This window comes from Microcebus murinus, chromosome 14, assembly GCF_040939455.1.
Source record: "Microcebus murinus isolate Inina chromosome 14, M.murinus_Inina_mat1.0, whole genome shotgun sequence".
Classification (NCBI taxonomy): Eukaryota; Metazoa; Chordata; class Mammalia; order Primates; family Cheirogaleidae; genus Microcebus; species Microcebus murinus.
In genome coordinates, this window is record NC_134117.1 from 73,175,571 (window position 1) to 73,247,659 (window position 72,089).

General features: G+C 42.5%; 2 protein-coding genes across 6 annotated transcripts in view; both read right to left on the reverse strand.

The window, feature by feature from the left end:
* Positions 1–303: 303 nt before the first annotated feature.
* On the reverse strand, positions 304–45,322 carry CSGALNACT2 (chondroitin sulfate N-acetylgalactosaminyltransferase 2). 5 transcript variants are annotated; one of them, XM_076010257.1, is made up of 9 exons: positions 45,155–45,240; positions 33,668–33,840; positions 30,596–31,519; positions 28,219–28,435; positions 26,287–26,388; positions 22,526–22,704; positions 19,596–19,690; positions 7,716–7,797; positions 304–1,869 (listed from the first exon to the last, which is right to left on the reverse strand). In XM_076010257.1, exons 3-9 carry the CDS (start codon positions 31,254–31,256, stop codon positions 1,577–1,579), a joined length of 1,629 nt encoding a protein of 542 aa, XP_075866372.1. In that variant the 5' UTR covers positions 31,257–31,519; positions 33,668–33,840; positions 45,155–45,240; the 3' UTR covers positions 304–1,576. The 5 variants fall into 5 exon arrangements, with proteins under 5 accessions (XP_075866372.1, XP_075866370.1, XP_075866371.1 ...); XM_076010255.1 differs by lacking the exon at positions 33,668–33,840 and having other exon boundaries at positions 45,155–45,283; XM_076010256.1 differs by lacking the exon at positions 45,155–45,240 and having other exon boundaries at positions 33,668–39,120.
* Positions 45,323–61,246: 15,924 nt separating this feature from the next.
* LOC142875581 (proto-oncogene tyrosine-protein kinase receptor Ret-like) overlaps positions 61,247–72,089 on the reverse strand; it is a 51,832-nt gene continuing 40,989 nt past the window's right edge. The window contains exons 14-20 of the mRNA XM_076010264.1: positions 71,315–71,529; positions 68,927–69,049; positions 67,848–67,918; positions 66,040–66,177; positions 64,987–65,086; positions 63,285–63,432; positions 61,247–61,946 (exon numbers count right to left, since the gene is read on the reverse strand). Of these exons, the coding sequence (XP_075866379.1) occupies positions 61,789–61,946; positions 63,285–63,432; positions 64,987–65,086; positions 66,040–66,177; positions 67,848–67,918; positions 68,927–69,049; positions 71,315–71,529 (953 nt within the window). The 3' untranslated portion in view covers positions 61,247–61,788. The remainder of the gene's footprint in view (positions 61,947–63,284; positions 63,433–64,986; positions 65,087–66,039; positions 66,178–67,847; positions 67,919–68,926; positions 69,050–71,314; positions 71,530–72,089) is intronic.

The window sequence follows — 72,089 nt, forward strand, 5'->3', positions numbered from 1 at the left end:
ACTATAATTCACTGGTCTTCAAAATAAATAATTGTATATAAAAAGAGACAATGGCATGAATTATTTTGCAGAGAACATTTTATATATCTTAAGAAAAACCCTAAATACTATCCTAACTTAAAACTTGTAAGAATAAAGAGTTATTATAAAATTGAATTCATGTAGCACCTAGAAATTTATAATATTTCAGATATTATTTACTATGAAAAATTATTCTTCTGTGAATTCCCAGGGGTTTATGTACACACTGAATTCAATATAGGTCCCTTTTAAAAGCCAAAGGTTGAAAAATTTATGCATGTCTTCCATCTTATATCCAATTTCTGGACCTAGCAATTGACCTGATAGTAAAAAAACCATGTGTGATAAATAATACAGTACAGTTCTGTCTGAATATAATTTCTTATTCACCTTGTCTCATCAATATAATTTACATTTCAATTAAAATATTCTATATGCAAGCAACACGTTTCTCTAAAATATTCTGTAATTCAGATTTCCATTCAGACTACCTTCCTCTCCTCCCCATTTTTCAAATCAGAATGATCCGATGGATAACTCATTAAATTGTGTTTTCTCCCCACAGTGAAACTCTTTCAACTCAAAGTATTATAATAATACATATACAGATACAGCATATATTAACATATTAAAAAATAAATGATAATAAATACATATGTATCTATGCTAAATGAGAAAATATAAAGCAAAAAACAAAAAAAAACATGCTATGTTCATCTTTTCTGAACCACCACAGGAAGGCCCTGATGTAGCTGGCTCACATAAATTGATGTTTCCAGACACAGCTAGTATCCTGTGCTCCACCATAATTAAATACTCTGTTACAAATGTTTTCCTGTTTTTTTGTTTGTTCAAAACAGTCTACAGCAACTTTGCTAATCCTAAACATGATAATAATGCAATAACATATTCTAATTTTAATCATTCTATTTTCTACTATTACCCACTTGCTTAAAAACATTCAGGGGGATAAGCAACATTAAGTTAAGGGGTTTTGATTTCTGCCTTCTCTGATGGAGGATTTCAGATGTGTCATTTAATTATTCCCTGCTTCAGTGAAATTTTTCAAGCTATCAACCAAAGCCCTTCATTTAAAAATCAAGCAGGGTGACAATGGTAGGCAGGTGAAGATACCTGTCCACACACTATGTCCACGATACTCTGTCCCCTCTGTAGGAGTGTGCTGCTCCTGGCTCACCATCAGCCCAGCACATCTCCTCTCTCCACCCAAATGCACTCAGGACACTGAATCCCACATGCAGTCAGAACATGGGCACCAGGCAGAAACTAACTCAAAACAACTTTTGGAACAAATATCCGATTTCAATTTGTCAATTATTCCATGGTGCAGTATTCTCACAAAACAGAGACTTTGTGCTGAAACACTTGTTTTTTCTTCTCAGATTAAGTTGAAATGCTAAAGTAAAGTAATGCCAAGAAGAACGTGAAAAATAAACATGTCTTCTCTAAAAGAGGCACTGCATCTGGAATTGGAATTAAGGCTAAATAAACAGTACTGGCTTGTTGTTCAGACTGTCATGTGTTAATGATTATGTCATCCAACAGCTTCACTGTTTGTCCTGTATGCCTGTTTATGAAGGTGCGTCTCTATTTCCTCCCTGAAGACCAGCATTCCCAGGTGGGAGTGAGAGGCCTCATTCATGGCTTTGGACTGAATGCACATGCGGTACTGCTCAGGGGTCAGCTCATCAGCACAGCGCTTTTCATGCCAGAGGTGGAAAAGACCAGGCACTGGAGTCCGAATCACCATAAGGTCACCATGTAAGTATTTTCGATAAAGATGAACGTCTTCTCCACCCCAACCTTTTACTTCCATGTCAAATCCACCTGCAAGATCAACATTGATATTATAAGTAATTGTCTAATAGAGCACAGGGAAACATCATAAAGATTTACATGTTCTGCTTCAAATGAGATGGCATGGTATAACACAAAGACACCCGATGTGAAAGAGTGACTTCCTAGTTTGAAGTCCAGTTACAGGCTGACATTTAGACTCTAGAAGCTCAAGGTCAGTCATCAAGCATATCAAAATGAGATTAAATATTTGAAAATACTTTGTAAACTTCAAAGTTATACAGAAAATCTATAGAAAGTCAAATAAAGGAGAGGAAAATATAACTCACCTATAATCTCACCACCATCAATATTTTATTGTATTTTCTTTCTATCCTTCTAGACACAAAGTTTTTGGGTTACAGAAAACTTACCAAAGGAGAAATCAGAAGAATGGGTCATGCTGGAGATACAAAATTGAGAATGGGCACACAGATGATTTACAGCCATGGGAATGAATGAAATTATTGAAGAAGTTTAGAAGGAAAACAGGGCTTAGGTCTAAACACTAAGAAATGCCAGTTTATTTAAACAGAGGCAAGGAAAGATAAGTCAGCAAAACAGACTGAAAAGTGACCCCAGATGAGGGAGAAAATTCTGGAGAAGGAGCCATCACAGTAGTCAAGTGAAAAAAGTGTCTTGAGGAAGAAGTTGTCAGGTGTGTACTACTCAAGAACTTAAAAAGAACTAAATGGACCTGGCAGCATAGATGTTACTTAAAACCTTACCTAGAACAATTCTGGTAGAGCTATGGGCAGAAGGCTAACTAGATGACATGACAGGCGAGGTAGAGGGAGACCACTTCAAACTGGGTGCAAGCTGAGCAACTAACTTTTAAAAGAAGCATGGAGAACACAAACCATTTGGAATTTTTTGAAGAGCCAGAACAAAGATTCTTAAAAACTGTAAAAAAATAATTATTTAAGAGCTAGGCTTCTAAATTATGTCTCCTGTCAAATAATTCTATCCCACTTAATTTCACATTCACAGGATGGACAATAATCCTGAGATCTTCAAAAAGTATTAAACAATCAGAGCTAAATGCTACGCCTATTCATCTCAGCTCTTATTCCCTACAAGATGTCAACAAGCTCTTCAAATAACAGAGATGGTGTAGATACTTTAAAAAAAATGGGAGACTCCCAGTTTTTGGCGAGGCATGTGAGGAGCTTGGAAGTCATCGCTCCATCCTAACAAGTAAAAAGATGAAAAATCAATAGCTCTTGAGCAGAAATCTCTGTGGGAACCAACCAGGGTAGGAAAACCTGAATTGTAATTGACAAATTGCTGGAAGCTCAGTGTAGGCAAGCCTAAGAGTTAAAAATTCCAGGGGGACCCAGTCATATTGAGATGTTCCACACTCTTGTGAGCTTACCTCTAGGAGCTCTGTCAGGCTCTCAATAGTGAAGATCAGGGGGAAAAAAATCCCCTAATGCTTCCAGCAGCAGGGAGGGGGAGAAAAGGTAATCATTGTGATATATGCCAGAGGATTCATTCCTTATTAATAAGGCCTGACCTCAGAAGAAACTGTTCAACTAGAGCCTAACTTGCTGGGTTTCCTCAGAGCCTAGCTGACCTAGAGGAAGGGAAATACCCAGCTCCAGCCCCTCCCAGCCATCCTGTCCAGGAGGGAAAGCCAAGGGATAGGAGAGTGAGAAGAATGTGAGAAGTTCACATCCAGGGGCACAGGATCACCAAAAGACTGAGACCTTATCACAGGACTACAGAACACTTAACCTCCCTTCACACCTTACCACCATATCACGAAAGGCCTATTTATTGCAGTTCCTTCTACCTAGCATATCAAGTCCAGCTTTCAACAAAAAAAATTACAAGGTAAACTAAAAGGCAAAAAACTCCCCCAAACTCCCAAACAAACAAACAAACAAACAAATGATAAAACACAGCTTAAAGAGACAGAGCACCAGACCCAGATTCAGATACAACAAGGATACTGAATTACCAGGTTGGGAATTTAAAACAACTACGGTTAATATTCTAAGGACTGTAATGGAAAGAACATATAAGATGAGTAATATAAGTAGAGAGATAAAAATTCTAAGAAGGAATTAAAAAGATACTAGAGATAAAAAAACACCATAAAAGAAATGAATGTAGCTGGGTACAGTGGGGCTCATGCCTGGAAGCCTAACACTTTGGGAGGCTGAGAAGGGAGGATGGCTTGAGGCCAGAAGTTCAAGGTTGTAGTGAGCTATGATCACACCAGTGTACTCTAGCCAGGGATGGAGGGGGAGGGGGAGGTGAAGGGGGAGGGGAGGGAGAGACCCTTTCTCAAAATTAAAAAGAAAAAAAGAAATGAATGCTTTTGATGGGTTCGTTAGTAGACTGGACTTGGCTGAAGAAAGAATCTCTGAGCTTGAGGATATGACAATAGAAATTTCAAAAACTGAAAAGCAAAGAGGAAAAAAAGACTGAGAAAAGAAAGAACACAATATTCAAGAACTGTGGGGCAACTACAAAAGGTGTAACATTTGTAATGGGCACACCAGCAGGAGAGGAAACAGAGAAAGGAACAGAAATTCCAAATGAAATTCCAAACGAGTGGAGCTCCTTTTCTTACCTAGCCCACACTCATAGGGTGGAGGCTCTACTCCAGGTGCAGCAAGCTGAAAACCTGGGGGGCCCTACTGCACCTACACCCTGCTCATAAAGCAGGAATGTTACTCTGCTTTATAAGAAGTGTACCACTGTCCCTGTGCTTAGCCCCAGAGCAGAAGCTCAGAGATTTTCCCCAAAGAGGCAGTCTATAAGACCAAACTGCTGCAAAGCTCTTCCCAAAGGAAGTGACTTTATTTAAAGTGTAGAAAAGTTCAAGCCTCTTGAAAATAATGGAAGCCAGGCACAGAAGCTCACTCTTGTACCCCCAGTTACTCGGGAGTTAAGGTAGGATGTCTGTTTGAGGTCAGAAGTTTGAGACTAACCTTGCAATACAGTGAGATCCCATCTCTAAAAAAATAAAAATTAAAAAAAATTTAAAAATTACAAAAAGGAAGATAATGGAGATTTTTATTGCAAGCAATTAAGATGAAGCTGGTAGCTCCATGAGGGCAAACAAGCTTAACAGCACACCAGCTAGTTTACTGTAGAGAATCAGGAAAGAGACAGCTAAGAAGATCCCTCCAAGGGTCTGAAGAAACCTCAAAGACTTGCCTCAAAAACTACCCCTGCAAAAGGGCCCAATTTAATTGAGTTAGATTGTGGAGCAATTTATACCTCAGAGCACTGACAAAAACAAGACAGCAATTAGTAAGCAATCAGTATAGAGCCTAACAGTTGGGAGTGATAGCAACAGAGGCATGGAGACAGTCAGAGAGAGCCCTGCTAAATCTAGCGCCATCCCAGCACCGTCATACATGTCCTGAAGAACATCAGAGGCTTCATATTATCAGAGGGCAGGGGGAGAAAGCACTGACTAAAATAATACAGTCAAGTCAATAAATAAATGAAGAAACACAACAAGTCCTAGAGGTAGGGGGGAATCAGAATCCAGAGCTGCCACAACATATTACCTAAAATGTCCAGTTTTCAAAAAAGAAATTATGAGGCATGCAAAGAAAGAATATGTGACCCACACATCACAATAAAAGCACTAAAAACTGCTTGTGTTAGGGCACAGATATTGGCTTTAATAGACAAAAATTCCAAAGCAGTCATTATAAATATGGCCAAAGAATTAAAAGAAATCATGCTTAAAGAAGTAATGAAAGGTAAGATAACAATGTCCTATCAAATAGATAATATTAATAAAGAGAAAAATTATATATCAAGAACCAAATGGAAATTATGAAGTTAAAAGGTATAATAATAACTGAAATAAAAAATTCATTGAGCAGCTCAACAGCAGATCTGAATTAACAAAAGAAAGAATCAGACAACTTAAAGACAGATCAGTAGAGATTATGCAAAATTAGAAGAACAGAGCGGTGCGTAAAGAATGAAGAAAAATGAACAGAGCTTCAGAGAAATGGAGGATACCATTAAGTGCATCAGCATACACATAATGATAGTATCAGGAGAAAACAATGAGAAAGGAACAGAAAAAATATTCAAAGAAAAAAAGCCAGCCTCTGTATCCAAGGGTTCCACATCTGCAGATTTAACCAACTGTGGTTGATAATATATGTGGGGAGGGGATGAAGCCCCCAAAATAAAAAAATAAAAAATAATAATACAAATTAAAAAAAATACAGTATAACAATCATTTACATAGCATTTACATTGTATTAGGTATTATAAGTAATCTAGAAATGGTTTAAAGTATTTGGGAGAATGTGCATAGGTTACATGCAAATACTAAACCATTTTATACAGAAGATTTGATCATCTATGGATTTTGATATCCACGGGATGTCTTGGATACAGTCTTCCATGGATACTGAAGGATGACTGTAATGTCTGAAACTTCCCAAATGTGATGAAAACATTAATGTGCATATATTCAAAAAGCCCCCAAACTTCAATAACCCAATTAAAATGAGCAGGGGATCTGAATAGACATTTCACCAAACAAGATATACGAATGACTAATAAACATAAGAAAAGATGCTCAATATCCTTAGTCATCAGAGAAATTACAATCAAAACCACGATCAGATACCACTTCACCCCACTATAATGGCTAGAAACAGAAAGACAGATAATAACATTTATTAATGAGGAAGAAACTGGAACTCTCATACACTGCTGACAGGAATATAAAATGATGCAGCCACTTTGGAAAACAATGTGGCAATTCCTCAGAAGGTCAGTTGTAGGGTTATAATGTAATTCAGCAATTCTACTCCTAGGTAAATAGCCAAAAAAATTGAAAATCTATGTCATCAGCATATTCATAATAGCCAAAAAGTTGAAACAACCCAAATGTCTATAAACTGACAAAACAAACAAAATGTGGTATAACCAAGCAATGAAACATTTTTCAGCTATAAAATGGAATGAAGTACTCGATACATGCTACAACATGGATGAACCCTGAAAACATGCTGAGTGCAAGGAGCCAGTCATAAAAGACCCCATATTATATAATTCAGTTTATATTAAATGCCCAGAAAAGACAAATCTATAGGAGGTAGATTAGTAGATGCCTAAGTTTGCGGGAAATAGGGTAACAGTAGCCAACACTCAATCAATCAGGAGACATGGAATTAAGTTTCAGTCTGCTTTATTAAACTATTCTCTGACACTTTTAGTTTTTGCTGGGTGAGACCAAAGCTGGGGTGGAGAAGTATGATAAGACCAGATTTTTCAAGGGCCATCTTTTGGCTGATGGGAATGGACAACTAAGCTGTGATTCCAAGTACCAACTCCAGCTTTAATCAGAGATAGAAAGAACATCTCGTTTTTCATTTGTCTTAAATACTAGGATTTTGCATAACAGTTTATTAGACAATTAAAGGAGTTTCCATTTCAAAATAAAAAGAATTAAAGCCCTTAGTCTAATACAAGATTACTCCCTGCTATAACCACCCATAAGCACAACAGTAAAGTTACAGAGAAATCTTTTCTAAGAATATGCCAAACAACTTCAAATATGGGTAACAAGTCAAACAGGTGTTTTTAAAAATAGGTGTTTTGATTTTGAAGGAATAAAGTAAATATTATATTATACTTTTATTTTATCTTTATGACCTCATTTTTGCTATTCAAAGACATTAATTATAAACTCACTTGGCCTTTTATATCTCCAGATTCCTCTTTTCAACTAACCTCAGACACATAATTTAATAGAACGCTCAAATCTGAGACCTTTTAGCAAAATCCCATAATCTCTACAGTAAATATGTAAAGCCCTATCCTTAAATGTAAGATATACTTACCAATGGTCAGGAAATCTGATCGATATTGACAAGTCATTCCAAAGCCAAAATCTCGCCAAAAGCCAGAATCCTTTTTGTGAACCTTAAAAAAACAAACAAACAAAAATAAAACAATTTAATCCCTTAAGAACTAGAAAACATATTAATCAACAATGAAACAAATTAAAATATTTTCTACAGGGTACTTTTTTCCTGTCATGTATGTGGCTGATAAAGGATCACATACACTTATTAAATCCTGACAAAACAAACAAAATTATAGTAATCCACATGACCAAAGGCTTCTTGCCTCTTTCAACATAATTGAACTCAAGCTGTACAAAGTGCAAACTGGGTCACTAATAATCACAGTGTGGGGCCTGACCTCAAGGGCTTACATTCTAGGAGGACAGCAGTTGCATGAGCACATACTGTAACTCACGGTGATCAACTCTACACAGCAAACTTCATATGGTGCCTACCTAGCATTCATTCCCCAGGCCCTCTTCCTGATTGGTACACTTTTGTGCTGGTAATCATCCAGCCCCAGGCAGGGTGGGAAGCTCCTGTCTCCAGTAACTTGAGAGTGAGTTATGAGTATACCAGTGAGATAGTGTCACCCCACTTACCATAGGAATTGGTTCACTACCAGGTATTAGAAAAAATTCAGGTCAACAATCTAAAATAGGAGGGCTATTGGGAACTTTGGAAAACAAAGTCTCCTCGTTCTTCTGAGAGAGCCACCAGAAAGGCCACTTGCTCATAGGGAAGCGGTCAACAAACCACAACCTCAGGCTAAATCTGGCCTGCTGCCTGCTTTTGTAAATAATTTTATTGGAATATAGCCAAGCTCATTTGTTTCCAAATTGTCTATGGGTGCTTTCACAGTACAGTGGCAGAGCTGAGTAGCTGCAATAGGAATGCATGGTCCACAAAGATTATAATATTTCCTATCTGGCTCTTTACAGAAAAAGTTTGCCAACCTCTCATGTAGGATGTAGTTACAAAGCTTGGGATTGTCAAAGTCCTTTTCTACCATGAGGAAAACCAGCTTTAAAATGGAGCTATAACCATTGAAATCCAAGTATAGAAAGAAATATTAAAACCAGGGCTATGACAACACTGAGCCCCCAGAATCTTAGATGATGAAGCCTGACAAACCTCCTTTATTTTATTCATACTTTCAGCAAGTGTTTAATCTGTTAGATATGATTCTAGAAACTGAGGCTTAGCAGTGAACAGAGGTGACAAAGTTCCTGCCATCACACAGCCTTTGTTTTGGTGGGAAAATATCAAATAAATAAATATACATATTAGGTAGTGATACATGCTAGGAAGAAAAAATGAAGCACTATAAGAGGAGAGCCTGCAAGAGGAAAGCCTGTCTTGGACATAACAGCCACAAAGGCTTCTCTGAGGAGGCAACTGTGATGAGGGGTTGCTGGGAGGGGTGAAGAGAGGTCCGTGTGGCCTGTAGGAAGGAGAGTAGGTGGGCCAGGTAAGGGCTGGACTCCAGGGTGGCCCAGGAGCTTTGGCCTGTGGTTGTACCTCTTAAGCAACGTCCAGTATGTAGTCGGGCTGTGGCATTCCACTGTCCTGAGGCCTGGGTGAGAGTAGTCCTTAATCAGGTTGGGGTTCTATAGAGAACACTGGAAGGAGTGAGAGGCAAAGGAGGTGAGTGCACAGCAAAGAAGGTGTGGAAAATGACTAGCCATAGAGTCTGGTTGGGCAGGAGGGAAGTCAGGATGTAGACATGAGGAGGGTGAGAGAAGGCGAGAGAGATGCCTCATCCAAACTGTAGCATTCTGAGACAGCTTCCTGGAAGAATAAAGCTAGAGTTGGGATTTGATAGATGAGGAGGACTGAGCCAAGTGGTAGAAGATGTGCTGGGGAAAGTTCAGGTGAAAGAACAGTTTGTGCAAAGACCTGCAGATGGAGGGGAGTGTTACACTATGGCAAAGGATGGTGAGACTCGAGTCAGAAGGAGAGGTGTCCACAAGATAGGCTGAGGCTTTGCAAACTTTCCCTGTGAAAGGCCAGGTAGCAAATATCTTAGGTTCTGCAGAACATACAGTCATTGCCACAACTACTGAACTCTGTCACTGTAATGTGAAAGTAGTCATTGATAATAAATAATTCAATGAACTTGCTGTGTTTCAATGAACTTTATTTATAGACACTGAAATTTGAATTTCATACAGTTTTCATATACCATGAAACACTATTCTTTAAAATATATATATGTGTGTGTGTGTGTGTGTGTGTGTGTGTGTATGTTTTGAGATGGGGTCTTGCTATGTTACCCAGGCTGGAGTGCAGTGGCTGTTCACAGGCATGATCACAGTCACTGCAGCCTTGACCTCCTGCTCAAGTGATTCTCTTGTTTCTACCTCCTAAGTTGCTGGGACTACAAGCATGTGCCACTGCACCTGGCTAAAAAATATTTTTATTCATTAAAATTTTCCCATTCTTAACTCATGGGCCATACAAAATGAAGTAGAAGGCCCGATTTGGCCCACAGGCCGCAGCTGCTGGCCTCAAGGGACATGCAGGGCCACATCATAGACAACTGCATGTACCTGGGGTACTTCTTCCTTTTCTAGAATTTAAAACTCCTTGAGGGCAGGACTTTTGTGGATTTTTTTTTTTTATTTTTTTTTTTTGAGACAGAGTCTCGCTTTGTTGCCTAGGCTAGAGTGAGTGCCGTGGCGTCAGCCTAGCTCACAGCAACCTCAAACTCCTGGGCTCAAGCGATCCTCCTGCCTCAGCCTCCCGAGTAGCTGGGACTACAGGCATGAGCCACCATGCTCGGCTAATTTTTTCTATATATATTAGCTGGCCAATTAGTTTCTTTCTATTTATAGTAGAGATGGGGTCTCGCTCTTGCTCAGGCTGGTTTCGAACTCCCGACCTCGAGCAATCCGCCCGCCTCGGCCTCCCAGAGAGCTAGGATTACAGGCGTGAGCCACCGCGCCTGGCCAACTTTTGTGGATTTTAATCACGGCTATATCCCTAGTTCCTAGAATAATACCAGACACATAGTAGGTAAATATTCAATAAATGTTTGTTGAATAGATACATGAATAAAAGAACTTATAAGGACATAATTTTAGTGGCAGAACCAAGGTTAGACTATAATATTCTCTTTAGTCAAATGTAACCCTGGTACAAAGTATTAAAGTGAACCATCCACTTTGATATCTCTACCCCATGCCAATTCTGCTTTTATAAATACTGTGACTTTGTAACTTAGTTTCCTAAAAATTATTCAAATATTACCAGACTTAGGGAAAGGAATCGTTGGTTTTGTGTGATTTTTAAAGTAACAAATTTTCACTGAGGAAAGTAGAAGGAACTTAAAATCATTTGTAATCTTGACTGTTAATATTTCATTGCATTATTTTATCCATCCTTCTCCTAAGCATGTGGGAAACACAGTTATCCACATGTAACCTACATCCCTAGCCCTTGGCCTCTCACAGAATGCCAGGTTTATGAAGCCAACTAGCAACTTGGTACCTTCCCTTGCATATCTAATAAACAACAGATGCATACCATGGGCTCAAGCTGAAGTCCTGATCTCGCCTCTCCAATTCCTCTCTTTCCCTCATTCATCACATCTCATCTACCAGGAAGCTTTGCCAGCTTTGTTTTCCAATCATATCCAAACTTCTCTCTACAATTACCACCCTGGTCTAGACACAATCACCTCCCCTTGTCTACTGCAAAAGCCTTGCTGTTTCCAGCTGGTGCCACACACAATCCATTCTCCCTCTGAAGGCTTTCTAACACACTGGCATAAAATCTAAACTCCTTCCAGGGGCTTAACAAGCTCTACACAACCTGGCCTTTGCACTCTGTGCTCCAGCCACCTTAGGAAATCCAGTAGCTGTTGCTACTACTTGGAAGTGCCTTCCTCTAATCACTAGTTGGTTCCTTTCTGTCCTTTGGATGGCTCCTCCAACAGCTCCATCTCACAGAGGTCTTTCTGGCCAAACTCGCCACAGAAACCACCAAATCACTGTCCACAGCTCAGCCTGTTTTAATGATTTCCGTGGCATTTGTTATCTGATTTTAATTTCTGTCTCCTACTACCAGAATAAACATCCTCGTGAGCAATAAACATGTTTGTCAGGGTCAGGTGCCAGTGGTGAATAGTGACTGGCATTGAATGGACCCTCAATATTTGATGAATTAATATAACAGAGGTGGTCTGTGCAGTGGAGGCTTTGGAGCCACACTGCCTGGAAGCCTGGTCTGACCCCAGCCAGCTGTGCACGCAGGAACTCAATCATATAGCACAGCTGTGTCCTCATCTGGAAAAAGGGGGTAATAATAGCACCTACCTCAGAGGTTGTTAGGAGGATTAAACAAGTTAAGATGTAGGCAAAACAGAATACCTCCCTGCACAAAGTAAATGGTACATAAATATATTAGCTATTACCATTAAAATGTCACCTAAAATATATATACACTATTTCCCATTTTTTAGCTTTACATTTTCCTCTACATTTACGCTGCTGTGTTTGCTTTACTTACATTTCACATGTTTTCCTCTTGATACACCATATTTACCACAGTATGAGCCATAATTCAATTTATCATTTTACTATTAGAGTTTTGCTTGCTTTTAATGTTATCGATGTATGCATATTGCTACCATACAGCTGATTATTTCTCTAGGAGAGACTGTTGGGAATGAAAATTACTGGATTGGGGGATGAACCTGTTTATTAATAAAACTCTTGACCCAGAGAGCTGCATCCCTACCAGCAAAAATGGAAGAGCTCCCATTCCCCCTGCCTCACTCGCATGGCTATGCTTTTTTAAAAAAGTCCTTTAACAGCAGAAAAAAAGTATTGTACTGCTATTTAAATTTATTCCTAGTAAAGGTGACTATTAAAATATGTTTATTGTGAATTATTATCAATTGTCCTTTGCTCTTTTTTCTACTGGGTGTATTCCTGTTTACTTCTAATATATCTTTAAACATCAAAGAGAGCAAGCTTTTGTCTTTTTTTAAGTGAGGAGACTGAAGCTTAGAAAGTTAAGCAATTAGCAAAGGTGTACAAGTGATGAAACTAGAACTTGAAGTGCTTATTTTGCTATGCAACATTTAGAACGAATCAACATTCAAATGATTTTTCCGCCACAACCCTCTAAACCTTTAACCCTTCTATATTGGCCCTATTTGCCACTTTTTTGTTTGTTCTCAATTAATTTTAATACATAACCTTTTACTTTTGGAATAATTTTAGATATACAGAGAAGTAGCGAAACAGCAAAGCATTTGATATTCTCCTCACCCAGTTGTAGCTTTCCCTAATGTTATCATCTTACATTGTTGTGGTACATTTGTCAAAACTAAGGAACCATCAATGGTATATTACTATTAACTCTAGACTTTATTTGTATTTCACCAGTTTTTCCTTTAATATCCTTTTTTTTCTGTTCCAGGACCCAGTCCAGGGCACCACATTATATTTGGCTGCCATGTCTCCTTAGTCTCCTCTTGGCTCCAATAGTTTCTCAGTCTTCCTTGTTTTTTATGATCTTGACAGTTTCATGGACAGGTATTTTGCAGTGCTTGCTGGAGCTTTCCCCATGATTAGACTGAAATTATGGTTTTTGGAAGGAAGATTGCAGGGCTGAAGTGCCCTTGTTACATACTGTCAAGGGTATACATCATTGGTGATGTTAACTTTCACCACTTGGTTAAGGTGCTGTCTGCTGGGTTTCTCCACCAAAAAGTTTGTTTTTCTCTTTCCATACTCTTCGGAAGTGAATCATTTAATTCTACCTTGTCGAAAAGGGAATATCTACATAAGTTATCTGGGATTTTATAAGGAAGGTTTGTTTCTTCTCCCTTATCTACTCTAATTTAGCCTATCCATTCACTTATTAATCTGTTTATCACTCGTTCATTTATACCACTATACTCACAGATATTTACTTTATGCTTTGGGTTACAATCCAGATTAAAGCTATTTATTTTGTTGCTCAGGTTGTTCCAGCTTGGGCATTGGGAGCTCTTTCTGTTGGCTTCTGTGCCCTTTGACACACCCTCATCCTTTTGTCCTTTGAATACTTTCTTACTTTCTAGAGTTCTAAGATGCTCCAAGTTCCTCTTTTATTTTTTTGAGACAGGGTCTCACTCTGTTGCCCCAGGCTAGAGTGCAGTGGCATGATCATAGCTCACTGCAGCCTTGAACTCCCAAGCTCAAGTGATCCTCCTGCCTCAGCCTCTTGGGTAGCTGGGACTATTGGCATGAGCCATGACATCCAGCTAATTTTTTCTATTTTTTTGTAGAGATAGGGTCTCACTAGATTGCTCAGGCTGGTCTCAAACTCCTGACCTCAAGCAATCCTCCCACCTTGGCCTCTCAAAGTGCTGGGATTACAGGCATGAGTCACTGTACCCAGCCTCAGGTTCCTTTTGTGTATCTCTTGCTCCAGCCCTAGAATCAACCATTTCTTCAGGGAACCCTGGCTCCTTTGATTGGAAAATGGTATTAGAAACCAAGATTTGGGAGTGGAGTGTGCTTGTTACTACTGGGGTGTCACTGGTTCTAGGCCCTCTAAGACTAGTAAACTAGGTAATACACATATGTACACCATATATATACCCTTTGACATCTTTTTTTTTTTTTTTTTTGAGACAGAGTCTCGCTTTGTTGCCCAGGCTAGAGTGAGTGCCGTGGCGTCAGCCTAGCTCACAGCAACCTCAAACTACTGGGCTCAAGGGATCCTCCTGCCTCAGCCTCCCAAGTAGCTGGGACTACAGGCATGTGCCACCATGCCTGGCTAATTTTTTGTATATATTAGTTGGCCAATTAATTTCTTTCTATTTATAGTAGAGACGGGGGTCTCGCTCTTGCTCAGGCTGGTTTCGAACTCCTGACCTCGAGCAATCCACCCGCCTGGGCCTCCCAGAGAGCTAGGATTACAGGCGTGAGCCACCGCGCCCGGCCCCTTTGACATCTTAATCCCAAATTGCTATTCATTTCTTTTTAATTATGTCAACATAACTATTTATACTATTACATCAACAAATGTTTAGACCAAAATAAAAGTTTTAAGCCAGGTGTGGTGGCTCATGCCTGTAATCCTAGCACTTTGGGAGGCCGAGGCAGGAGGATCGTTTGAGGTCAGGAGTTCAAAACCAGCCTCAGCAAGAGTGACAGCCCATCTCTACTAAATATAGAAAGAAATTGGCCAGACAACTAAAAATAGAAAAAATTAGATGGGTGTGGTGGCACAGGCCTGCAGTCCCAGCTACTTGGGAGGCTGAGGCAGGAGGATTGCTTGAGCCCAAGAGTTTGAGGTTGCTGTGAGCTAGGCTGACGCCACGGCACTCTAGCCAGGGCAACAGAGTGAGATTCTGTTTATTTATTTATTAAATAAATAAAAGTTTTACTGCTTTATTTTGTTTACCATTATTTTATTCTTAGGCCTTCTTCTCTCAACATGTTCATTTCTCATTTTGCTAAACTAGATAAATAGGTCTGTGAGAATAAACTTTTGAATATTTCTTTAAGAGACAGAGTCTTGCTCTGTTGGTCAAGTTGGAGCACAGTGCTGCAATCAGAGCTCACTGCAGCCTCCAACTTCTGGGCTCAAGTGATCCTCCTGCCTCAGCCTCCTGAGTCAGCTGGGATTACAGGCATGAATCACCACATCCAGCTTGAGTCCTTGAATGTTCAAAAATGTCTATTTTGCCTTCAAATAGTAAGTGAAATATAGATTCTAGAATCAAAATTACTTTTCTTCAAAATTTTCATGGTATTGATTTATTGTCTAGTACCAATATTATGAAAAAGAAGGTGAATGCCAATCTGATTCTTATTCCTTTGTGGGCAAGCTTGGATTTTGCTATTTTTAGTGTCTCTGGAAGCTATTAGGACCCTTCACTACCATTCTCAAAAGCCACAAAACTTGTCTTTCCTTAGCTATGCAAAGTTTTCATCCATTTCCTGTTCTTTTTCTCTCTTTTTCTGGAATTCCCATTAAACAATTTGGGAGCTTCTGGATTGATTCTCCATGTCTCAATTTTTCTTTTGTATTATCTCTTGGTCTTTATGTGTCCAGTTGGCTTGTCTTCTAGTATATAAATCTGTGTCAACTGTGACCATTCTGTTACTTATATTTTGTTATTCTGTATTCTTTATTTTTCTTATATTTTCATAGTTTCCAAGTTCTGAAATAAATCTCGCTTTAGTAACAAATCTTGTTTTATGAATTTAATGTTTTTTCTAATCTCCCTAACAATATATTTTAAAGTTATTTTCTATCTGGATTCATATTTTCATGTTAATTTTTCTGCTTATTAATAAATTTGTCTTTCTTTCAATAGTGTTGGTTTTCCACAAATGTTTAGTCTTGCTTAATTTATTACTCTTTTTTTTTTTGAGAAAGAGTCTTGCTCTGTCGCCCTGGGTAGAATGTAGTGGCATCATCGTAGCTCACAGCAACCTCAAACTCCTGGACTCAAGTAATCCTTCTGTCTCAATTTCCGGAGTAGCTGGGACTACAGGCACACAACGTGATGCCTAATTTTTCTATTTTTAGTAGAGATGGGGTCTCATTCTTGTTTAGGCTGGTCTCGAACTCCTGAACTCAACCAATCCTCCTGCCTTAGTCTCCCAGAGCGCTAGGATTATAGGTGTGAGCCACCTCGCCCAGCCAATTGCTACTCATTTTTGTGTTATAAATTATTGTTGAAAAATCCATGGCTATTAGCTATAATTACAGGGGCCTATCCCCAGTCATAGTAGAGTAGGGGCAGAACATGGTTTCAGGGAGAATGTGCTAACAGTAACTCATCTCTGGAGGCTAGGGGCTCCCTATCTACCCTGACCAGCCTCTCTAGCTCCAGGGACTACAACCACAGCCTGTGATACCTACTACTCAGCACACCCGCAGAAGCACATATACCCCATGCTCCCTCCATTTCCTGTCTGCTATGAGCTCAGAGAATGCAAGGCAGCCCCATCTTCACTCACTGTTCTCTTAAACATGTTCTAGACTGATCTCTCCTCCTGTAATTGTATGCCAACTATTGCCAACTTACAGAAATGTTTTAAAACTTATGTCTGCTAACAGCTTCCTCATTTTCCAACACTAATGTACCTTTTTCATTTTAATAATACATTTTTACCAAGGATATGGGGTGTCAGATAAGGCAGATGTAGATGTTCAGTTTGCCATTTTGATCCTATTTGTACCTATATTCCTAATAATATATTCCTTATCTACAGATAAGACAGAGAGGTGTGTATGGGTGGTTGTGTGGATGTACTATGCCAGACCTTGGTATTGAGATAATGCTAGCCTCATAAACTACAGTAAGCAGATCATATGGCACTAATATTACCTGTTCTTTGAAAGTTTCTAGAAAAGCTCTTGAGGCCAGGTGCGGTCACTCATGCCTGTAATCCTAGCACTCTGGGAGGCTGAGGTAGGAGATTGAGTTCAGGAGTTTGAGACCAGCCTGAGTAAGAGCAAGACCTCGTTCTACTAAAAATAGAAAAATTAGTCAGGCGTCATGGTGCGTGCCTGTAGTCCCAGTTACTCGGGAGGCTGAGGCAGGGGATCACTTGAGTCCAGGAATTTGAGGTTGCTGTGAGCTAGGTTGACGACACGCATTTTAGCCTGGGCAACAGAGCGAGACTCGGTTTCAAAAAAAAAAAAAGAAAAGCTCTTCAATAAAACATTATGTTTTTGTACCTACAGAGTAATTTTTAGTAACTATTCTAATTTTTTAAAGGCTCTTAATTTTTGCAGAGCTTCCATCTCTTTTATTTATAAAATACTAACATAAATTTAGCTTGTGTTATTTTATAAAATCTTTTTCCTTTTATTCAAAAATTTTTAAACTTACATATAAAATTGATTTCTCTCATTGTTTTTATATTCTAATTTCCAATGTTATGGAAACTGTACAGATTACCCTGAATCTGATTACTTTATTAAGAAAAGATTTTTTTACACATAAATAATAAGCTCCTGGCCGGGCGCGGTGGCTCACGCCTATAATCCTAGCACTCTGGGAGGCCGAGGTGGGTGGATTGCTCGAGGTCAGGAGTTGGAAACCAGCCTGAGCAAGAGCAAGACCCCATTTCTACTATAAACAGAAAGAAATTAATTGGCCAAATAATATATAGAAAAAAATATAGAAAAATATAAAATATAGAAAAAAAAATTAGCCAGGCATGGTGGCGCAAGCTTGTAGTCCCAGCTACTTGGGAGGCTGAGGCAGCAGAATTGCTTGAGCCCAGGAGTTTGAGTTTGCTGTGAGCTAGGCTGATGCCACATCACTCTAGCCTGGGCAACACAGTGAGACTCTGTCTCAAAATAATAATAATAATAATAAGCTCCTGTATTTGTCAACCTATTTTTGTTTCATTAACTTCTTCTGCCTTTTGTCTTTACCTCTTTCCGACTGATTTCCTTGGAGTTGTTTTTCATTTTTTTTGAGACAGAGTCTCACTTTGTTGCTCAGGCTAGAGTGAGTGCCGTGGCATCAGCCTAGCTCATAGCAACCTCCAACTCCTGGGCTCAAATGATCCTCCTGCCTCAGCCTCCCGAGTAGCTGGGACTACAGGCATGTGCCACCATGCCTGGCTAATTTTTTGTATATATATATTTAGTTGGTCAATTAGTTTCTTTCTATTTTTTTAGTAGAGACGGGGTCTCGCTCAGGCTGGTTTCGAACTCCTGAGCTTGAGCAATCTACCAGCCTCAGCTTCCCAGAGTGCTAGGATTACAGACGTGAGCACCCGGCCATCATTTTATTTTTTTAACATCTTAAATTGACTTAGCTCATTTTTGCTTTTTCTTAATGTTAACAACACAACGTTATGCTAAATGCAATTTGGTATCCTGGACTGGATCTTGAAACAGAAAAACTGGAGAAAACCTAATAAATCTATAGTGTAGTCAGCAGTAACTTGACAATGTTAATTTCTAAATTTTGACAAATGTACCATGGTTCTGTAAGATGTTAGCATTAGGGGAAACTGAGTGAAGTATGGGAATTCTCTGTACTATGTGTGCAACTTTTCTGCAAATCTAAATTATTCCAAAATAATAACTTTATTGACATATTTTTAAAAGTTTAAGTATAGTTTTGGTAATAACCATAAGTTTTGATATATGGCATTTATATTCTATGACTTTCTAAGTAATTTCCCATAGTATAATATTCCCTCTTATTTTGCAGAGTAGTTTTAATTTCTAGTTAGTAGAGTTTTTTTTTTTTTTTTTTTTGAGACAGAGTCTCACTTTGTTGCCCAGGCTAGAGTGAGTGCCATGGCGGCAGCCTATCTCACAACAACCTCAAACTCCTGGGCTCAAGCAATCCTGCTGCCTCAGCCTCCCGAGTAGCTGGGATTACAGGCATGCGCCACCATGCCCGGCTAATTTTTTCTATATGTATTAGTTGGCCAATTAATTTCTTTGTATTTATAGTAGAGACGGGGTCTCGCTCTTGCTCAGGCTGGTTTCGAACTCCTGACCTCGAGCAATCCACCCGCCTCGGCCTCCCAGAGTGCTAGGATTACAGGCGTGAGCCACCGCGCCCGGCCTCTAGTTAGTAGAGTTTTAAAATTAAATTTTATTTTCAGTATTACTAAAAATAAGTTGGCAGAAATGACTGTACAATTTCCACATTCTGGAACATGAAGTTTTTCTTTATGACATAAACTCCAGCTCCCCCCAACTTAATTCTGAAGCAATAAATGCAAAACTATTATATTGGGGGTGTGAAAATAGACTATGGAGAAGTGTTTACAATAACTATAATTTTTTATTGAAACTTTGTTTTCTACTTGTACAACAAATATAAAAGAATCTAGGGAAGATCTTTCAAGCCTTTCATAACTGACAATGTAAAAGTCTCACCAGTTGCTGCTCCACAGGTGGTGGCACATCCTGGTTGGCATAAACAATGGCAGGGTTGTAAAGACTGAACACCACAGGGTAAAACACCTTCTTACCTATAAATGAAAATATATGTTTGTATCACACAAAGAAGTTATGAAGGATTGCTCCTTATTATAATATCTATTAAGGCTTTATTAAAGTCTTTCTATTATCACACAGGATAATTTTATTGTATCAATATTGTATTTTATCAATATTCAGGCTATAGAACATCATGTCAATTGATGAATATGATGATTTTAACATATCAATAGGTCAGGCTATGAAACTACAACCTTGTAAAAGAACAGAAAAGAAAACAGACTTCACATGTTTGTTCCCTTTGACTCTGGGGATACAAAGTTATTCTCTTAGTTATTCATTAGGGGAGCCATTCAATACTCATTATTTCATCTAATCAGCAGTAATAAACATCGATTATTTCTGACAATCACCAAATAAACTTAGAAACTTCTGTTAAATCTACCCTTCAAAATCCAAGGGATACTGAATAATGAATAGATATGTAAAGAATAATTAAAATAGGGCCAGGCATGGTAGCTCACACATGTAATACTAGCACTTTGGGATGCCAAGGCGAGAGGATTGCTTGAGACCAGGAGTTCAAGACCAACCTGGGCAAAAGAGTGAGATGTCACTACAAAAAAATTTTAAAAATTAGCCAGGTGTGGTGGTGTTCACCTGAGGCTGCAGTGAGCTATGATCACACCACTGCACTCCAGCCTGGGGGACAGAGTGAGTCCCTGTCTCTAAAAAAAAAAAAAAAAAAAATATTACACACACAAAAGGCAGATTTGAACCAAGATCTGGAAAAGTTGGGAAAACAAGAGTTAAAAATACCTGATGTAGGCTGGGCGTGGTGGCTCACGCCTGCAATCCTAGCACTCTGGGAGGCCGAGGCGGGCAGATTGCTCGAGGTCAGGAGTTCGAAACCAGCCTGAACAAGAGCAAGACCCCCATCTCTACTATAAATAGAAAGAAATTAATTGGCCAACTGATATATATAGAAAAAATTAGCCAGGCATGGTGGTGCATGCCTGTAGTCCCAGCTACTCAGGAGGCTAAGGCAGCAGGATTGCTTGCACCCAGGAGATTGAGGTTGCTGTGAGCTAGGCTAACGCCATGGCACTCACTCTAGCCTGGGCAACACAGTGAGACTCTGTCTCAAAAAAATAAACAAAATAAAATAAAAAAATAAAAAATACCTGATGTAATAGCCCTTGCAGAAGACCTGGCCATTAGTATTCAAACCGATTGCATTCAAGGGACTAGTGTCTACCTCCCAACAAAGAAACCCTTGCTGTGACTGCCTTCAATCAAGCAGGATCACATAAAGTGCTCAGTAACTGTAAGGGAGTGTGGAGTAACATGGTAGCCTTTTTATTATAAGATCCCTAGCAGATGTTCATTCCATCTTTTTTCAAATCCATTTAGGGAGGAGGAGCTTAATTTCCTGGAGGCAAACCTATTTCTGGATGTAAAATATTTCTCTTACATTGAGCAAATATGTCTCCTTTAACTTCTACATTTTGAATTTAATGCTTTTTACAGTAACAAAAATAAGCCTAACCCTCATTTACTCATTAGGCTCTCAGAGAGTTCCTGACAACTATCCCTAACCAAACTGATTAATAAGAAGGCAATCATTTGTATGATATGAGTAGTTCTACATAAAAACATTTACTATGAGATTCTTTTTAAAAATTTATTTTAATTGACAAAATTATATATACTTATGGTGTATAACATGTTTTAATATATGTATACACTGTGACATGATTAAACCAAGCTAATTAAAATATCTGTTACCTCACATACTTATTTTGTGGTAAGAACATTTATAATCTCCTCTCTTAGCAATTTTCAAGTATACAATACATTGTTGTTAACTATAGTTACCGTGTTGTACAGATTTCCAAAAGCTGGTTTGTTCTTCATCCTGTTGAGACTCTTTAATACAGAAAACTTCCTTTTTGTATTTAAAATAAAATTTGATTTATAAAAATGTCATTTGCTCATTTTTAAAAAATATCCACAACATAGAGAATAATATACTAATAGTAAATCACCCCAAAATTAAGAGTCTGGAGATCAAGTAGTATCTTTATCTAGACCTCTGCGTGAGTATGAATATATGTGTGCATGCATGTGTGTACATGCGTTATCTGTGTGTGGGGGCCGGCACTATATGCCTGAGGCTGAGTGCTTCTGAGTGCTTCACATCTCCACACCATCTGCTTGACTCTTTTTCTGACCTGTACTGCTTCCTTCTAATCAACGTCTAGACTTCCCTTCCTTTGCATTTATTTGGCTTCAAATTTAGTCACTGGAATTTGGCCCCAAAAGAACAAAGGATATGAACTTCAGAGGATCAAAATTTCAATTTCCTACTTAATATTCCAGTTAAATTATACTTTTTTTTTAAACATTGTCTCACTGTTGCCCGGGCTAGAGTGCCGTGGCGTCAGCCTAGCTCACAGCAACCTCAATCTCCTGGGCTCAAGCAATCCTCCTGCCTCAGCCTCCCGTGTAGCCGGGACTACAGACATGTACCACCATGCCCAGCTAATTTTGTATATATATTTGTAACTGGCCAATTAATTTATTTCTATTTTTAGTAGAGACAGGGTCTTGCTCTTGCTCAGGCTGGTCTTGAACTACTGAGCTCAAATGATCGCCCACCTCGGCCTCCCAGAGTGCTAAGATTATAGGCATGAGCCACCACACCTGGCCTATTCCGGTTAAATTATACTTAATGTACTTTAAGAGAAAATATATTAGGGTTTAAGTAAGACTTCTTTTTCTTAAAATTAAATAATTCAAAACATAGGACATGATGACACCATTCTAAATTCTATACTAAGCTCATCTACCAATGTTGTACGCACCTGGCTCAGCATTTAACCGGCAGCTGTTAAGGAATTCGGCTGAGAAATATATATCAACATCACAGAAAAACATCAAGACCTCTCCCTTGTCCCAAGCTCGGGCACCCACATTTAGTCCTCGTCCACGATTAAATTCTTCATTCAATGAGACCAAGGTGTAATTGTGAAAATTAGAGTCACTATGAGGAAAGCACATACAAAAAATGGTAAGTCCCATTTAAAGTTAACTCTCTTCCTTCAATGCAACTTACAAAATAACTTTTGCACTTCAAATATTTTATTATGTTGGTTCTACATTCACACAGGGAAAGAAAATGACCAGCTTCACCACGAGTATGATCATCAGGGACAGATATTCACCACATGCCCACTTCTGAGGCAGTATGTTGGTGGTGTGAAGTTCAAAAAGTATTAGGAAGTGGCCACTGCTCTTTAGGATCTTAAAAACCTATTGGGGGCTGGGCGCGGTGGCTCACGCCTCTAATCCTAGCACTCTGGGAGGCCGAGGTGGGAGGATGGCTCATGGTCAGGAGTTTGAAACCATCCTGAGCGAGACCCCGTCTCTACTAAAAATAGAAAGAAATTAATTGACCAACTAAAAATATATATACAAAAAATTAGCCGGGCATGGTGGCACATGCCTATAGTCCCAGCTACTCGGGAGGCTGAGGCAGTAGGATCGCTTGAGCCCAGGAGATTGAGGTTGCTGTGAGCTAGGCTGACGCCACGGCACTCACACTAGCCTGGGCAACAAAGTGAGACTCTGTCTCAAAAAAACAAAAAACCATTGGGGAGATAAGCAATATACACATGGAAAAATAGCCATAATGTCTGTCTGGTAAGAAAATAATGCATCTAAATGAATGACACACACAGAGTGCTCTTCTCTCAAAAAGCATCATTTGGATCTCTGTACAAATGTCCCCTTATCAGAAGGATCCACCCTGACACCACATGTGGAGTAGCTCTGACTTCCCTCTCTTTAATCTCTACCCTCTTCCCCTGGCTGTTTTCCTTAGCACTACAAGACACGGTTTGTTCGAGTGTCTCCCCTACTCCATGACAGCAGGTATCTTGTTTTGTTCATTTTACGGACACAGTGTCCCTCTCATAGGAGTTCAGTAAGTATTAGCTGAATGAATGAATGAATAGTTCTGAGAAAAGAGAATCCTTCTATCTGGAGTAGTTAGAGAAGATGCTGGAACTAGAACTTGAGTTATGCCATGGTTAAAATGCTGAATTCAGTGGCAAGTGCAAAGGTCATTTTAAATCATTATTCTCAAAGGCAAAGTGTTGAGAAAGCAGAAAGCATTTTAGAGAACAGAGATCAGAAGAATCAGATTAGAATAAAAGGACCCTAAAATGAGAGAGTGATGAGAGTAGGGTCAGACTGAGGAGTACCTTCTTCCATGCGAGGTTAAAGAACTGAGTCAGTATCCTAAAGGCAAGGAGTGTCAGCAGGGTTTTTCTGCTAGGGCAGTGGTTCTCAAACTCACAGCATCAATTTCTCCTGGCAACATGTTAGAGATAAAATTCTCAGGCTCCACCTCAGACCCAATGACTCAGATGCTAGGGGTGGAACTGCGCATTTAAATTTTAGTAAGTCTTCCAGGTGACTCTGACAATAAAATTGGAGAACGACTCACTGCACTAGGATACGGCCAAATAAAAAAAGTTAACATTTTATGAAGATTATTCTTGCAATAGTACAGAACAGGTAAGGGAGAAATGGAAACAAAGGCTCAAATAGTGCATGATGGACTCCAAGTGCTTGGAGTGTCTAGGACTCGCCTCCCCATCTTGTGGGATATAAATCTCTCCCTTCTTATGGAGGAACTGACCATTACCACCTCATATCCCCAGCACAAGTGGAGGCACTGATCACAGAATACCCCTCACTTTCTACCCATGCCAACCACAATAATTTCCTAGGGGTGGGGACCAGGCTTAAACTGGGCCAATCTCAATACCCTCCACCCAACCTGGCCATAGTGACTGGCTCAAGAGTGGGCAAAATGTTCTTCCCTGGGATTTTCTCAACTGGAGCTGGGAGAAAGCTCTTTCCTCTCTGATGGCAAAGCTGAGATGTGAGCTCAGAGCTGCCAACAGTCATATCCCTCACCATTAGAGGAAGCCAATCTGTAACAGGAGAATGATGTCAACATGCAGAGAAAAACAGACAAGAGAATGTTGATGGTATTCAAGTCTCTGGTTCCAGTCCCTGAGATGCCAAGGTTGCTTTGATTTTCTTCCCCAAATGTGGTTGTAACAATCCCTTTATTTCTGGTAGGTATCCAAGATTCTTCAATACTGCTCCTATTTCCTTAAGCACTCAAGGCAGATTTACACCATTTGCCACAGAGGAGTCTTCACAATAGAGGAACTTCAGTAATAACTAGTGTGAGCACTTAGCACTTAGTAGGTGATCCAAACGAAGCAAGAGAGGAGGGGAAGAAATGGAGGGAGGGAGAACCAGAGTTAGGGCGGTGGCAGCAACAAGGAGGGGACAGAGAAGAGGTCCTGTGAGGTAAGTAGGAACTGACTTATTAGAGGTAATTCGGGGTAAAGAAGAAGTAAAAGACTCTGGGTCTCAGATGTCAAGTCCAGGGGATTGTGAAAATGGTCTTACTCTGAAGTGAAACAGGGCTGTCAGGAGGAGCTGGTGTAGGGAAGGGGAAGAGATGAATCATGTTTACACACCTCAGAGCTGTGAGGGTCCCCGAAGGGCAGAAATCGAGACTGCTCAATTATGCCCAGTCTTCTTCCAACTATCCTAGTCAGACTCCTAAGTGGTGTACGTGGAACACAGCAGGTAGGACTCAATGAATGTTAGTTCAACGATTCAAGAAGAATGGCTGGCCAAATCTGGACTCTTAGGGAATCCAGATTTGGCCAAAACTGGCTACAACTAGCAGAAAGGTAAAGAACTAAAGGATACAGAGTTGGTGTGATTAGAGAAGACAATTAACCTAATAATTTACATTATATCATACTTACATTTATAAAATATTTACATTTTATAAACATAACATTTTAAGATGAAAGTATTGGTTAGCCTGTCAATGTAAAAAATCAACTAAAGAGGATAACAGAGAAAAGGCTGAATTTGGCAGTTAGGTTGTACCTTTGGGCCCATCTTTTTGAGAGGAAAAGGCTGAGAAGCTAAAGAATTAATAATTAAGTATGAAGGAATTACTAAATCATTAATTCAAACCTCTGAACACCTACGATGTGCCAGGTACTATATGTGTTGGTTAGTTACAAAACTACTATTCCATGAGGTTTATCTGTGAAAGGACAGAAACATAATAGTAGCTATTGGGTACTGCAGAATCAAGGGGTTTCTTAAGTATATGGGAGACCTAAGCATTGTTTATAGGGGAGCCTGAGGAAATGGAAGGAAAGAAAGGTGACAAGTAAGAGATAAGCTCAGGAGATGATGATATCAAAGTGAAGGGATTCAATTTAGAAAAAGGGAAAGAAGCAAATATATAGAAGGTGAGTGAGCCATAGAGGGAGAGCGTCCTGATCATGCCAGGCTGCCTGCTATGCAGTGAAGGGAAGTTGAGTCATGTAGGATTGCATGTGAAATGAGGAACTTAATGTCACCACCACTACCCACATGTTCAACCAACTTTTTAAATAGTAGTTATTCAAAATTATTAATTTGTTTAAGTATCTAAAATTCTCACTCTTCTAGTGCTGTATATATATAATATATACATATATAAAAGACTTCACTATGGACATGGCTCACCAACCTTGTGACAGATTCTAGGATAGACTTGACTTTAGACAGTCCTTCTTTACCAAAATACACCACTGTGAGATGAATCCTCTTGTCCTGATGAATACAAACATCCCTAACAGAATTGAGAAATAAAGTTTGTTCAAGAAAATACATGACACTACTCATTCAAAAACCAATCAAATGAAATTTTAACAACAACAACAACAACAAAATGAGGCATTACTGACACAGAATGAAGTCACATGAAGTAAACATAGGAGTGGCAACATTTCTGAATTCCTGAAGGCAGCAGCAAAGGCACAAAGTCTATGCCTGAATGAGCACACTCCTTGGAGGGTCATGGAAGCAGTTCAACATTGTTGCCATATTTCAAAACATTTTTGGAACATTTGGGTTGAGATTGCTCTCAGATGCAAATTATTAATACAAGATCTTCAAGGAAATAAATTCAATCAGTTCATAGCCAAATAAACAACATTCAAGTTTTGGATCAAGAGTTATTTTTGTCCTCAGATTGGCTAATTCCAAAAATTATACCTACCATTAAGGAATCAGTTCATAGCCAAATAAACAACATTCAAGTTTTGGATCAAGAGTTATTTTTGTCCTCAGACTGGCTAATTCCAAAAATTATACCTACCATTAAGGAATAAATATTAGCCATGACTGAGATTACTTACTGTAAAGAATAATGCGCCTCTGAAGGCAATTCCAAGGAAGGCAATTTAAAAAAATGCTTTAGAAAATAATCTCAAATGAACTATTACAACAGTTAAACTCATTTGGAAGTATGACTGTGAACTAATTTCAATATGAGAATAAAGAATAGAATCATAAAGCATTAAAACTAGTATATTAAAGTATTAAAAACATTAAAAATATTAAAGGATTAAAAACATGGTATTAAAAATATTAAAGTATTTAAAAATTTAATTATTAAATTAAGAAAGTAATATTTTCCTCAAATAGTTATTCTAATGTGTAGTTATTACCTCTTTAACATTTCAACATTTTAAATTATCGAAATTTAACATAAAAAAGAAAAACTTTATACTTTCTCTGCTTCCCAAGATAGAATAACTTTTTCCCATCTTTAGTTGAATGTCTGTATTTCTAAATTTATTTCAATTTTAAAACTCAAATCATTCTCAAGGGGACTTCCTTGGGAGATAGCAATGTTCTATATCTTGATTGGGGTAGTGGTTTGTGAGTGTATGCATTTGCCAAAAGTCATGAAACCTATATCCTTAAAATATGTAGATATTATTGTATGTAAATTATTCCTCAACAATGTTGATTTTTAAGAATTCAATCTGTACTAAAATGAATTCACACATAATTATAAGGGCAATCAAATTTAGTTTCTAGGCCGGGCGCGGTGGCTCACGCCTGTAATCCTAGCACTCTGGGAGGCTGAGGCGGGCGGATTGCTTGAGGTTGGGAGTTCGAAACCATCCTGAGCGAGACCCCCGTCTCTACTAAAAATAGAAAGAAATTAATTGACCAACTAAAAATATATATACAAAAAATTAGCCGGGCATGGTGGTGCATGCCTGTAGTCCCAGCTACTTGGGAGGCTGAGGCAGGAGGATCGCTTGAGCCCAGGAGTTTGAGGTTGCTGTGAGCTAGGCTGACGCCACGGCACTCACTCTAGCCAGGGCAACAAAAAGTGAGACTCTGTCTCAAAAAAAAAAAAAAAAAAAAAAAAAAAAAAAAAATTTAGTTTCTAGTAGCTGTCACTCTCAATTTATTTCACAGTTCAAATTATCAATAACACAATATACTACACATACTTAAAGAAAAAAGAGAATATAAAAAAATAAAGTTTCCCTAAAGCCTATAAAATTATCCCAAAATGCTAAGTAATTATACCGAGTGGAGATAAAGTAATTCTGCATTGTTTTAGGAGCATGTAGCCAAATCATTAAGCCCTGACAGTTACCTGAAGTTCTGCATAAACTGTGCAAACGCTTCCGTTCTTTCAGCAAGTGGCACAATTATATTAATAATTGATCTAGTAATGTCAATCATTTCGCTCTTCACTTTCATGAGAGGTCCAAAAGGGCGGAAGAGGGTCACATGCCTATATTCCATAAGGTCTGCTTTCTTAAAAAAGAGTTCATACTGTGTGCCCTTATCTCTCTCGGTGCGATAATAACCTGAAGAAAAGAGTTAGGAACAAAGATGTCTCCATGTCAATGTTTACAAATTCAATGCGAAGATGGATTTTACTGAAAGATCAAAAGTATTAAACCAGACATGTAGGGTTTTTACCTATTTGTGAAAATATTTATTACCACTGCACAGTCAGTAACAACTATCCTTTAAAAGAAAAGGAGAGGTTAAAAAAAAACCTGTTCACTGCTCTGCTACATTATTCAATTCATAAAATATGTTCCAAATGACAATTATTTCTTTCTACATATGACTTTTTAAAATACTAGAGCATATCAACACAGTAACCATATGACAAAGAAATTACTTCTAGCAACATTAAATTATGGACTAAAGAGTCAAAACTTCTATTGTTCAGTTCAGGTCAACAAAAACAAATCTAGTGCCTTCGTAACAGTCACTGGTGATATAAAGAGGGCCACATGGTCCCAGGAAGGGCTAGTCTACTGAGGGTGACAGAAAAATAATAACAGTATAGTTATACACACACACACACACACACACACACGTATATATGTTTTTACTGAATAGATATAGATTTAAACACAGTGATTTGAGACACCTTTGTGAGAAAAGAATGGAAGTCTACCAGGCAATTTGATTTTTAAGTGTCACACTTAGGAGAGAGATGGTTAGACCTATAGATGTGTAAGTCACTCAGTTAATATCTGGGTATAAATGGTGAACAAGATAGACTTGGTTCCAACTCACCTGAGGTTTATAGTCTAACAGGAACTACAAATGAGGAAGTGGGCAACACCACATACTGTGACAAGTGCTATGGGTGTACAGGTAGGTGACAAGAGCTATCTCAGACTTGAGGTTGGAGATGACTTCTCAGAAGAAGTTATATTGAGCTAAAGTCTAGAAGAGGAATAGTAATTACTCAGTTGTTGTTAGCAATCATTTTGGGAGAGGGAAGGCAGTAGCACAGCAGAGGAAAAGTGAAGGACTGAGTTTGTCCCATGCAGAGAAAAATCCTGACAGTAACAGAATTCAAGAGAGTTATAAGATAAGCAGAAGCTGCAGATATAAAACTGGCATAGATCCACTTCTTTTTAGGCAGAGCAAATTTTGACCACATTTTATATGTTACTTTGTCATCTTATTTCCTCTGTAGTTTTCAATTCTGCCACAAACTATAAACAGAGTAAGAAGACAAAAAGCTGAACTGGTAGAAAAATGAGAAGTTTTGAGAAAAACAATCCTTCAAAAATGGCAGGAAGTGACAGCAGAAAAAAGAACAGGTCGCAGGAAAAAGACAGCTGAAATGCCACAACAAGCACAATGCCCTCCCTGATGGCCTCCCAAGGCCTCAATGCATATACTATGGCACAGCAAATGATAGCCATGATGATTAGGGGTCAAAAAACCTACGTGTGGTTTACTGTTTATAGAATCATGCAAAGAGAATTCTTAAGAAAGATTTATATCCAAAATGGTTTTAAGACTGCATTAAATATCCAGCAGGAGGTGTTAAAATGGAGATGAGTAGGGATCTATAATTATTCCTGTTTTTATATATCAACAAATATTATCTTAAATTTATAGCAGTGTTCCTTGACCTCTGAGTCATGTCTCATCTTGATATATAAAAATCCCATACACTTTCTGCATTCTGTACTAGAAAAATAGGGTTTTTTTCTTACTTTTCCAAATGTCAAAAATGCTTTTTAAAACCATGTATGCCTCCTTGATGTTTGGACATATACTTCTCCTTCCGCTAAAATGGAAAATAACTAGTAGGCTACTAAATTAGTTTTTTTCTTTCCTCTATCAAATTTTGAACCTTAGTTCATACATTTTTAAAAACATAAAAAAGGAACATCAAGACAAAAGAGGAATGCAAATCATACACACATGCAAAGACATACACAACCCACAAGAGCCCTTCAACCTTAGTAGTTAGTATTCTTCTATATAAGATGAGATTTATTCTATTTCCCTGGTCCTTATTCTCTATTTTTATTATGATCTCATTATAACTTTTTCCAGAAAGTCGCTTAAAATTCTTGGCAGAATGAAATGGTTAAAAACTTAAATGTTTTAATACAGTGGCTAATGACTGACTTATATTACCATGATACAATATTAGCATTTTGTCTTACTAACATAACTATTGGCCAACATATTTTTCACATTACCTTCTACGAAGTCATTTTCATTAAATATCAGTTTCTCTCCAAGGGGACCCTCCTCATTGTCCTGTTCATCATCTTCATCAGGATTATTAATGACCTCCAAGCCGGCTTCAATAACTTCTACCAATTCATCTCGTTTGTCTTTTCTAACTGGCTTTTCTTCAGGATGGCGAGTGAGACCCATTTCCAACTGAAACACTTTCATTAAGGTAAAACTTTCAAAGGGAATAACCCCATACTCACTGGGTAGTTTGGCTCCTATGCTAACTTCAGCTTTGTCAATTTGGGAATGAAGAAACTCTAAAAGATCACTAGGTGCTTGCTCTTTGTTGCCTTGATAGCCTATGCCATTAGCCCCTACATTCTTTCTCTCTTGCAATGATCTCATCTTCTCGCTCATTTCTTGTAATTCTTGTTTTAGTTGGGCAATTTGGCGTTTCAGACTGGTTGCCCTCGTTTGATAATGTTCTTCTTGCTCTTGTAGGAGGGCTTGATAATACTCTTTACCATAACTTTCCCCAACAACACCAGGAAGAGATGCATTCCCATCAGTCTGGGGGGCACACTCCAGAAGGTACATAAATAGTATCAAAGTGCAGAGCAAAGCAAGGCCCAACAGCAGCCAGTGGGTCCGGGTCTGAAGAATCAATCCTCTTCTAGGCATTCTTATTAATGTGTACTTGCCTATGAAGATAAACTCTTTGCTTGTTCATACTATTAGCAAAAAGTTAGCAAAAATTAAAAACAAAATCGGAATTTCCATAAAAGGTACCAAATGAATCCTGCAGTAGCTTAAAAAATTTCTTTCTTCAGCAGTCATGACTACTTGCAGAAATGAGAAATTAAGTATACTTTCTGTATTGTGACCATGATATACAGAATAAAGAAATCTGATCTATAAAATCCATTATATGAGTGGTGATTTTTCTGAAAGAAACAGATCAGAATCAATCAGAATTTTGTTTCCTTAAGTGTATGTATAAAATTGTTTGCAGCTTCAGTAAACTTACCATGTGACTACTACATGTAGAGAACCATAAGAGGTGCTAATATAATTTAGAATATTCAGTAAATACTGGAGAATTTTTAAAAATACATTATAAAACACTAAAATATTATGTATAATACTTTTAACTAGTATGTCTACACACTGATAACCTCAATCAAAGAAACATTAAATTATGTTCAGCATAGTTTGTGTTACATAGATTCTACTGTTTTCTAATTGTTTGAAAATTATATTGCTTGTAACTCTTTATTAACATAATATTTCAATTGATGCACTATTTCCCAACTAAAGCATATGACTATTTGGGAACTGAGCTTCTATAAATTGCTTCTGTTATATAGTAATAATGGTTTACTGGAGAGAAATATTTTCTTCTAGTTTATTCAATTCAGGCATTCTACCTCATGAATTTCAATTTCTTTTTTTTTTTTTTTTTTTTTTTTTTGAGACAGAGTCTTGCTTTCTTGCCTAGGCTAGAGTGAGTGCCGTGGTGTCAGCCTAGCTCACAGCAACCTCAAACTCCTGGGCTCAAGCCATCCTCCTGCCTCAGCCTCCTGAGTAGCTGGGACTACAGGCATGCGCCACCATGCCCGGCTGATTTTTATATTATATATATTAGTTGGCCAATTAATTTCTTTCTATTTTTATGGTAGAGACGGGGTCTCGCTCAGGCTGGTTTTGAACTTCTGACCTTGAGCAATCCGCCCGCCTCAGCCTCCCAGAGTGCTAGGATTACAGGCGTGAGCCACCGCGCCCGGCATGAATTTCAATTTCTATTGCTCAACTCAGCCATTCTAGAAGCCTTAAAATTAAGTGGGGGGAAAAACAATTTCAAAAGGTCACAGACATCTGGAAAACACATTAAGAAAACATTTTTATATCCAAAGTCCTCCAGTACATTATTTGCACATTAGGTCACATAATTCTTTCCACTGTATTATACATCAACAGATTTCCTACAAACCTTTTATATAGACCTTTGGGGTCTATATTAAAAAAAACATGAACATATTAATCATGTTTATCTTTAGAGAAAAATTCAAAATTCAAAAAACATTTATAAATTTATAAAATTACATGCTATCTTTCATTCTACAACCAACTGTGTGAGTTTTTCTGTGTCTCTAAACTGAGGATTCTTAACTCTAGAAATAGAGAAGGTTAAACTTAGGAGAGGGAAGGCAGGGAGGCCTCCATTGCAAAAAGAAGTTCCATTCTTTATGGTTGTTGAGAAAGACAATATGATATGACAGCAGGTTTTCAATAGTAATGTGTTTTTTTTTTTGGCACAGCAGAATCTATGAAAGATCACTAGGGAATATCAATCCCAGCCACCTTCTTAGTAATTAGGAAAGCCTGGATGTCTTCCATGGAAAATGCTGCAGTGTTTTTTTTTGTTTTGTTTTTTTGTGTTTTTTTTGTGGCACATGTCTGTATAAAATGAAGGACAGATTCAAACTTCTTTATAGTAGACCACAAATAGTAGACTAAACTCCCCTTAGCTATTTATTACTTTAGTAAACCAAATGATAACCAAGTATCTTGAAAAATTTAATTTACTACAAGGGAGTCTTTTACTATGACAACATCTGTCTTACTAATTATACATTTTGTTTAAGTGATGTAGGAAAAAATTTTAGTTTAAGAAATACTATCTAATTAAAAATAAGAATGCAAAGCTAATATTATTTCCAGGACTTAACCATGCCTCAAAACCATAATCCTTAGCATAAGAAACAACTTGAATTTCATCATTTAAAAGATAAACTTAGAGGCATCTCTTTTAATTATTTATAAGTTGTTACTAGCCCACTTATTAGAGAAAAGAAAGGCTAGAACTGAAAATGCAGACATAATATTGTATAAATTATTAATAAAGATCTACTTAACCATACTAAAACTGTCTTGAAGTGAAATGTAATAACAGAACTAACAGTAAGTAATCTAAGTACCACTATCTTTTATTACTATGGTAGCTCATATATGGTTTTCTTTATATAAATTAATTATACACACACACACACACACACACACACATATATATATAGAGAGAGACAGGGTCTTACTCTGTTGCCCTGGCTGGTGCACAGTCGTGCTAATGTAGCTCACTGCAACCCCAACCTCCTGGGCTGAAGTGATCCTCCTCCCTTAGCCTTCAGAGTAGCTAAGACTACGGCCATAGGCTCTGGCGCCCAGCTAATTTTTTATTTTTGTAAAGATGGAGGTCTTGCCGAAATACCTTTCACAATAGAAACAAAGAAAATAAAATACTTAGGAATATATTTAACTAAGGAGGTGAAAGACCTCTATAGGGAGAACTACAAAACACTGAGGAAAGAAATTGCAGAGGATGTAAACAGATGGAAAAACATATCATGCTCATGGATATGCAGAATCAACATTGTTAAAATGTCTATACTACCCAAAGTGATTTACAGATTCAATGCAATCCCCATTAACATACATACCATCATTATTTTTTAGTAGACCTCAAAAAAATAGTTCTACGCTTCGTATGGACCCAGAAAAGACCTGAATAGCTAATGCAATCTTATGTAATAAGAACAAATCAGGAGGCATCACTTTACCAGACTTCAGGCTATACTACAAGGTTATAATAACCAAAACAGCATGGCACAAGAACAGAGACATGGATCTATGGATCACTGGCATAAGAACAGAGACATGGATCTATGGATCAGAACCATCCTCATATAGCCATCTTATCTTTTTTTTTTTTAAACAGAGTCTCGCTCTGTTGCCTGGGCTAGAGTGCCATGGCATCAGCCTAGCTCACAGCAACCTCAAACTCCTGGGCTCAAGCAATCCTTCTGCCTCAGTCTTTCGAGTAGCTGGGACTATAGGCATGCGCCACCATGCCTGGCTAATTTTTTCTATATATTTTTAGTTGTCCAGCTAATTTCTTTCTATTTTTAGTAGAGATGGAATCTCACTCTTGCTCAGGCTGCTCTTGAACTCCTGACCTTGAGTGATCCTCCAACCTGGCCTCCCAGAGTGCTATAATTATAGGCATGAGCCACCACGCCTGGCCTAGCCAGCTATCTTTGACAAAGCAAACAAAAACATACACTGGGGTAAAGAAACCCTAGTCAATAAATGGTGTTGGAAAAATTGGATAGCCATAGGCAGAAGGCTGAAACAGGATCCAAACCTCTCACAAAAATTAATTCATGATGAATAACAGACTTAAACCCAAGGCATGAAACTGTAAGAATTCTAGAAGAAAATGTTGCAAAAACTATACTTATAGATATTGGCCTAGACAAAGAATTCATGAAGAAGACCTCAAAAGCAATCACAGCAACAAGAATACATAAATGGGACCTGATCAAATTAAAACCTTCTGCACAGCCAAGGACACAATCAATACAGCAAATAGACAACCTACAGAATGGGAGAAAATATTTGTATGCTATACATCCAATAAACAGCTGATAACCAGAAACTGTTTACAAAGAACTCAAGCAAATCAGCATGAAAAAAATCAAACGACCCTATTAAAAAGTGGGCAAAAAGACATGAATAGAAATTTTTCAAAAGAAGATAGAATAATGGCCAACAAACACATGAAAAAATGCTCAATGTCTTTAATCATCAAGGAAATGCAAATCAAAACCACAATGAGATATCACCTAACTCCAGTAAGAATGGCTTTTATTAAAAAATTCCAAAACAGCAGATGCTGGTGAGGATGCTGAGAGAAAGGTACACTTATACACTGTTGGTGGGACTGTAAACTAGTACAAACCTCTATGGAAAGTAGTATGGCGATACCTCAAAGAACTTAAACTAGACCTACCATTTGATCCAGCAATCCCACTATTAGGTATTTATACAAAGGAAATAAAGACATTTTATAAAAAAGATACTTGTACTCCAATGTTTATAGTACCACAAGTCACAATTACAAAGATGTGGAATCAAACCAGATGCCCATCGACACATTAGTGGATTGATAAAATGTGAGATACACACACACACACACACACACACATATATATATACACACATACATGCTATAGAGCACTACTCAGCCATAAAAAAAATGGTGATCTAGTATTTTCTGTAATAACCTGGATGCAACTGGGGGCCATTCTTCTTAGTGAAGCATCACAAGAATGGAAAAACAAACACATGTACTCAATACTAAATTAGAACTAATCAATCAACACTTATATGCACATCTGTAAGTAAAACTGAAGGGAAATCAGGTAAGTGGGAGGGGACAGGAGGGGATGGGTAAATTCACACCTAACAGGTACAATGCACACTAACTGAGCGAAGGGTACAGTTATAACTTTTACTCAAACTGTACAAAAGCAAATTATGTAACCAAAACATGTGTACCTCTATAAAATTCTGAAATATACTTAATTAAAAATATGGGAGTCTTGCTATGTTGCCCATGCTGGTCTCAAACTTTTAGTTTCAAGCCATCTTTCCCCTCAGCCTCCCAGTACTGGGATTACAGGCATGAGCCACTGTGCCCAGCTGATAAGGTATTTTAAACTATGAAATATGATTCATAAATGAGTCACTACTAAAAGGTTTACTTTTCAATGAAATAGAAAATAACAATATCAATTAGCCCAGAGCCCAACCAACCTTCTAAACATAAATGCGGATTTAGTTAAGTGTTTTGAGGACAGAAAGGGATAATGTGAAAATGAGCTGTTAAAAGTTATATAATACAAAATCAAAGATCTCAGACATGAAAGAAATCTTAGAAGCCATCAATTCTAACTCTGTAAAACAGACTAAAATGACATCCTCTTATACCCAAGATGGACTAACAGAGGCCAGGTTTACTCGCATGCTTGAAACAACATAAAAACAAATACCCTCCCTGCCAAAACGCTAAAATATGAAACAACAGTTTTTTCAAGATACTCAACATCAGGTAACAACACTGATCCCCAGAGAAGCAAGAAACAAGTGGCTGCCCAGCTTACTGCCTTAGTTTCTAAGCCATACAGGGAGGGAAAACTAAGTAGAGCCCAGCAGATTCCCTGAGTTGATGGGATGGAGGTGATAGTCTGAGGAAATTAATGCAGCCAGGGTTCCATGGATATAGTACCAGAGAGGAAAGAGCTGTACAGAGAACTCCAGAGATCTGAAGAAGAAACCCTCTAGGTATTCAGCAGAGCACTTATTAGTGAAGGCTTATGAGGAAACTAACAGGCTAAGGAAAGGACCACACAAAAAATTAGAGGGCACAGAATCAAGCATTCATACAGGGCCAGGAATAGTGCATGTTTCCACCAGACAAACTGAAAAACCTCAAATTCATGGGACATTGGGTAGAGTACTCAAAAAAAGTCTTGGCTCAGAGTGGGAAATAATCAGCTCTAGACTAAACATGGCTCTGGTCCTGCCAACAAATCTTAAAAGCAAGACCTAAAAGGATCAACTTGTTTCTAAGTAACAGTATAATAAGCCTCAAGAATATTTATAGGAATATAAAAATATCCAGTACTCAGCAAAATAAAATTCACAATATCTGACAAACAAAAATTACTAGTCATAAAGAAAAACATGATCCATAATGAGAAAAATCAAGAATTAAAACTGACCTAAAACTGACATAGATATGGGAATTTGCAGAAAAGGACATTAAAGCAGCTATTTATAACTATATTAAAAAAATTCATGTTCAAAAGACTAAGTAGAGGCATGGATAACATCATAAAGATCCAACCTGGCCGGGCGTGGTGGCTCGCACCTGTAATCTTAGCACTCTAGGAGGCTGAGGTAGGAGGATTCCTTGAGCTCAGGAGTTTGAGACCAGCCTGAATAAGAATGAGATCCCGTCTCCACTAAAAATAGAAAAATTAGCCAAGCATCATGGCAGACACCTATAGTACCAGCTACTCAGGATTCTGAGGTAGAAGGATCACTTGAGCCTGGAAGTCTGAGGTTCCAGTGAGCTATGACGACGCCACTGTACTCTACCCACAGCAACAGAGCGAGACTCTTGTCTTAAAAAAAAGAAAAGAAAAGATCCAAATTAAACTTCAAGAGATAAAAATTTCAATGTCTGAGATGAAAAATACACTGAATGAGATTGACAGCAGATTAAATACTTCAGAAAAACCTATTACTGAAGACATAGCAACAGAAACTATGAAAAATAAGAACAAAGCTGTGTGACAACTTCAAACAACCTAATAAACATGTGATTAGAGTCCTCAAAGAAGAGGGAGAGAGTTAAAAGAAATACTTAAAGAAATAAGGCTGAAAATTTCCCAAATTTGATGAAAACTATAAACACATAAATTTAAGAAGCTCAACCAATCTCAAATACAAGATCTAGAAAGAAAATTATAGCAAGGCACATGCTATTCAAATTGCTCAAACCCAATGACAGAAGAATCTTAAAAGTGGCCAGATGAAAAATGTACATCACATACTACTTGAAATCAATGCAAGTAAGAAGACAGTGGAGCAATATCTTTAAAGAACTGACAGGAAAAACATGCCAAACTAGAATTCTACATCTAGAAAAGTTATCTTTGAAAAAGGCAAAATACTTTTTCAGACATAAAAAACTAAAAGAATTCATCACCATCAGATCTGTACTACAAGTCCTTTGGGCAGAGGAACATAACATTAGATAGAACTGTGGATCTGCACGGAGCAATGAAGAACTTCAGAAATGTTAACTACACTGGTAACACAAGATTTTTTAAATTATCTAAATCCCTTTTAAAGATAACTGAATGAAAATGGAAAATTCCAAGAAAGATACAAACTAATGAAACTGACTTAAGAAGAAATAACTAAATATGAATAGATCTGTATGACAAGAGATTGATTAATAATAAAAAAGAAAAGTCCAGGCCCCAAAGTAAAATACCGCATATTACTCTAAATGTCTCCTGTTAACAATTTTTCTATTTGCCATGTGACTTTGAGACAACAGAAGTGTTAAAGGTAGTTAATTCCAAAGCACTGATCCCTTACATAATAATATGACTTTTAAGCAGTTCTTCATCTTTTGATTCCGCATGTTTTGGTACTAACACAATACACTATGCATCATTTCCAGGATACTTACATTGCAGTGAGCCAAACTAACCTGCAATAAGAATAACCTTTGCCCTCTGAAAACCACAATCCATTTGAGTCAGTCAATCTATCTTTTTGTTTAGAGACACTCTTGCTCTGTTGCCCCAGCTAGAGTGCAGTGGCGCGATCATGGCTCACTGCAACCTCAAACTCCTGGCTCAAGCAATCCTCCTGCCTCAGCCTCCCGAGTGTGGGCCTACAGGTGCACACCACCACACCGTGTTAATTTTTCTATTTTTTGTAGAGACAGGGTCTTGCTCTTGCTCAGACTGGTCCCAAACTCCTGACCTCAAGCAATCTCCAGCCTTGGCCTCCCAGAGTGCTAGGATTACTGGCTGGAGCCACCGTGCCCTGCCTGAGTCTATTTAAAGTTATATTCTATATAATCCTCCCAAATTTTCTGTATAGAATAATATCTTATTGAAGTTTTCAAATGCTATTAATAAATTTATAATTTTAAGTTCATTTTTTTTTACAGCAAAAACAAAGCCACAAAATGATTTGGAAAACAACCACTGTCAGAAAACTGAAACTAAAATATTTTGAAGTGTAAGCATTTGGGAAGAAGTAAATTAGAATGTTTTATTTCTTGGAAAGTTCTGGATTCTTGATTACTTAATGAGTATCAGTGATACACTGATTCTTCAACATGTTGTTGAATAAGAGGCAAGTAATTAGAAATAAAAGTACTGATCACCAGAAAGCAGTACTTACTTAACAAATACTTGACTACCTACTGTGTGTCAGGCACTGGGTACCAAGAACAAGTAATACCAGATGGATCCTTTTGATAAGGTGTTTCTGGGGAAAACTATACTCCTGATACCTGGATTTCAGCAAGACAAATTAATATTCATGATATCATTATAGGTAAAGCAGAAAAATGTGCCGGCCTATGGCACAGTAAAAACAACCTGAAGAGTTAAGAGTAACAGCTATTTAATAGCTATGTAATCTTGGGCACAATACTTAACCTCTCTGAGCTTCCTTTATAAAATGAGGTAGTTTGCCTGGATAGCCAATGTTCCTTCCAAGATGTTACAATTACTTTAAGATAAACTAAACATACACACAAACTTCTGGAGGGCAAATTTGATTTAAATGCACATGCCCATTCATACAGCAATTCACAATTCTACTTTTAAGATTCTATACCTCAGAAATATCCACACTAGGCCGGGCGCTGTGGCTCACGCCTGTAATCCTAGCTCTTGGGAGGCCGAGGCGGGCGGATTGCTCAAGGTCAGGAGTTCAAAACCAGCCTGAGAGAGACCCCGTCTCTACTATAAATAGAAACAAATTAATTGGCCAACTGATATATATATATAAAAAATTAGCCGGGCATGGTGGCGCATGCCTGTAGTCCCAGCTACCCGGGAGGCTGAGGCAGAAGGATCACTGGAGCCCAGGAGTTTGAGGTTGCTGTGAGCTAGGCTGACGCCACGGCACTCACTCTAGCCCGGGCAACAAAGCGAGACTCTGTCTCAAAAAAAAAAAAAAAGAAAAAAAAAAAAAAGAAATATCCACACTAGTATAGTATATAAAGTCACATGCATGAGATGTTTATTAATGTTATATGTAACAGCAAAATAAAAATAAAAGCAATTTAAAATCTATCAATAGGGGAAAGGTTAAACTGCAGACATTTATACAATAGATTTAAAAACAAATGAGGTAAATCCTTATGTGCTAATGTGGATAATACCTACAAAATGGTGCTAGTATGTTGCAAATATTTTGTTTTCTTGTCTATATAATAGGCTTGGGAACCAGATGGCCTAAATTCAAATATCTGCTCTATCATTTCCTAATTCGTCATCACAGACAAGTTCTTCGTAAACTTCACTTTCCTCACCTGTTAAGTGAGAATAATTACAGAACCTACCCTGGGGTGTAATTTTAACAATTAATCAAGTAAAACCTGTCAAGCATTAAGTGCTCAATAAGTGTTAGGTATTATTTTCCATTAAGCAAACTTTTGTGTTGTTGTTAACAGAGTCAAATCTTCATTCTTTTCCTGTATGACTACTCAATTTTAGCTTCCCTACCTGAAGTAATTCTAATATAAGAATTTTTTTCCTCAAATAGCTAATTCTTACCATTTATTATGAAATTCATGGTCTTGTCATTAATTTGAAATGTTACCTTTATCATAAGCAAAAATTCCTATACATGTATAGGTCTATTTCTAGCCTCTAAACCAGAGGTCAGCAACCATTTTAGGTCAGATAGTAAATGTCACAACCAATCAACATTGCCTTTGTGGCATAAAAGCAGCCACAAATAATATGTAAGTGAAAGAGCATAGCTGTGTTCTGAGGGACACTAAAATATGAACTTCATATAGTTTTTATGTGTCATAAAGTGTTATTTTCTCCCCCTCATCCCCACAAGCATTTAAAAATGTAAAAGCTACTGTTAGGTCACAGGTCATACTAAGAAAGGTAGCCAGCCAGAATTGGCAATCCCTGCTCTAAACTCCTAAATTTCTTTTACTCTTCTAAAAAATTTTTATCCCTTTAAAATTTCACAAAATAAATACATGTGATAAAAAGATATAAGGGCATATAGTAAAAAGTTTCCCTCAAAAAGGAAACTGGACCCAGAAGTCCAGTTTCCTTCTCCAGTTTTTGTGTATCTTTCCAAAGCTAATGCCACCATATACTGAACTGCCTTAGTAAAAATAACTTAGAACATGTTATTTCATCTGTAGGATAAGTTCCTAGAAGTGCAACTGTCTAAATTTCCTTATTCACTGTAACATGTAATTGGTTAGTATCTATAACTTCTCCCTTGATAAGTGCCCAATATGACTTTACCTACTTCCCACCTTCCCAATCAAGTTTAAAATCACATTAAATTTTTGCTCCAGATTATTATAGATTTTAAAATTATGCCTACTCTGGTTTATGAATCCTTTCTTAACACTGCATTAAATTTCTTAACTATGGTTATCAATGACGGGTTAAGAAATAAATTTTATTGTTTTCTTTGATCACTATTTCTTGAATTCTACATCTATTTTTCTTAGATTAATTTTTCATTTTGATATAGCACATCCTAGGTATTCCTAGTGGGTATGGGTGAAAATGGCTTTAGTTTGCCCCCAATCTGAATGATAGTTTGACTACATGTAAGATTCTGAGTTCAAAATATGTCCCACAAACACTTTTTAAACACTGTTCTGTCGTCTAACATTCATATTCCAAATTGGAAATCTATTTGCTAGTCTGATTTCCATTTCTTTACAGGTAACCATATATTTTTAGAAGTTTATGAATTGTGTATTTATCCATGAAGTTGATGTTTCACCAGAATTCATCTAGGTGTATCTCTATCAACATTCTTTTAAGACTCTCAGTATATCTATTCCATTCAAAAACTCACATAATTCTGCTCAAGGAAATATCCTTGTTCTTTTTTTTCTTTTTTGAGACAGAGTTTCACTCTGTTGCCCAGGCTAGAGTGCTGTGGTGTTAGCCTAGCTCACAGCAACCTCAAACTCCTGGGCTCAAGCAATCCTCCTGCCTCAGCCTCCTGAGTAGCTGGGACTACAGGCATGCGCCACCATGCCCGGCTCATTTTGTATATATATTTGTAACTGGCCGATTAATTTCTTTCTATTTTTAGTAGAGACCAGGTCTTGCTCTTGCTCAGGCTGGTCTCGAACTCCTGACCTCGAGCAATCCTCCTGCCTCGGCCTCCCAGAGTGTTAGGATTACAGGCTTGAGCCACCACACCCGGCCTCCTTGTTCTTTGATACAATGTTTTAATTGTTTTCATTCTACTGTGAGGTGGAAATGGGGAATCTGGCATCTGTCAGTTGGTAGGGGAGGAGAGTGGGAAACAGGAGCAGTCAGCACATCTAACATATCTTCCCATAGCTCTCTGCAAAGGCATACTTCCTGATCATCCCCATTGCATGGATGAAGTAACAAAGACCAGAGAGGGAAGGGTTGATCTATATTGCCAGTACTTTGTCCCCTGATACTTATTTTTGTCTGGCTTAGGCTGCCTAAGACTTTGCCTTGATATTTCTACCCTCAGGATCTCTGTTTTCTCTGTGGTTATTTCTTCTCTTTCAATTTCTATTCCCTCCTGGAACTCCTATAACACGTACATTGGCTCTTCTAGATATATTTTCCACATCATGGTAATTCTATCCTACTTCCCATGTTTCAATATTCAAGAACTGATTGCTTTCTTCGAGGCAGCCTATATGTGTTCAAAAAGCATGAGACCCTACCAAATATGAGGATACTAATATTTATTTTAAAGTTTTCTTCTGTCTCTTATATGAACTCCATTGCTTCAGGGCCTAGTTCTTGTTTTGTTCAATATTGGCTTCTCTTACATGCTACTGATTTCTCAGAAATGTTTAGTGATTTTTGTTGTCTGTTCAGAGTATAAATCTACTAGTATTTCAGTCCATGTGGAAATCACTATATTCCTGCAGTAAATTCACATTTGTAACTAACCCTATAACTCAATTTTACATTTATACCTAGTGCTTATGTAGCATGACAATAACAATGTAAGTTCTTTGACTTGGAATCCCATGATTCTTCATTTCATTTTTAGTCATATCCTTTTGGTATTTCATTTCCCCTAACAACCACTAACTTGAGCAACATAGTGCTTATGTAAGTGTTACACCAAACTTCAGAGTCAGGTCATCACCAGCCCTAACAGACTTGTCTAACAGTTAAACAAGTAACAACAGTCTCACAGAAGACTGTCCTTGATGTGCAATCCAAGGGGTAAATAATGTGGTAATGAATGAATCACTTCAGTCTTGAACTCATAATAGTTATGCTTTTTACCAACCTTTAATGCCATGTTACTTAAAATAACAAAATCTATTATATTAGAAAAAAGACTCCACATTAGTTAAAATGTAATTTTCTGCCTACCTTATGACTCAGTCATTCTACAGCTGACAGAAATGCATAGAGGCTCATCAAGACATTTACAAGAATGTTCACAGGCCAGATGATTGCAGTCAAAAAAAATAAAAAAAATAAAAAATAAAAAAAAGAATGTTCACAGCATTTTGAATATTCAAAATACATCATATACAAAAAATGGGAACACAAATGTTCATCAACAGAATAGTCACAGATCATACAGTGGAATATTACACAGTATTAAAAAGAACTACTGATACCATACCATGATATGCATAAATTATACCATACCATGAAATATGGGTGAATCCCACAAGCAATATGCTGGGCATACTGTATGATTCCACTAATATGAAGCTCAAAATAGACAAAACTAAAAGCTGATGAGAGAAATCAGAATACAGATTGGATAGCAGGGATATAACTGACTTGGAAGAAGCAGAGGGAAACTCTTGGGATAATGAAAATGCTCCACAGTTATAATTTGATCTATCTGGTGGTCATACAAAGTAATATGTAAAAAATTGAGCTGTACAATTAAGATTTACATACTTGTTGACTTCATATGTATTTTATACATCAATAAAAAAGAAAGAGAAAAATGTAATTTCCAAACTGGAACTAAAACTGTGCCTATTTAGGTCATAATTCTCTGAGCCATACATATTGGAAATCCATCATCCTTTCTGATTTTTTTAGTCACATGACAGTTGTAAACAAATGGCTGCAGAATAACGATACAAGATGAATGTTAACATTCACAGTCATAAAATACTTGGTTTCTCACTTCCAAGATCAAAGCTACTATTTTAATACAACATTAAAAGCATTAATTCCACCAGAAATGAAGGCCCAGCTCCTGTGAACCTTGAATGATGGTGAAATTTCACATCTCATCTATATTTTAAAAGCAAGCGAGAAAAGGCCTCTAAGTTTAACAAGTCAGGGGCTTAAGAAGCTTCAGATTATAGTCAAATTGTCATTCCGTCAATACCATCATCACAAACAGAAGTGTCACTATCGTGTTTTATAAATTACTGCTCAGTCACTTGTTCAGGAATAAAGTAATTTTCAAGATGAATTCTCTGACAGCTGCCAGAGGCTCCCTAGTCTCCTCGGCCCCAGATTCCTCCACAAACGGGCATCTTTTAAATAAAGGCGTCCGTTCTGGTGTCTGTCAGATAAAGACAGGCTGTCAGAGAAAACCATTTTCAAGCAATAAAGACTGACTAAAAAGTTTACCCTCTGAGAGGAGGGGAGATGTGGTGAGTTGGTTAAACAAAACAAAACAAAAACACTGACACACGAACCAACGGTCTCTGGCAGCACTTTTCTCAGAAAAAAACGCGGCTTTTCCCTAAAACCAGGGCGGACTCCAGGGCTCGTCCGTGAGGCGGCTCCATGGGGACAGGGCCCCAGAAGCGCTCATCCGGGGGCGACCCTCGGGGGACAGAGCTCCGGAGGGGTTCGTCCGTGAGGCTACCCGACCCCGACGGCCCCCGCACCCCCAGGGCCCGAGCCTGGGGTAGCTGCGGACGAGCGGGGCCGGGTACTCACCGAGCTTGCCCGCTATCGCACCGCGGCCGCCGCACTGCCGCCTGCTCCCCGCCGCCAGTACACCCGGCCGGCGCCGCTCCTGGGTCAGCCGCCGCCTCAGCCGCCTCAGCCGCCTAGCCTCCCGGCGCGCAGCCGCGCCGAGAACGGCCACTTCCGGCGCGCGCGAGGAAATGTGGCGGCCGCGCGCCCCGCCCACTCCTGCCAGGTCCCGCCCACCCCGGGCGCACCCGGTGCCCGGCGCAGGACGCCCAGAGCCTGGCACGTTCGTTTAACCACTTAATCTGATAAAAAAATATGTGTGTGTGCATCCCCCAAAACGACCTGTGGAGGCCGCAGCATGCCGACCGAGGCTTCTGCCTGAGCCAGCGCCCGCGGGAGAGCCCGGCCGCAGACTGGCTTTGTGGGCACCCTGTCGCGGAACCGGGCGAGGCGGCAGCGCCGGCCTGCGGCGTCCCCAGAGCCCGAGGGGCTGTGAGCGCCCGCGTGCGCGCTGAATTAGGGCCGCCAGGTCCCCAGGGGTGTCCGAGCCTGGTGTCCGAGTCTCCTCGGGAGCGCCGGGTCGCCAGTGACCTGTGGGCTGGTCTCTCCTTTTCTTCGGACCTGGGTTTCCTCACATGTTAAATGACGGAGTTGAGGGGACATGCAGGAAAATGTCTTCGAGGTCGGACATTGTACGATTTCAGCGAGTAGGGGAGGAAAGAGAAGCCCTTTCCCTTTACCCTCCACTCAACCGACGGTTCCAGGAACGTCCCCAAGGCCCTTCGCCGATGGCTGCAAGCCCTCCACGGAGATAAGCCCCGGTCCCTACTGTAAGGCTTTTCAGGGGAAAAACAGAGAGAGAAAGAGTGGGACCAAACCTCGTGGCTGTATTATGCACTCCTGGACGAGGTTCTGGGGTCCCAAGAGAGGGGCCCGCAGACGTCGCACCCGTTTGAAGGGGGTGAGGCCATTTGGGCCGGGCTAGGGACTTTTGGCCGGAAGAGCTGGGGCGACCTTTGGTGGTCATTGAGAAATAGGAGGGGCTGGCGGTATTTGCGGAACCCAGGAGCCAAAACGTTCTTAGGTGTGGACATCTGGGTGTGGTTGTTCTCTGCAGGGCCTGGCAGTTTGTCCATGGCGTGAGCCTTTTCTTTTTGATCTGGGGGTGGGGGGGCATCACCAGCCTTACACCTACTACTCGAATTAAAAACCGCCTCACCTCCTAACGTGGGGCAACACGTGGTAGAGCCACTCCCGTCCACGCCAGGCATTTTCTCCTCTTTGCCCTCCTCCTGCTGGGTTTCCTTTCTCTCTCAGGCGTGATTCCTCCCTTTATCCCGCCTCTGGCTGGCCGTCTAGAGCAGCCCCGCGTGCAGACACGTGCGCCCCGCGCTCCCCCACTCGGGGAACAGTGGAGAGGAAGCTGGGAGGGGGGTCTTCCGTGCTGGACCTGGCATGAAATGGAAGCAGCAAGGTTAGGAGTAGTTGTCGCATATTTTAGACTATTTGATTCCTCCATTAGACTTGTTTTTAAAGTAACTGAGGTTTCCCCAACAATGGGCTTCAATTGTTAGCTTTATATCATTTTTAAAAATAGTTAAATCAAATACTGAATGTGTGCAGTTTTAATTTGGAGAGAAGATAATGTGTGATTCAAATTCTGTGTCAGATCTTGGGTGATATAATGAGGTTTATAAAATAAGTAGTTCCCAGCCAGGCGCCGTGGCTCACGCCTGTAATCCTAGCACTCTGGGAAGCCAGGGCAGGAGAACCGCTTGAGCTCAGGAGTTTAAGACCAGCCTGAGCAAGAGCAAGATCCCGTCACTACTAAAAATAGAAAAAATTAGCTGGGCTTGGCGGTGAGTGCCTGTAGTCCCAGCTACTCAGGAGGCTGAGGCAGGAGGATTGCTTGAGCCCAGGAGTTTGAGGTTGCTGTGAGCTAGGCTAACACCACGGCACTCTAGCCCTGGCAACAGAGTGAGACTCTGTCTCAAAAACAAAAAAAAAGAAAAAAGAAAAAAAATTGCTTCCCTAAAGATTCTTTGGTCAAAGCTAATGAGCAATTTGGCAAATTTAAGCAGCAATGAACTAAACTCGTGTTCCTAGTAAGTCCTCCCCTACTTGCCTCCCCAAATCCTGCTCTCCCTCTTCTGCCTTAACCTTCTGACCTCTCTCCTTCCACACATTTGTCCACTCCTCCCTTATCTCCCCCTGTCCAGATCCAACAACTCTCCTAAGACTCAAGTCTCCTAAGACTTGAAAATGCCAGTTGCCTCTGTAAAGACCCTTTCCTCCCATGAGCCCTATGTAGGCAACTGTAGAATTTAAACCAAGTGTCCTCAAACTACAGCCTGCGGGCCACATACAGGCGGCCTAGCACATTTATCCAGCCCAGCGGGTGTCTTATCCGGGGCCCACAGTGCGCACTCTCCAACGGTCTGAGGGACAGTGAACTGGCCCCCTGTTTAAAAAGTTTGAGGACCCCTGATTTAAACCTTAGACCCAAGCTGAATTAAGAACCACAATTAAGGACTTCCCCAAACCCAGACAAGATCAGCAACTATTCATAGAATAATCAAGAATATTTTGAGAGACATGCAGCCCAGGGTTACCTGACCTATATCAACTTGTATATATATTGATCAGAACCTCAAATGCTAAACCTTGAATGGCAAAAGCAAACTGGACTCACTGGGAATAAGACCTCTAGGATTCTGCTGTCCACAATAAACCTGAGAGTCCACAAAAAGGCTCAAAACACAAGGCAAAGTCTCTGAAAAGCCATATCTAAAATATTTCCAATTAAAAGATTGGACCATAATTCAGTCATGCAAACAGCCAAAAGATGAATCTGTCCAGATTTTTGGGATAGGCTAGAAAATAACATCTCAACATTTGGGAGTCTAGGAAGCAGCCCTTTCATCTCATTTTGTCAAGGAATTAAATCTAAAATTGAAGACTTTAGCCGGGCATGGTGGCACATGCCTGTAGTCCCAGCTACTTGAGAGGCTGAGGCAGAAGGATTGCTTGAGCCCAGGAGTGGTGAGGTTGCTGTGAGCTAAGCTGATGCCATGGCACTCTAGCCCTGGCAACAAAGTGAGACTCTGTCTCAAAAATAAATAAATAAATAAATAAATAAATAAATAAATAAATAAATAAATAAATAAAATTGAAGACTTAATTTTAAAACAGAAATTAGACTGGGAGGCCGAGGTGGGCGGATCGTTTGAGTTCAGGAGTTCGAAACCAACCTGAGCAAGAGTGAGACCCTGTCTCTACTATAAATAGAAAGAAATTAATTGGCCAACTAATATATATAGAAAAAATTAGTCGGGCATGGTGGCGCATGCCTGTAGTCCCAGCTACTCGGGAGGCTGAGGCAGGAGGATTGCTTGAGCCCAGGAGTTGGAGGTTGCTGTGAGCTAGGCTGACGCCATGGCACTCACTCTAGCCTGGGCAACAAAGTGAGACTCTGCCTCAAAACAACAACAAAAAAAAAAACAACAGAAATTAGAATGGGAAATAACCCCTTTACCTGAACTACAACACATGGCAGACATTTTGAAGGGGATTTAGAACAAAAAGAAAACATGACCCAAATTAAACTTATGGCCCCACTCCCCAACCAGGCAGCTACTGACAAGGACCGTTGTGGATACTATAAACAGAAGGGGCACTGGAAAAGAAGATCGTCTCATCTTACAAAAGGAAAACCAAGAGAAAAAGAAAAGCCTCTCACTTCAGATCATTGAGGTGATCTGAGGAAGGGAAATGCGCCAATATCCTGCAATCCCTGTAAGCACTCAAGGGGCATTAACGTATGCACAGAAGGTGTGTTAGTTTCCCAGGGATACTGTAACAAATTGCCACAAACTGTGTGAAATGAAACTAGAAATTCTCTCACAATTCTGGGTACCAGAAATCTGAAATCAAAGTGTCAGGAGCGCCATGCTCATCTGAAGGCTCTAGGGGAGGATCCTTCCTGGCCTCTTTCTAGCTCCTGGTGGTTGACAACAGTCCTTGATGCTCCTTGGCTTGTCAATGTATCAATCCAATCTCTGCCTTTTCACACAGTGTTTTCGCCTGTGTCTTCCCTGTGTCCAAATCTCTCTTTTTCTAAGGATACCAGTCATTGGATTAGGACCCACCCTAATCCAGCATGACCTAATTTTAACTTGATTACATCTACAAATACCCTATTTCCAAATAGGGTTAAATTCACAGGTTTCATGGGTGAGGACTTGAACATATGTTTCTGGGGGACACAATTCTACTTACACAGATGGCAGCCTCATCAGTCTCTGGCACTAGGTACAGGCACTACTGTTTCTACATTAAACCCTGCCACCTGTACTCAACCTTTTCCTTGGTGTAAACACACAACACAGGTGGTAAGCCTTGCAAATAACCCACAGATTTCCTCCATTCCCCAGCCCTTAACTGCAAGCCTTGAGCCCTTGACTATAAAACATTCCTTCCTGCTCTGTGACACCACCCCTGCAAGTTTAATGGGAAGAGACTTACTTTTCAAATGGAACTGTAACAGTAAATAAGACCAAAGCCTCTGGGACTGTTGGGGAGGTCCCTGAGGACTCCTCCACCCATAAGCAAGCTGAGTCTGCTTTGGACAGACTGTTGCCTTCTCCATTACCTTTGACACGTGCTCTCTCAGATGAGGAGCATAACACTCTACCTGGCACTCCCATGGGCTCAAAATTCTACTGATATGGGGAAAGTTATTGGAGCAGAACCTATTAAAGATCAGATAGATCCTACCAAACCATTAACCAAATTCCCCAACATCCCTTGAAGCCAGGGCCAGGGAAAGGATCACACCTATAGTTGAAAGCCTTATATCCAAAGGTCTCCTCACACCCTTGCAACACCCCATCCTGCTGGTACAGACAGGAATGTCTATTTGTTCAAGACCCAAGAGATACCAGCAGAATTGTTCTCCCTCACTTCCTGGTAGTACCTGCCCCAAATGCCATCCTGCCTTTCATTCCACCAGAAGACACTCGCTTCATTGCAGTGGTTCTTTGCTTGGCTTTTCTAATTGTACTTCTAGACTAGAACAGTATTTTTTATTGCAGTAAAATACACGCAACATAAAATTTACCATTTAAACCCTTAAAAAATGTACAGATATTGCACTTGAATGTTTATAGCAGCACAATTCACAATTGCAAAGATGTGGAAACAACCAAAGTGCCCATCAATACATGAGTGGATTAATAAAATGTGGTATATGTATACCAGGAGTCCTCAAACTTTTTAAACAGGGGGCCAGTTGACTGTCCCTCAGACTGTTGGAGGGCCAGGGTAGTTGGAGAGTGCGGCACACATTCCACACATGTGCACTGTGGGCCCTGGACGAGTCAGCTGCTAAGCAGGACAGGCAGCAGTGGTGAAAACACCCAGTGGGCCAGATAAATGTCCGGGCTGCTTGTGGCCCGCAGGCCGTAGTTTGAGGACCCCTAATGTATACCATGGAGTACTATTCAGCTATAAGAAACAATGGTGATATAGCACCTCTTGTATTTTCCTGGATAGAGCTGGAACCCATTCTACTAAGTGAAGTATCCCAAGAATGGAAAAATAAGCACCACATGTACTCACCAGCAAATTGGTTTCACTGATCAACACACATAAGTGCACATATAGAAATAACATTTATCGGGTATCAGGAAGATGGGGGGAGGAAGGGGGCAGAATAGGGGGTACAGAAAAGGGATACATAATAAGGTATGTACATCATACATAATGAGTGTGATGTGCACCATCTGGGGGATGGACACGCTTGAAACTCTGACTCTGGCTGGGGGGAAGGGGGAGAAAGGCAACATACATAACCTAAACATTTGTACCCTCATTATATGCTGAAACAAAAAGAAATGTAGAGATCAGAGTCATTAAGTATATTCACCTTGTTGTGCAACCGTCACCACCGTCCATCTCCAGAAGTTTTCATCATTTCAGGCCGAACCTCTGTACTCTCTAAAAACTCTTCATTCTACCTTCCCCCCAGCCCCAGCAACCTCCATTCTACTTCTTGTCTCTGAATGTGACTACTCCAGGTACCTCATATAAGTGGAATCGTACAGTACCTGTCCTTTTGTGACTGGCTTATTTCACTTAGCATGATGTCTTCAAGGTTCATCCATGTGATAGTATGTGTCAAGATTTCCTTCCTTTTTAAAGTTAAATAAAGACAATAAATACCTTTTTGCCTTCATCTGGGAAGGACAAAAACCACTTGGACATTCATGCCCTAGGGGGTCACTGAAGGCCCTGCTATTTTTCCCAGATCTTTAATCAAGACTTAAAAGATCTAAATTTCACTATTCAGTTCTGACACAATATGTAGATGATCTCCTACTTTGTTCAGAGAAAAAGGATTGTATTTCCTTGTTTTCAGTCTTAGCAGAAAAGGGACATAAAGTTTCAAAAGATAAATTACAGTTTTTCTAAAACACAGTCCATTATTATTTTTTTTTTAACTTATCTAGTCCATGCAGATGCACACAGTCCATTATTTAGGGTATGATCTAACTAAGGCAGGAAAAACTCTTTCTTGATAGAATGGAAACTATCTGTATCTATCTTAGACCCCTTACAAAACAACAATTGAGATTTCTGATTTTAAATGGACACTGTAGATAATGGGTGCCACATTTTTCTGAAATTGTCTCTTTATGAATTGACTGAGTTCTCAGTAAAAGATTTCTCAGAGAACCAAGATGTGAACAGGCTTCCTGGAACCGGCAGAAGGCTCCTCAATGGCTTCCTTCCCTAGATGTTTGTCATAGCAGAAAGCCTTTTGTCTCTCTGTGAGTGATCTGCACTAACTGTTGGAGTTTCATGGGAGCCATCTAAACCCATCACTTACTATAGCCTTACCTTTGACCTGAGTGCAAAGGTTATGCCCCTTCTCTTAGGGCATGCTGTGGTTTGAATGTCCGCTCCAAAACTTGTGCTGAAACTTAAGCCCCAATGTGGCAGTATTGAGAGGTGGAGCCTATAAATAGTGACTGGATCATGAGGGCTCTGCTCTCATGAATGGATTAATTCATTCATGCATTAATGGGTGATCATGGGAGTGGGGCTGGTAGCTTTGTAAGAGACAGACCTGAGCTGGCAGGCTCAGCCCTTCGCTATGTGATATCCTGTGCCACCTCAGGACTCTGCAGATTCCCCACCAGCAAGAATGCTTTTAGCAGATATGCCCCGACCATCCAAAATGGTAAGATACGCCCCTTCTTAGCCTCCATAGCTATAATAAATAAATTTCTTTTCTTTATAAATTACCCAGTTTCAGGTATTCAATTATAAGCAACAGAAAACAGACTAATACAAGCTACTAGCTTTGCTGCAGAATTTGTTGATGCTTCTGCTGAACCGCTTCTAGGCTGCCCACTCAACCTCATACTTCTTGGTGCAACATGGACGTCACCACTGATGGAGCACACTTTCCAGCCAGCTCATTCATCTCTTACAAGATCCTATCACTGTACTTTGTGTCACATTACTATTCACCACTGCAACACTGAATCCTGCCACTCTCCCACCCCAACAGCAGAGGAACCTCATGCTTGTCCTATCTCAAGGAACTCTCTGCACCTGCTCAGGTTTATTAGCGACTCCTACTGATAACCCTGACCTAATACTATTTGTTGATGAATCATATCTTGAAACAGAAGCTGGAAGTTACCAGTGTGAGGAGGGAGCTCTGTGGCTAGCGCGTGCTCTAACGCAGGCTTCGGAAATTGAAAGAAAAGGCCAGTGGCAGCAGGCAGGTAGACCTGCTCTTTATGGTCGGGGGGATACAGCAGTGGTGAAAAGCATGGCTGAGGACATGGTAAGTGCTTATATATGGCTCTGAACAATAGCGGCAACATGCCATGGGAAAGCGTGATCACATGGGTTCACACAGGAGATAACACCTTGGTGACATAAGTGTGCTGACACATTCCTCCCCAGAAGGCTGGCTAGCTGAAGGGCTGGGCCAGAAAAAACACTGCAGCAGTCATCTTAGTTTGGCCTAAGAAACCTATACAAATGCATTTCCCCTTATAACCAGGCAGGATTTGCTATCAGTAACTGAAATCCTCCTTTAGAATACAGTCCTCTACCTCAGGTAAAAACCAGTCTGGATAACTGATTGCACATACTGCAGCTTGTCAGCTAGCCAAAGACCAGAAAGCAAACATCTAAACACATAGAAAGTACACTTTTGGAGTAGACCGTGACTTTGGGATGCTAGAACCCCCACCAGAATGTATAGCGTAGGGGAACTTTTAGATGCACTTCTACTCCTTGAGAGGAGACTGTTAAAAAGATGGAGCCTCTTGCAGGAAGACGTGAGATTCGAGCTCCAGGAAATGCTCTAGCGGTTGTCGTGCTGAACGAGCAGCCTTAACCAAGTTTATGTTCCTATCTAAACCCTCAAAGGAGGAATCTCTGGAGGGATTCACAGAAGCAATTATAAAATACTAATGGTTTGTGATTCTGAAAAAGAAGAATGGGAAAAACTGACCGTGCTCTTCACTCAGATAATCTCCATTTCTTCCAAGACAGTGGCTTGGTAGCCCCAAATGATTTCAGGTGGATATTAGCTAAATTTCTCCATGAAACTACTCAGAAGACACAAATTGATTATCCTTTAAAGAGAGACAGCTGAGGTTATTTATGGGTCATGTGTCGCCTGTCAACATCATCCTGAAGCAACTGCAAAGGGGTACGTGGCAGGGCCCAAAGCCTCAATGGCCCTTTGAACACTATAAGATTTTATCCGCTTCCACCCACCATGGGATTTGAATGTGTCACATATTTGAATGTGTTTATAGTAGTGAATTCCAGGGTATCAATCCTTGGGTTCACTTTTCACAACTAAAGCAGCAATCCAGAATCACATACCAACGGAAGGCTACTCGAATGGGAGACCTCAAACTGGGCATTTTCAAAGACCTAAAATCAGCTGATCTTCAGGAGCTGACAGTTGGTTCAAGACTTTTGGAATAAGAGGACCTTAGATAGTGGACAATTTCCATTTAAGACATTAGACCAAGACCCCTATCTAATTTCTGTGTGTTTTTTTTTTAAATCTGTTTGTTTGTAATCATCCTTCTTCTCATTTTCTATAGTCTCCTGGTTGTCATCTACTAATAATGGCCCTTTTCCTCTCTCTTCTTTTGTCTTTATTACAATTGTTAGGTCAGTACATAGTCATTCTAATGCCATTCTTAGATTGCTCCCAATAGCAGCCACTGCCTTTCAATCTTACTGACCACTGAGTGTGCCGTCCATGGCCAGACCCCCAGATGAAAACCTCTGGGAAATCTCAGTCTCATCAAAGGAGACAGTGGGGTGTTACAGCTGGTGGAATTTCCACTTGCAACCATATGGACAAATTACCTTAAATTAATCTGTTACTTTGCTAAGATCTGTTTCTCCCAGAAAAGGCAATTATTATGATGCATTGATCAGACCCTAGGTAATTCTAATTTGAATTGAACAATCTTCATAGGACAATGACCCAAATACTTATGAGAGACAAATAGAGATCCAAATATGTAACCCAGCTAATGTAAGGCCTGCTTCTGAGCTGGTGTCAAGAATGTTTCATTTTGGCCGGGTGCGGTGGCTCACGTCTATAATCCTAGCACTCTGGGAGGCTGAGGCGGGCGGATTGCTCAAGGTCAGGAGTTCGAAACCACCCTGAGCAAGAGCGAGACCCCATCTCTACTAAAAATAGAAAGAAATTAATTGGCCAACTAAAAATATACAGAAAAAATTAGCCGGGCATGGTGGCGCATGCCCGTAGTCCCAGCTACTCGGGAGGCTGAGGCAGGAGGATCACTTGAGCCCAGGAGTTTGAGGTTGCCTGAGCTAGGCTGATGCCATGGCACTATAGCCTGGACAACAGAGTGAGACACTGACTCAAAAAAAAAAAAAAAAAAAAAAAAAAAGAATGACTCGTTTTTTCTTAGCTTCCCTTGTATCTCTACTGGATACTATTCCTTTGTGGTCAGGACGCTTGAAAGCATTGGCCTCAGACCAACATCTCATGTGCTTTAAAAATAGCACTTCAAGGTTTGTCTGCATGGAGACCCTTATCCTGTAATCACTGACTGAAAATATTCAACTCAAATGTGAGCTTCAAAACCAAACCACCTGTCTTAGTCCATTTTGTGCTGCTATAGCAAAATACCTGAGACTAGGTAATTTCTAATCAACGAAAATTTATTTTCTTACAGTTCTGGAAACTGGGAAGCCCAAGATCAAGGTGCTGGCATCTTGTGAGTGCCTTCTTGTTACATCACCACATGGGTAAAGGTGGAAGGGCCAAGATGCAAAAGGTGACCGAAATGGCCCTTTTTTAATGGCATTAATCCCACCCATGAGGGTGGAGCCTTCACAGCCTAATTACCTCTTAAAGGTCCCACCTCTTAATACGGTGACAATGGCAATTGAATTTCAACAGGATGGAGGGGTGTCTAGGCGTGGTTACTCACACCTGTAATCCTAGCACTCTGGGAGGCCAAGGCAGGAGGATAGTTTGAGCTCAGGAGTTCGAGACCAACCTGAGCAAGAGCAAGACCCCCATCTCTACTAAAAAAATAGAAATAAATTAGCTGGACAAGTAAAAATATATAGAAAAAATTAGCCAGGCATGGTGGTGCTTACCACTAACCTCCCAGAAGTCATTAACAATGCCCCCTCTTCCCCAGGTGGAACACATATCAGTCTCACCTCATTGATATGAGTAGTGAAGGACAGTCAATATTGCTCTAGATTTCTTTTGGTTAGTGATAGTCTTTGCCATTCCTAATACCGCACCTGGATCAGTGAAACAGGGAAAGATAAAACAGCCCACGTGTCCCCTTTAGGAAAAAGCTATTTAGTTCTCTGAAGTTGATCCTCATGGCCTATATGGGATTTGTTCTTGGCTTGCGTTGGTCAATTGAAGTTCTTGGTTCAAAGCATCTTACAGGGACTATTAACTACTCTTGTTTCTATCATAGTGGTCATGATGCTGTTCCACTGCATCCTATTCTTGTCAAATGAACACCATCATGATACAAAAACAGAAAGATCAAGATCTCACCATATAGTTGACCAGGGAGATATGACTAAATAATCTCTGAGTGGTGAGGGTCTGGATCTCTAGGTTTCTTTGAATTGGCCAACCTTTTACAAGCAAAAACTGACCAAAAAGTGGGGCTGAGAGACTGAACATGCAAACAATGGCCAGACCGTGTATGGCCAAAGGACTCAGACCACAGTCTCTGTAGTAAGCAGCCAAGGAAACCAAACCATGATCTCTGCAACAATTACCTCAGAATGGTCAGGACTTGGTCAGTAACTGCCAGCTTCCCTACTTTTTGCCCTCTGTTTCTAACTCAGAACTAACCAGAGAAAGCCAAGTATGTTCCCCAAACCAATCACATAAAGATTCCCTACTACTGGTTGGCTGCCTACAGCTTCCCCTGGCCAAGAACCCCCAATCACAGCATCCCTGAAACCTTCCCTCTGCACCCCCTTTACTATGAAGCTCTCCCACTCCTCTGCCTACCTTTAAGTCTCTGCCAAAAGCAAGTGATGCTGGTTGACTCCCTTGTATAGCAAGTTCAGAATCAATAGCTTCTGCATATTCTCATGTGGGTGGCCTTTGTTTATTTCTACAAAGTTAAAGATTATAGGTAATTTTTGGACATCTCTTTATAAATACAATTTTCTACAACATACTATTCTAGTGACTATCTTGTGAGACACTAGAATTCTTCTATCCTTGGTATCATACCTATGCCTAGAAATCACTTGCTATAACCTCACTTTTCTTTCCAGACACTAATAAAGTACCCCAAACCCTCGGTGTGCTCCTTTACCCTAGGTCTGAGTGACCCAAGAGCTTCAGCCTCTCAGCCCTGTGGCCACAGCGTCTCCAGGAAAATTCTCAAGCTCTTTAAAATTCCCAGAAGAAAAGCACAAAATACAGAGTAAGTCATGTGTCTTGGTGAGAGAGGAGGCTCCAGGTCTTGGGCTATGGTGCAGGCGCTGCCTGGCTCCCTGTAGTCCCTTGGCCACAGTGCCTTGCCTCAGGGAGCAAAGGCAGCCATATGTTCTTCCTTCACCTGGACTAGACCCTTCCGGACACCCAAAGACTCCTTTTCCCCAAGGGAAGTACAGAAAAGGAGGTGAGACATGTCCTGCTTATGACATTGACAAAGATCCACAAAAACATGGACACGTAACATGAACTTCATATTTTTATTCAAGAAATGGACAATTCACATAGTAATATTGTCTGCCTATGAAATATCAAAATTGTTTCCTTCTCCTAAATGAAAATGACATTTTTAGCTTTAGAATTCACTTACTTACTTGCCAAGACCAATTTCTACCTCGAATGGCTGAATGTCATCAGAGAGGATGCAGGTTTATGAGCTCTCCCGGTGTGCTAGTCACTGTGGTTGGGTGGTCTTAGGCCTTGGGCTCCCTCCATGCTGGCTGGCCCAGTTCCCTGCCACGTTGGTGTTCGCACTACGAAACCCCCTCGCCCTCTGCTATAAAGTTCCAGTCCAGGCAGCTGCCACAGACACATGGCAGGCAGCCTCCCTGGAGAGGGTGCTTCTCCTGTGGATGCACGGGCAGGGAATACACCCCGCATGCTGAAGACCAGAGGGGTACCCGCCTGCTGCTGCGTGGCCACACGCACTCCTATACCTTTTTCAGGGCCAGAGAGGTAAGGATTTCTTTTTTTTTGGAGACAGAGTCTCGCTCTGTTGCCTGGGCTCGAGTGCCGTGCCATGACGTCAGCCTAGCTCACAGCAACCTCAAACTCCTGGGCTCCAACAATCCTCCTGCCTCAGGCTCCTAAGTACCTGGGACAATAGGTGTGTGCCACCACACCCGGCTAATTTTTCTATTTTTAGTAGAGACGGGGTCTTACTCTTGCTCAGGCTGGTCTAGAACTCCTGAGTGTTAAGTGATCCTCCCGCCTCGGTCTCCCAGAGTGCTGGGATTACAGGCCTGAGCCACGCGGCGACTGGCTGGTAAGGATTTCTTAGGACTTCCTAGAACCACCCTCCAGTTGCCAGGGCAGCTAAAGACAGGGATACCTCAGAGAGATTGTGAGTTCCATTTGAGATAACCTCAACAAAGTGAATATCACGCATAAGTGAGTCATATGAAATTTTTGGTTTCCCAGTACATACAGAAGTTATGTTTAGACTGTCCTGTAGTCTATTACGTATACAATAGCATTATGTCTAAAAAACAATATATATACCTTAATTTAAAATTATTTTATTGCTAAAGACACAGAGCTGACACAGAGACACACAGTGAGTACACGCTGTTGGGAAAATGGTACTGATTGACTTGCTCGACACAGGGCTGCCGCAAACCTACAATTTGTTAAAAAAAAAAGCACAATACAACGAAGCAAAAGAAAATGAGGTGTGTCTGTATACTATGCATGAATATGCTCCAAAGAAGGAGGAGAACTGCTCGCTGCTCTGCCTGGGGGAGGGGGAAGGCTTTCTTTCTATTGCTGGAAATTATGCTTTCCCTTCAAATTTTCTTTTATATAGTAAGCACTTATTCAAGCCCTGCTCCCAGACACATTTAACTAGATTTCCACCCAGATAAGCTTCATGGAGGTTGGTGGAAAATGTGTTTTTTTAAGGGGGAAAAACCCAACAAACATATACACACAAATACTCCTTAAGGAGAGTCTATGCTCTTGAAAAAGGGGCTTTTAGTATTACATTTTCTTGCCATGGGTTTCTAAACATTCAGAGAAAAAGGCTAAAGCAAACAGCTGGCCCTGAAGATCATGTTGCGTCCCGGCTGCGAAGTGCGGGCAGCTGTGGGCAGCACGGCATCCACGGCAGGGGGTGTGGCCTCAAAGGCCTGGGGCAGCCACTGGGCGAAGCACGCACAGGCCTATGTGTACACACGTGTATGGATGTCCTGGAGATGACGCCAGCCCCAGCACCTAATGCACAATTCCTGTCTGCCAGAGGACTCACCTGCTCCTTGCCAGGTACTTGAGGGGGGCTCAGAGAATTCCCACGCAATCCGAGAGGAAGATACGAATGGTTAGTATGTTAAGCTTACAGTAGTTCAGGACAACGTTTTTTCTTCCAACTTCTAATGGAGCTTCATTCATGACTCTGCATTTTATTACACATTCTGTCTCCCACAGCTCCAACGTCAGCTTCCAGAAACTAGCAGCAAGCAAATTGCTACAGAACTGCGAAGACCTAAACTCCATGTTGTCTGTGCTTTGTTCTAGGGAAGGACACCTGAAGGCAGGAATTCCTGGAACAGGAAGCTGAGTTGTTAACAGTTATTATCGTGTGCCTATTCACATGCCAATCATACAAGATAAGCCAATAACATGGCCAGAGCTTCAGTCCTCACTACTGATCCCCAGTGGTTGTCATGAGGGATTTCCTTGTGGCATTTTAAATCTTGTATGGAAACTTCAAAATCAGAAATCTGATGTTTCCAACTAGGAAGTTAAAAAGAAAAAGAAGTTTACACATTTTATGATACATGATTTTATTTATACAACTGAAATTATTTTCTTAGTCACCTCGATTACAAAATTTAACATGGTATGACTTAATAACCTTTCACAAATAGATTTTACAAATTTTACTAACTGACAGATTGCTACTTGATACTCAGTGATACTTAATATTTAGTAACTTCTGCATATATTATCTGTGAAAATTCTGATAGGACTAATAAGTATGGGTACTTTTATAACTCAGGAATAGGCAATTAGGTTATTAGTTAAAGGTTAATTCCCCATCACTGGGTCAGCTGTTTAGACTCAGAGTTCTTACCCCACTGAGAATGAACCTGCTGTCGCAATTCATACTGTGTAGGCTTTTTTTTTCTTTTAACAATTTGAGAGAGTTTATCCTTATTTATGCATTTAATAACACTATTATTAAACACATCTGAAAATCAAAAGTTTACTATATCTATTGATATCTGTAGAAGAACTTATCAAAGTGTATCTGAAAAATGGCCCAAACTAAAGCCACGTTCCATGTTCAGGAAGCATTTTTCCAGCTCCCTCTCTAGATGTGTGTGCTCACATTGCACACACACACACACCCCGTAAGGCTCCGTCATATGCTCATCCAAGCCTTCTTGGCCACACAAAATGCTACAATTTTACTGCTTTTGTGAAATGCCTATAAAATACAGTATTTTAATGAGACTACTTTAAGTCCCATCACAGTGCTTTGAGTCTGAGGACCAGGCAGTGCTTTGGTAATCCGACCCTTTTCTGCAAAGTTACAGTGCTGAGACAGCCAGAAGACCTGCTACAACTTCCCAAAAGCCACCCCCACAAGATAGGAGGGGTGTTGGGTGTCTGTGTCCACAAACAAGCAGTGAAGAATGACAAGACGCTTATGAGTCATGGTCAGAATCTAAGAAACACAGATGTCTTGCTATAGCAGCATTAAATCACAAACTGAGGAAGAGGTGATATATGTGCCTTTTCACACAAGCTCTGTGAGAGCAATAACATCGTCTTTTCCACGTCAGAATTGTGATCGGAGGTGTAGCAGTCCTTGGTCAGTGCCAATGCTACTTCTAACACAGCTGGCTGAACTGTCCCTCTGTGAGCAAGCTGATATGGTTTGAATGAATGTGAGCACAGGTCCCACCTACTCCACCGTGTAAGATGAGCCACTGCTCTGGGCTCTGCTGGCTGTGTGTGTGATGAACGTTGGTGGCGGGTGGGATTCGCAGCAGCAAAGCCTCTGCCATCAGCAGTCCTGGGAATGGGGGTCACTCCATTCCATAAACCCCCTTTCTTCATGCTGTCCTGGTCAGGGGTAGTGGTCACTCAGTACTGAATGCATGAGGCTGATATAATGGGCCCAGTGGAGACAAATGTGTCTTGTGAGCCCTCTTCCCTCACGCCCCATCTACATAGTAAATATGACATAGATCTCTCCATTGTGCTAAATCTAAGAATCATCCTAATCATAATAAAAACCAAATGTCTTCCTAAGAAAAGGTTACATGATTTTAAAAAAAACATTCTCAGGATCTTGAATGCTGAGCCAAGGCCCATCCTGAGGTCCCTCTTCCTCTCTAGCCCTCGTGGGGCTTGGACACCACCACTCAGGCACCATGAGGCTCTCATTCTGAACAAGGACAGGTCACTTTGGCCATTTTTTTTTTCCTACTGCCTTTTGTGTGCATGTGCTTCATATTTGGATCTTGTTGCCTTATTTGGTGGCAATCAGAAAAATGAAGTTCAGGTACAATTTCATATACATACAAGTGAGTGGTGGACCCACACATGTGAACACGGAACTGTGGTGGTCACTGATGGACACAGACCAACACTGGGTGCAGAAGAGAAAGGAATATTTAACCACTAAGACTCAGAACTCTTACCCAGTGTGGCATGTCTGCTAGGAGGGAAAATCACTGGCTATTGGAAATAAAACCACTTTGGAAAGCAGTTGAAACAAACTACCAAAAACTAGTCTGCCACCTGGGAACAGAACTTGGCTTGGCCAGTGTGATGTGCACAAAGAAAGGGCCAGTGGACGTTCCATTCTTGGCATGTTTCTTCCCCTTGTGAGTCCATTACCTTTCACAAAGAAATGTTAACTATCAAACGTGTCCATTAATTTTGCCGCTGAGGGTGAAACCATCCAGTTAGCATATACACTATCATTTGCATATCTTGGAAACCCAGTGTTAGTGCCATCGGCTCTCGTGAGTGGTACAGGACTCTCTCCAGGCCAGTTCGGGTCTGACATGCCTAAAAATGAAAACAGATAATTTGTTCTGCACTGAAGAACCAAAACTTCATGTGCAGACAGTAAGGCCTTGGCAAAACTCCCTTTGATGTTCAAACCAAACTCATGGTTTCTGTGCCAATTACATTAACAGTTTTGTGTTCCAGGTTTCCAAAACATTATATTTACGGGAAACATCATGCTCTCTTGGTAAATGTAACTTAACAGACACTACCAATTTTGACTTTCACGAGCTTTAGACTCTCAGATCTGATGTCCAGTTGTTGAACCATTTAACTCTTTTTCTATGGCTGTGTAAAGCGGCTCACTGCAGCAGAACGTTCTATAAAACGTTCTCTACTGTAAGGGAGGCACTCGACTGTCGTCCAAGCCTACAGCAGGGGAGAGGACCTTCCAAATCGAGGGCACACAGGCCAGCCCCACAGCACCGTCAGCACACATGGAGTATAGCACCAGACCCAAGGCCAGCGAGGAGTCAGTGAGTCGGGAGGCATGCAAAAGGAACAATCTCGGCTTGAAAATGCTTGAGACTCCAAGAGTTCGCAACAATGAATGAAGTTAGGAAACAGAAAAATTTCAAGTATTTAATTGAAGACAAAAGAAGGAGTTTTGGCAAGAACCATATTTACTGTCCATTGCAAGACCACAGCACCACAGACTACGTTCTTTCAAAAAGCACTTGCTACAGCTTTTAGCACTTTGTAAGTGACAAGACAACAGCCCTGACAGTGAGTAATGCAAAGGATGTGAAAACAGCAGTCTGGGTGTGTCCTCCCAGGCCCGCCCGGCTCCTGCCGCCTCCCTGCCCCTGCCGGTGGACACACAGCTGGGACATGGGCAGAGGCTGGGCCAACCTCCACTCCCAGCCCTGGGCAGCCTCCAAGGCATCTGCCCACCCAGGATGGTGGGCCTGGCTGTGCTCCCAGTGCAGGCCGGTGGGTGCTGGCTGCTTCTTTTTCAATTAAATACCTCCTCAGATTGGGTAAATTTATTCAAGTAGTTAAATTAGAAGTACTGAGACTTGATTTCTACCCTGGAGATGACTCATTCGTTAAGTTCTCCATCTCACCTGAGAGTTCTGCCCTCTGTGTTTTCTCCTCTATCATCGTAAATTGCTGGGTGGTGTGATAATTACACTTATTTTCACATCCTTTTAGAAAAACAGTTGCAAAAATGCCTGAATGTAAACTGGATGCAAAGTCAAACATTTACAAATAAAAAGGTTCAGAGCAGACTTTGGTTTTGTTCAGATCAGAAATACCTTAAAAAGCATTACCAAGACTAAGGATAGAGCAGGGAACAACGGTGCTAGAATCTAGTAAATGCATGGGAAATTCTACCATAGAGTTTGTTTTCAATCCATGTGGAAGGGAGGGCTCGAGGAAGGGGAGTGCTATTACAGTCCACCAGGGGCGTCTCCTCTTCAGACAGGCCGTCGTCATAAAGCAGGGAGTCGGATGGGGTGGACGCAGCCAGGTCCAGGTAGTCCTGAAAGAGAGAGGTGGCTCGTCAGCCCCTACCATAGGCCGCCACTGGACACACCTGGGTCCCCTTGCTACTCAAGGGGCAGAGGTCCTAGATGAGCCCCCACTCTGCACTGGTCTCCTGGTCTCTCCGAGCTCCCGTGGTTGCTGCCTCATCTGGTCCCGCTCAGGGAGCCTCATCACTCCCCCCAGGTGTTATCTAGGGGGAGGTGTTATCTCTCCCCCTAGAAAGTCACCTCCCTGGGGACAGAAATGTGCTCCCTCAGTGTCCTATCTCCAGGGCCTGGCATGCACTGGAACTGCCTGTTGACAGCCCTCAGGCTCCGGGGAAGAGCTTGCAGCCACACACAGAGGCAACAAGAATCTAGAAGCAGTCCCCACTTATAGGATGTTTTTCAGCTTCCTTTCAGGGACCCCTGCCTTCTAGAACACCCTGTCAGGGCTCGGACATCTGAAACATGACACTGTTGTTGGGTCTGCACAGGACGCTCTGCTATAGGCTGCAGCTCCCAAATACAGGGTTCCCATGTGCCTGCTACTTCCACTGCCCTGGCTGAACGTGCATAGAAGAGCGCCAGCATTTTCCTGGGTGCTTCTCAGCACTGTTCCAGGAAGGCCAGCTCTCCTTGGCATCAGCCATTGCTTCTGTTCAGGACAACCCTAAATTCACAGGATTCAGAGGTTTTCGCCCAGGCAATACAATGATGTCAATTTTTATTACAGGCGGCTTAGATCCTGCATCCTGCTTTTTGTGTCAGAAGAAGTGACAACTCATAGTAAATGTGTCAATGGTAAGGTGAAGCCTCTACATGAACATCCTGAAGGCAGGCCGGGAGGTTTTGCTTACTTGCATTCCCAAAATCTGAGACAGAATATGGTTCCTCACAGTTGCTTGATAAGTTTTGGTTAAGAATTTGCTGATCTTCTCATGTTCTGGACTTACAGAGCTGCAAACTGAAGGTACACGGGCTGACTCTGGCCCCTCAGGTATGTTCTGTTTGGCCCAAGGTGGGCTTTTGAATATTTAAATGAGTTGATAACAATAAACACTGGGAGACTTCACATAAGCCTTGGAGAACTGAGAAGACCTGGCACATCCCTGGCTCATCTTCCTGCAGGCCACCCTTGGGCACAGTGAGGAACCTTGTGGCGCAGAGTGCTCCTGTGGCTCCTATGTGCCGCAGTCCCCACTGCTCCCTAGGCTCTGCCCACCCCAGCAGCACCCTAGCATGTGCATTTAGGACATCTGACTCAACTCTACTTCTTCAGGTTCCATTACTGAACATGGTTTCCTTTGGCTTTGGAATATTTTCCTCCGTTGCCTATCTGTGGAGAGCTGTTCCTAAGTGTCAGGCTAAGAATCTTGGTTTTTTCATGATTTTAAAAGAGCCCAAGGGGCTGGCTGGAGCAGAGTTCAGTCCGCTGCCTGCCCTCAGGGGACAGCATGACCTTCTGTCTGGCCCCAGTCTGGCCCCACATTGGCAACTCTGAGGCCCTGGGGTGAGGCTGGAACACCCATGCCATGTCCTGCCTGTGGGAACTAGCTCTGGGCACTCACTCTGCTCTTAACCATCATCTTCTCCAGCTCTTTGCTGATGTCGGCAAATACTGGCCTCTTGTCGGCTTCCTGCTTCCAGCACTGCAGCATCAGGCGGTACCTGGTGGGAAAACCAGACGGGCCGTGATTACCTGGCAAAGCCAGGCCTCGATAGCCTGTCACAGACACCGCACCCAGCTCTGTGCCTGGGCTGAGGGTGCTCTGTACCCAAGCCTCAAAGCTGTTTCTGCATCACTGACATCTTGTCTGAGCCTTGCTGGGAGCTGGGGTACAGCCTCCCTGCAGGACCCTGGCCTTTGGGGCCACTGTGGGCTCAGGCATCCAGCACAACAATCCAGCATCCTGTAGGCTTCCCTTTCCTCTGGGAGGGATTTATTTTTACTTCCTTTGCAAAGATACTGGTAAACAGCTGGTTGGATGGTACACCACTGTGGCAACTGAGTAGCAAATTCCAGTCCTTAAAACTCTTAGGAAGGATGAACTGACAGCTTTACGGTATGGAGACAAACAAACAAAAACCTTTGGCAATCACACCTCTTTCTTGCATCTTTCCTACTTCCCTGGGTGCCCAGGTGGCCCACTTCGCCCTGGCACTCCCCACCTTGCCTCAAGCTCTGTGGAATGAATGGACCAGTGTATTTCCACTTTTGGATGGCCCCTTCTCGTCTGTTCTTGACCTGGCCTCCTAGGACCATCTTATCCAACAGCCCAGGGTGAAGTGTGAAAGCTCCAGTGCACTCGGGCTGAGGTCCAGGCTGCCCCTGCACCTACACTTGGACACTTCCCACCCCTCCCCAGGCGCCCTACGGGGAAGGTCTCCAGGTGGCCCTGCGTCCACTTATTCTAATAAGGTCCTTAGGAACCCCCATACCCCGCAGCAGGGTCAGGGGCCCAGTGTCTGCCACCACACCAAGGGTGGCCCTCTGACCTCCACCCTGCCATCCCCCACCACCCACCTCTCCCAGGGTAGCAGGCTGCTCAAGAGTGGGAGGGAATGGGTGCACGTGTCCCCTCCCTCCCAAAGGATGTTGGGCCAAAGCAAACACCGCTCACATCTCCTCACTGCAGTTGTCAGGCCTCTCCATCCGGTGGCCAGTCTTCAGAAGGTTGAAAAGCCGCTCAGGAGGAATCCCAGGGTAGGGGTTGCCCCCCAGGGTCACGATCTCCCACAGCAGGACTCCAAAGGACCACCTGCAGCAATCAAGTGGCCCACTAAGGGGCTTTGCCCGGCACCACTGGTGAGGGCCCCCTGAGGCACCCTCCGCAGAGCCCAGATATCCATCCACCCACCCAGCACCTGCTGACACTGTTGGCCCCCAGTGTAGAGAGTGGCTCCCAGATTGCAGCTGGGTCTGGCTGCACTGATGGATGTCTGCTTGCCCATCCCCCACATGCTGAAGTTCCTGCCCCAGAAAGCCACTCCCACAAGGGGACACACAGCTGATACCTAAAAGGGTGAGAACCTGTGTGATGGGACATAGGTGCCCTGAGCAATTCTTTCACTTTTCTGTGTGCTTGGAAATCTTCATAAAGTCTTGGAAGAAAAAAAGCTATAGAAAAATATATATTTTTTTTGTTTTTTAAATTTTAAAACATTTTTTTAAGCTAGTCAAATTTAGCAGTGGGGGGTTGTATACCATTTTTAGTGACACTAATTTTTTTTTTTTTTTTTTGAGACAGAGCCTCACTCTGTTGCCCGGGCTAGAGTGCCATGGTAACAGCTTAGCTCACAGCAACCTCAAACTCCTGGGCTCAAGCTATCTTCCTGCCTCAGCCTCCCGAGTAGCTGGAACTACAGGCAGGCACCACCATGTCTGGCTGATTTTTTCTATTTTTAGTTGTTTGGGCAATTTCTTTCTATCTATAGTAGAGTTGGGGTCTCACTCTTGCTCAGGCTGGTCTCGAACCCCTGAGCTCGAGCGATCCTCCTGTACAGGCGTGAGCCACCACACTCGGCCAGTGACACTAATGTTAATAAGTTCTGATAACACACCATCATCAGACCAGCCAGAAAAATATTTAACTGTGAAGGAAAATTTATTGTGAAGTGGGAACAACGTCATGTCACTAAACAGCATCATCACACAAGCCCACCAGGGCAATGTAAAGTATACATGTGTATATCACAGACACACCCGAAGGCTGGCAGGGGCCGCTGGGCATGTGATCTAGGGACTTCCAGCCTCTACCTCATGCTTTTCTCTGCATTTTCCAATCATCCTACAGGCAGTTTATGTGATCAGAAAACTGTTGTCTAAAATTACTCGAACTGCTTTCTCACAGCTGACATTATTCAAAATATGCAAGTCTGTTGATTGCTTAATACTTTAGAAGCAAGTGTGCTGTGTTTTAAAAACTATCAGGTCTTATAATTTGACCTGGAAGAACAAGTTTTAGCTCCCACTTTGCAGTGGTTTGGGGCACACCAGCCTACAAACTCACTTGAGGACACCTCCCTTGGGGCCCCCAATCCCCACCTGTGGGTAGAGGAACAGTCACAGAGTGCCTTGCCTGAACCGACCCCCTGCTCAGGACCCACAGGAAGGCAACTGTTGGCTGGGCCTGTGAGTCACTAGAGGCCCAGAGACGGGGAGGGGGGTGTGGGGGCGGCAGGTGGGTTCTCGGCCACCTGCTCTGCTCTCACACGTTCCACCTAGGTTTCAGAGCCAGTGCCTAGGCCTAGGCATTTGCTGAACAAATACGTCGTGAAGGCCGCTCAGTGTGGGCGTCAGTGCAGGTGGCTGGCATTGCAGACAGGTGTTCAGGGACAGCACTGTTCCCTGGTGAGCTCCACAGACCAGCATCATGACCCTCCATGCATGTAAGGAACCCCACCCCAGGCAGGCAACACCCACACTTACACATCACTTTGGGTGGTGTAGATATGATCAAAAAGGGACTCAATTGCCATCCATTTGACTGGAATCCGACCCTGAACAGGGGGTGAAAGAAAGGCACTGTGATTTCCCTGATGCCCAGGGAAGCAGGAGTGAAGGAGGTCAGGCCATGTCCCTGAGCTTCCAGTTCTGGAAGGGGTGCTGTGGATGCTGCTGGCACACAGCTGGCTGTGCACAGCCTTGAGGGGCTGGGGCCCCAGCTGGCACCTCCCAGGCTTTGCTGGGATGCCAGCGGGCATCAGTGTCCACACACAGCCACATGGGGCCAGCTTGTCATGAGCCGCATGCCTGCTGGGTGGTGCAGAGCAGTGCTTCTCTACACTCGGGCCAAGGATACCTGGAGCAAGATCTCTCTGGATGTTCTCAGGGCAAACGTGTTTGGGAAACCAACATCTAACGTCTTCATCTAACGATGCTAGCTGACACACTAAAGGCTCCTCTGAAGAGCATTGAGGGACGGAATCTGTCTATGTCTTGAGGCTGGTTTTTAGCACCTCTGAATAAGTGCACAGACAGGCACTTACTTCCCAGAAGCCCTGCTGGGGTCTGACCTAACAAATCCTTTCCAAAAACGCAACTTGAGAAATAGCTTTTCCACAGGTAAGTCTTAAGGCATGAAGCAATTTAAAAAATGCATGTCTTCTATTGTAACACAACATTTACTGTAATTTCTTTTTCTTAAAAGTATTCTTAAAGATTTATGTCCTTAATGAAGCGTGACCTGTCTTGGGACTGTGTGAATGACAATGTGGCTGCTGTCTGGCAGCCTGCTCTCAGCTTCTCCCCGGAGCACCAGGGTGTCAGCAGGGAGGCTCTGCCCACACCCTCCACCGGGTGGGGAGCAGCCCCTTCCACTTCCCCTTCAGCAGTCCTAAGATCTGCTGTCACAACGGAAACCCCGGAAGAAACGAAACCTTGTCCTCATAAACCATGGCAACACAAATGGCTTCTCTAGACCCCTCAGAGTAAAGCTGTATTGTTTTTTCTTTTTTTGAGCAAGCGCCGCCCCCAGCCCCGTGGCCGCGTGACACCCAGGCCTGCACCTTGCTCCTCTTCACGTAGGAGTCCTCTTCGTACACGTCTCGCGACAGCCCGAAGTCCGAAATCTTCATCTTCCTTCCCTCGGCTACCAGGATGTTCCTGGCGGCCAAGTCCCGATGGACGAGCTTGGAGAGAGGAAACGCAAGACCCTTCAGGCGGGGCGTGGGCGTGGTGTGGGGCGTGGTGTGGGGCGTGGTGTGGGGCGTGGGGCGTGGTGTGGGGCGTGGGGCGTGGTGTGGGGCGTGGTGTGGGGGCGTGGGCGTGGTGTGGGGCGTGGGGCGTGGTGTGGGGCGTGGGGCGTGGGCGTGGTGTGGGGCGTGGGGCGTGGTGTGGGGCGTGGGGCGTGGTGTGGGGCGTGGTGTGGGGGCGTGGGCGTGGTGTGGGGCGTGGGGCGTGGTGTGGGGCGTGGGGCGTGGGCGTGGTGTGGGGCGTGGGGCGTGGTGTGGGGCGTGGGGCGTGGTGTGGGGCGTGGTGTGGGGCGTGGGGCGTGGTGTGGGGCGTGGTGTGGGGGCGTGGGCGTGGTGTGGGGCGTGGGGCGTGGTGTGGGGGCGTGGGGCGTGGGCGTGGGGCGTGGTGTGGGGCGTGGGGCGTGGTGTGGGGGCGTGGGGCGTGGTGTGGGGCGTGGTGTGGGGCGTGGGGCGTGGTGTGGGGGTGTGGGCGTGTTGTGGGGCGTGGGGCGTGGTGTCGGGGGGCCTGGTGTGGGGCGTGGGCGTGGTGTGGGGGCGTGGTGTGGTGGTGTGGGCGTGGTGTGGTGGCGTGGGCGTGGTGTCGGGGGCGTGGTGTGGTGTCTGGGGCGTGGTGTGGTGGCGTGGGCGTGGTGTGCGGGCGTGGGCGTGGTGTCGGGGGCGTGGTGTGGTGGCGTGGGCGTGGTGTGCGGGCGTGGGCGAGGTGTCGGGGGCGTGGGCGTGGTGTCGGGGGCGTGGTGTGGGGGCATGGGCGTGGTGTGCGGGCGTGGGCGTGGTGTCGGGGGCGTGGACGTGGTGTCGGGGGCGTGGTGTGGGGGCGTGGGCGTGGTGTGCGGGCGTGGGCGTGGTGTCGGGGGCGTGGGCGTGGTGTTGGGGGCGTGGGGTCGGGGGTGGGCGCGGTGTCGGGGGTGTGGGCGTGGTGTGGGGGCGTGGGCCTGGTGTCAGGGCGTGGGCGTGGCGTCGGGGCGTGGGCGTGTTGGCGGGGCGTGGGCCTGGCGTCGGGGTGTGGGCGTGGTGTGGGACGTGGTGTCAGGGGCGTGGGTCTGGTGTCGGGGCGTGGACGTGGTGTCAGGGCGTGGGCGTGGTGTCAGGGGCGTGGGCGTGGTGTGGGGGGGTGTGGGCCGGTGTCGGGGGCGTGGTGTGGGGGCGTGGCGTGGGCAGTGTGGCAGTAGCATGGGTGGGGGCGTGGCTTGGGCGTGGCTTGGGCGTGGGTAGCGTGCTGGTGGCGTGGGTGGAGGCAGTGTGGCAGGGCAGGGGCAGCGTGTCAGGCGTGGCGTGGGCGAGGGCAGTGTAGTGGTGGCGTGGGAGAGGGCGTGGCGTGGGTGGGGGTGTGGTGGGGGCAGTGTGGCGTGGGTGGGGGTGTGGTGGGGGCCGTGGCAGGGGCAGTGTGCGGGGGCGTGGGGGCCGTGGCAGGGGCAGTATGCAGGGGCAGTGTAGCGGGGGCATGGGAGGGGGTGTGGCGTGGGTGGGGGCAGTGTGCGGGGGCAGTGTGGCAGGGGCGTGGGGGCTGTGACGAGGGCAGTGTGGCGGGGGCGTTGGGGTGTGGCGTGGGCGAGGGCAGTGTGGCGGGGGCATGGGGGCCGTGGCAGGGGCAGTGTGCGGGGGCGTGGGAGGGGGCGTGGCGTGGGTGAGGGCCGTGGCGGGTGCAGTGTGTGGGGGCAATGTGGCGGGGGCGTGGGGAGCATGATGGGGGCGGGGGCAGTGTGCGGGGGCGGAGCATCGTGGTGTAGCGTGGGCGGCGTGGCGTGGGCGGCGTGGCGTGGGCGGCGTGGCGTGGCGTGGGCAGTGTGGTGTGGCGTGGGTGGGGGCGTGGTGGGGGCGGGGGCAGTGTGGCGTGGGCGGTGTGGCGTGGCTGTGGTGGGGGCGGGGGCGTGGGGGGCTTGGGCAGTGTGGTGGGGCGGGGCGTGGTGGGGGTGGGGGCAGTGTGGCGTGGGCGGTGTGGCGTGGCGTGATGGGGGCGGGGCGTGGGGGGCGTGGTGGGGTCGAGGGCAGCGTGGCGGGGGCGTGGGCAGTGTGGCGTGGCAGGGGCGTGGTGGGGGCGTGGCAGTGTGGCGTGGCAGGGGGTGGGAAGTGTGGCGGGGGTGGGGGCGTGGCGGGGGCAGTGTGGTGTGGGCGTGGTGGGCGTGGTGTGGGCGGGGCATCGTGGCGGTGGCGGGGGCATCGTGGCGTGAGCGTGGCAGCGTGCGTGGGCGGGGCAGCACTCACCTTCATCTCGGCCAGGTACTGCATCCCCCGCGAGATCTGCCAGGCGAACGAGATGAGGTCGCCCATGGTCAGGGCGCGCTCGTCCGGGTGGTCCAGGGAGCTGGAGTTGCGGCTGCCCCCGCTGCCCACGTAGCCGGGCCCCACTTTGCGGCTCTCGCGCAGGAAACCCCGCAGGGAGCCGTACTTGGCGTACTCCACGATGAGGAGCAGCGGCCCTGGGGGTGGAGAGGGGTCTGCGCGTGGGGAAGCAGCACCGGCCATCCTGCCAGCGAGGGGCAGGCGGACTGGCCCTGGCTCTGAGCGCGCCCCGCCCGTAGCTCCCTGCGGGCTCTCCAATCACGTGCCTCCAGCTGCCCTGCAGATGCCGCCCTCTGGGGGTGCCGAGGCAGGCGACCCCTGCGCTCAGCCCTGCCCTGGGAGGCACCCCTCGCTGCCCAGACTTCCCGCCTCCCCCTCCCCGCATCTCTGGGACAGCTCGGGCTGAGGCGCAATGACGCAGGCCGAGGCGGGCTGAAGATGCCGCGGCTCTGCGCACAGCCTGTTCTCAGCAGCTCTCCGGGCTGCAGTCCTGCCCTGGGCCCAGCCCCGAGCCCTGCTGGTGCTGACCAGGGTGCTTGCTGCCTTGTTGTTTCTGAGCCTCTCACACCCTCAAGACAGACAGACACGCACACCGACGCCCACACCCCTGCCCCTGAGCAGCACAGTGGGTTTGGAAAACTACCAGACCAGGCCCGTCTTCTGTTTATCTGAGAAATGGTGGCAATTCTCCTGCCAT

Excerpts from the sequence above, each read along its gene's own strand:
- CSGALNACT2 (XM_076010255.1), bottom strand. The coding sequence starts at position 31,256 with ATGCCTAGAAGAGGATTGATTCTTCAGACCCGGACCCACTGGCTGCTG. Across the intron at positions 26,389-28,218 it reads CAGTTTATGCAGAACTTCAG|GGATGTTTGTATTCATCAGG; the intron begins GTAACTGTCAGG and ends CAATTCTGTTAG. Across the intron at positions 1,870-7,715 it reads ATCAGATTTCCTGACCATTG|GTGGATTTGACATGGAAGTA; the intron begins GTAAGTATATCT and ends TTGATCTTGCAG.